We start from the raw sequence: 60,179 nt of genomic DNA, 5'->3' as shown, positions 1-60,179 counted from the left end.
GAGGGCGGGAGGAAGCGGGTCGCCAGGCTCGGCCTCTCCGCCTCAGCTCTGTTCCAGGGAGGCCTCCCCCTGCATCCATCTTTTGCTCTGAAGGAGGATCTTGGTCCGCGCCCGGCGCTCAAGCGGAGGGTGCCGGGAGGGGAGCGGTGCGGGGAGGGTGGGAGCAGCTTTTCTGCACCAGATGGAGGGGTTGGCCTGGCTGGTATCTGGCCGTGGATGGGGCCTGCCGGACCAGTTGCCCCATTGACTCTGCCTGTTATTGTGAATTACGCCTCCTGAGTTGTCTAAATAAAAGGGCTCTGAATTTGCCACGTGAAAAAACACATCGCAAACCCTCAAGCAGTGATGACTGAACGATGCTCTAGGCGCAAATGTTTTATGCCACAATGCAACTTGATGTTTGGAGTTAGGGGATGTGTGTGCTGCCATGTTGTTTGCAGGCTTATTCATTCTGTGGTCTTTTTGCATCCCTGTTCTTGGAGTGAGATCCATCAGTATGTTTCCATGTTCTATCCATTTGCTCAGTGCCAGCCGTTTGCTTTTCATTTTGTTGCTTTCTTCCAGCCATGTTTATCTTCAAATAATGGTTCTGTTGCCTGTTTCCTTGCACTAGAATGAGAAATTGTAATAAAGCTTGGAATTCTGAAACATCTGATGCTTTCCAAAACAGTGACCCTGAATGTAGCCAAAGTGTATTTTCTTTCCCACCTTTTAAAATAATATTTTTGTTTTCTCTCTTGTCATTTTCTTCACATAGCAGTGAATGTCATGTCTCAAGCTCTTGCTGAGTTTAAATGTGATGGAGTTAATGGAAACAAACATTCCTGAAGGTCATAATACTGCTAGGTCTGTGTCAGATGTTAAATTCAGCACTAGCTGATAGGATGGGGAGAATCCTTCTTAAAGATCTGGTTTTCCTTAGCTGTCTAGACACTATTTCTTCAGTCTTCCACTGGAATGTAATTAATGGACATCCAGTTGCAGACATAATGTCAGAGAGATAAACTACAGTCAAGTTAGGTGTTCACTTGAGTTCTCATAGTGTTTGTAATTCTGTATTCCAGAATCAAAACTGGAAGGTTGTCTTATTAAAAAAGAAAACAATTACTTTGACAGTGACTGCTTGTGATACAATGCATCAAAATAAATGTGAAATAATAAGAAAATCTTAATGTATACATGGAGTGAAGCAGCTTGTTTTGAAATCTATTATGAGTTTATGTTTTAATACTGATCTTTCATGCTAATACTAAATTAACTAGTTGAGCCTTTTATCTTCATCACAGTGTAGTTCATATTTCTATCCTGATCTGAATTCTAGAAATGTGACCATGTTTGGTATGTCTTTTTCCAGAAACTTCTAGACTGTGCAGCATCTAATATAAGGAGCTTTTGGGTCTTAAATTTGATCATGCATAATTTTATAAATAATATTGGGTTTCTTGCTACTTCTGTTTTGTGACAAAGTGTTGAGCAGCCTGAATTATGGTATTCTTTTCAATCTTGTTTAATTAAATTGAGTGTATATTGCCTAAATAATTTTCTGGTATCAACTATTATTTTTTTTCCTTCCACTATTAATTAGTTTAAACTTAAAAATGCATATTTATATAGCTGAGGAGCTTGACTAACTGTAAAAGTTGGTGTATTACTTCTAAACTAAACTTTTTATATAACAATTTCTTAATCTTGAATTTATGTATAAAAATAATGCTTCTCCTTATTTTCAAAGTAGCAAATATGATTTAATACTACTAACTTTTCTGTTGGAATAATTGATAGATTTCAAGTTATCATTGTCCTCTTGCATATATGAGTCAATATTTAAGAACTATATAATCAATATTTTTTTCTAGTTTGTGCTGTACTGTTTCCAACCTTGTTCTTTGTCAGTTTCATTTCACCCTGAGAAATGAGGGTGACCCTTTTCCATTAGCTAGTTCAGATAGGAGCTTCTCTTCAGTAAATTATTTTAAGCAATACAGTATATTTGCCTTTTTAGGTAAATGCTAATGGTAATTTCTGTTATTGCTTACAGGAAAGCATCCCATAGTGGGATATTTATGGTATAGAAAAAGATTTTTTTTTAAGTTAAATTCTTAAATATTGTATTCACATTTATACTTCAGGGATACAATCTGAGAAAACTTTTTGTTAGAGGGTTGTTTTTTTTATTTCTTCCAAGTAATGTAGCAAAAGGAGATGGGATTTCTAATGTGTATTATATTGATGGTCAATATTAAGACATTCAAACCTAGATGATCAGCTGAGAAAGGTAAGTGCTAGTATCTCTGTAAGCAAATTGTGAAATTATTAGCAGAATATTAACCCTTGTATATTTTTTCTCTGACATTCATTGGTCTTTCCCTTATCACACACAGTGTCAAAGAAAGGTTAAGGTGCCTCTGAAAAATACTTAAGCCAGGGCGTTGACTTAGGAGCTGCCTTGTTCAGCCAACAGGAAGTGTTAGGCTGAAGGATCTTTCTTTATTCCATTACCAGAAGTGTACTGTCATGTGGAAAAGGCCTGCTCCTTCAGCAAAGCTGAAGTAACTTAGTTGCTTTTTTCTGTACATGTGACCATCTGGCCAATTGGCTGTCTTGTTCTTGAACTTACTAAGTTGATCACCTCACTTCAAGTCCTCATTTCTCAAACCTTTTTCTTCTTGCTCAGATGTTCCCCCCTCTATAGAGTCTTTGACAAACTGAGGAAAGCATGGAATTAATTTGCTTTAGACATCAGTTATAAGAAGTTCACTGATAACAATAACATCTCAGACTTTTTAAAAGAAAAAATCAGAGCATTATGCTGCAGGCATTACCTTTTTCCTTATTCTTTCACAGAACTCTCTGAAATAGATCATTTTTTTTCTAGGAAATAGCACAACCACTCTATTAAGCAGTGAAGTGTGAAGAGGGAGTTCCCATTTTCCTGTCCATAATTTTTCGGTTGTACAACCTTTAACTATTCTGGACTATGGCTTACAGTTTTTATGCAGAATCTGCTGAGGTACTTTCTTGTGATCCCACTTTCTTTTTAAGCGTAAAAATGTTTTGTTTTCAAACTTTTTCTCCTCCATTCTGTTAATAATTCAGTTTTAATTTTGGGAAATGCTAAATTCTATGACATTACACAAATAGGGTCAATCAAAACTCTTTTGAAAGTGGACTTTAATGGTAATGTATTAATTACAGCACTTTTGCTTCACCTTTCTTCTTTTGCTTTATAGGAAACTGAAAAAGTAAATGTTCCATTTCCTTCAGGTAAGTGGAGCAATGATTTTTTTTCTTTTAAAATTAAGTGTAGATTTCATTTATTTGTGCTACGTCTTAGCTAGTGGCGTATTCTTTATTCTTCTGATTTTTACTGAAAACAAAATTTCTGAGTCTGCCTATATAGAAAACTGGGGAAATAAAGATAGGCTTAGCTGTGGGAGGTGATTAAAATTTATACAGTGCAATTTTGTATCTGTGTATTGAAAGTATAAAAGGTACCCTGTTCATTTTGATTTGCATTGATTTGTTTGGTTGTATGAGAAAGACATCTCCTAATTTTCAAGTGTTTAAATTTGGAAAACGGATTATTGTGTTTTTTTCCCCTGTTCTAAAGAAGCATGTCTATTAAAATTCTTGTATAGAGGCAAAAAAAATACTAAATTCAGCTCTCCAGGTATCCATTAAAACAATGTTATTCTTTGCTGTGGCAAATATATTCAGTCCACTTTACTTTGAAAAATGTTTGCACTTCAACTAGAACTCTTAGAATTGATAAAGACTTTGGAAAATGTTTACCTTTTCCTTTTATGCTTCAATTTCCTGTCTTAAAATGAAGCTTTAAAGTTAAATCATAAAAATCCTGTGCTACTTAAAGCAGTTAGTCAGTATGATAAGACCAACAGAAAAGCTTATTAAGAGTTAGTAATTCCGTGAACAATAAGAGTATATATATGAGGGCAATGGGCACAAACTGGGACATAGGAAGTTCCATTTAAATGTGAGGAAAAGCTTCTTTACTGTGAAGTTGACAAAGCACTGGAACAGGCTATCCGGGGAGATAATGGAGTCTCCTTCTCTGGAGACGTTCAAGACTCTCCTGGATACAGTCCTGAGTAATGTGCTTTAGGAGATACTGCCTTATCAGGGAAGTTGGACTAGATGATCTCTAGAGGTCCCTTCCAACTCTGACCATTCTGTGAAGAGTTTGTGTCTTGCCATAAAAAGGACAGAATCCCAGATCAAATATAAAGAATAAAAAGAAATGTTGAGTAGTCATGATGGGTCTTGAGGAAATGCAAACATCCATAGGACAATACTTAACTGGTACTGTAACTTCAGCACTTTGTAATGCACAGACCCAGGGGAGGCTTGATGCTGGTGGACTACTATGATTTTGATTTGTCTCAATAGACAAAAACTGTATTAGGCCAGCTTTCTTCTTATTTTTTTTTTCAAACCAGAAGGTACAGATATTTCTTAAGTTGGAGGCACAGGCAAGTGGTCTGTCTAGCTGCAAACCTTGGGTTTGCATTACATGTAAGCAGTAGAAGATCAACAAGCTGCTACTGTAGCTGGCAGACCATCAGCTTGTCCTCTGTGGACAGGGTGAAACACTTGTGAGAATGTGCATCTTTGCTTGCTTGCTGGTCAGAAGCGGAATACTGAAATTGACAAGTTTAAGGGTGTTTCTTTGTTTGGTGTTGTTTGGGTTCTGTTTGTTTATAGTTGTCAATTTCTGTGTTCAGTTCAGGCTGTTTTCATCATCAGCCCTGATGGTAGGGACCCCGATGCTCTCTGCACTGCTACAGTGCTTAGAATAAGTCATCCAGTAAGACTGCACAGCCCATGAGCAGTTAGTGCTTGGTAGAGAGCTTTTGTCATACATCATGTTTTGTAAAGGCAGAGTGTTCAGAAGCTACAAGTCTGACAAACCTTTTCTAGCTATGTGTAAAAAATCATATTTCTCAGGAAATTTGGAGAAATATATGTATTTTAAATAGTTATTTAAATGTTTAATAGAAAAAAAAATAAATAAGGTGTCAATTGTGTTCTCTGTATGTGGGGAATTACGACAAAAAGGAAGAATCTTTGCCAGTGAAATAAGCCAACAAGACATTGCTTAAGTCAGTGTATGATTCTATTCTTTTACGAATTGTCTACAGGAAGGCATTTTAGAAGCAAGCCTCAGAGTGTGTCGTAATAGTTTCCAGAAAGTGTACCAAAGATGTTTAATTAAAATCTTAGGAAAATATTCAGATGATTGTTGCAGCTATTTTTGTAGTGTTTAGATAAACATTAGTGTGACATTTTTTATAAACACCTTTTGTTTTTTAAATAAAAACACTGTCTTAAATATTAGCAAATACTTGCAAACCTATTTTTGTTTCTCTGTATTATATATATTATAAATATGTATATGTACTTATTTATATATTTTACTTCATGGTTTACATTCCAAAAGTGGTAGAAGAGGCTTATGACAGTTTAAATAGGAGCAATGTGTGTGCAAACAAGCACCAAAAAAGTGAGATTACTTTCTCATTTAAGTACAAAAGTTGGTTATACTACCAAAAATATTTCATAATTTTCCCATGTTCACCTCTGATCCTGTTTCTTGGTATAATTCAAAATAATTCTGTATATGGGTCTCTTTAAGCTACTGAAAGGAATTTAGGGTTGGAAGGCTTGCAGAAGGAAGTTGCAGTTCAGTGAACTGTAGTAGGAAGAATTTCACTGAACTGTTCATTTTATCTGAAGATAAAAGTAAGTCTGGAGTTTCACAATGGGGACTGTCTTTTTCTGTGGGACACGGTGCTTACTGTTGACTGGCTAAGAATCCAGGGTGGCTATAATTCATCTCTAGTGACTGGGTTAGCAGTTTACATACTTCAGTTCTCATTTGGTAGGTGACTAGTAACATATTTGTCATGATGGCGTTTAAGTTGCTCTTTTGGTTTTCAGGGAAGAGTATTTTCTAAATTCTTTCTTACTGTTATATTCCCTGCTAGAGCAATCAGTCTCTTGTAGCCTTTTCAAATCAGAGTGGCAATCACAGACTTCTGAAAATTTGCCTTCTGTGTTTTAATATTGTTATTCATGTCAGGCAACAAGCAATCTAGAAAGTAAAGAGGAGGCAAATAATGGGATTTGTTTGTTTTCCTCAGCAGCAATGGTGAGAGCTGGTGGGCTGAGGAGTTAACAACCCTAAGTCTTCTAAGGCTGTCAGAACAAGTTTGGGTTGTCTTTTGCTCTTGTTCACCTCAGTTTCCAACTATGGAGTCTTTATGCCATGCTTCAAATTTCAGAGTTATCTTGGATTGCTCAGAATTTCTTCCACTCAAATTTTTAATATCTCCAAGGATGGGCATTCCACAGCCTCACTGGACAACCTGTTTCAGAATTCAGCTGCCCTCACTGAGTGATGCTTATACTTCCTCATAACTTGCATCTCTTTCTTTTGTTGAACATTACCCAGAATCTGGGTCTGTCTTCTCTATAATAATACATTAGGTAGTGTAAGACAGCAAGTACATCCTTCCTTAGCTTTCCTTCTCCATACTGAGCAAACTTCACCTTCTGATTTTCCTCTTGCTTTTAGTAGTCCAGTCTCCTAACTATTTTGGCGGGGCCCCTGCTGGTTTCTCTTCAGTATGTCATCTGTCTTGAGGGACTCAAAACTGGACAGAGCACTCCAGCTGTAGCCTCTTGAGTGCCAGATAAAGGAGAATAGTCTCTTCCCTTCATCTGGTTGCTGTGCTCTGATTAATTCAGCCCAGTAGGCTGGTAGCTTTCAGTGCTGCAAGTGGCATGATGCTGAATTGTGTTCAGTTTGTTGTCCACTAGGAGTTACAAGTTTTGTCCCAAAGCTGCTTGACAGCCACTTGGCCCTCAGCCTGCACTGTTGCATGGAATTATTTGAATTATTTGGTTCTGGATGCAACCTTTGCATTTGTCTTTGTAATAGGTAAATATGATCCTTACTGGTTTGGCTATGCTAACAAATGGGGGACCTTTGTTTTGCCATCCTGTCAGATCCAGTTTCTGTTTAGATTTGTAACATCCATGGTCTTGCTAGAATGCATGAGTGAACTTCTTTTCTCTTCCAAATGCAAAAATTTCAGTGCTTCAAGAAATATTTTTTTTATTCTTCAGATGTTAGCTGTAATCCCTTTACAAGGCATTACCTCACAGCATTTCTTGTGGCCTGCAGTCAAATAATATTAGAAAGATAAGGAAATTGATTTGTCTCCAGATTTTTCCAGTAAGTTTACCAGGAGGGCAACACTTTTTTTTTTTTTTTTTCCTTTTCTGAAGGATTGAGTTTATAAATCACACATTCAAAATTCAGAGGCTTCACAAACCAAAACATGGAACCAGCTAACGATTTCATATGCAAATAAATGTTCTGGTACATTCCTTTAAAAAGGAAAATAAGCAAACTTGAAAAAATATTACAGCTTACAACTGAAGAAAAGTATGGATAGAGTAGATTTCATAGCTGATACTGTGCACTTGTCCAAGACTGTTAAGCTATAGTAACAGAGCGGAAAAACTACCCTACGTGCATTTCTATTAATCAGAATCTTCATCTTTGAGATAAAAGCAACCCAGACTTGTTTCTTACACCTTCAGGCATTTCTGATACAGATATAACTCCTCTGTTTGTGATATATATCTCTGTGTGTGTACTGTAGCCATATATAAATATGTGGTACTCCATGACCAAGATTTAATAAAGCAATTTCCTTTTGAATCTAAAGGAGAATGACTGTTAGTTTTGAATTTGCATTTTAAAAAATGACTGTTTCATAACTGAACAAGAATAACAAACTCATGGAGATAGCTTTGAAGTGTCTGTTAAAGTTCCAGATAATATAAGGATGTAAGCCTAAAGATTCATTGATAAGGGCCTTTATTTTTTTACCCAGAAGCCATAGTCATAAGTATTCAAATTTCTCCATAACCTTGTTCATACTCTTTGTTGGTGACAGGCTGAACAGTTCAAGAAATATTTCATCTCTTCAGAAACTCGAGACAGGTTGTGAACTCTTTTCAAAGAACAATGTAACAATCTCCATCTCTGATTTGTTTTGGCATCCTTTCTTTGGGACATAAATGTTTCCCTGAGTTGTCAGTGCCAAAGACTCTAAAGCTCCTGGCAGCCATTCGTCTCTTCTTGGCTTGTGATCTCAGCTCAGTATTCTTATTCTGTTGAATGTATATATTTAGAAGTGACACTTTGGAATCTCCTCACCTCCACTCCATGTTTTGTTTCTTTGCTATTTGGTACCCATGACCAAGGACACTGGGATCTCCTTCTCCTTGAAGTAATATCCAAAAACTATATATAGGCAAAAGTATCAGCCACCATGTTCCCTATAGTTCTTTAAGTTATTAAGTCTTAAATTGTTTGTTTACACTTATTTCATCTGTCTTGCAACGTTTCATTACCAGGCTGTTGGAGGAGAGATGGGATTTATTCTGTGTATGATCTTCAATCATGAGTTCATTTTCATTTGCTTCATTAAGCCAAGTAGTGTTCAGAACTAGCATTGGTAAATCTCCTTAAAAATATTTATATTGAAAGATTAATGTATTTCTTCCAGGGTAAAGCCACAGCTTGGTTAAGAGTGCTTGTTGTCTCATAGTTAATTAATTAGCTAATTTAGTACATTCATTCTGCCCCCTGCCTTGTTACTTGACCCTAAAATGAGGTAGCTTTAGGGTTGAGATTTGGTTTAGTGATGTGACAACAGTGTCTTAATTTTATATGTTCATTGTACCAGAACCTTATTATTTTTTGTCATTGGTATCACAGTGTCCACAATAGTTTTGTGCATTGTCCAGCACAGGATGGCTCAATTCCTCATGTCCCCTCTTTTTCTTCCTGAAGCAAAGTGGTACTACCTTGCTGTGTTGGTTCTGTGCCTGCAGAAGAGAGTGGGAACATCTCTTTCTGTCTGAGAAGAGGCATAACTACTTAGAGGATATCTTGAAGTAAACCCTTTATTTTAAGAACTGTTCTGTTTCATGGGTGAATACTGTGCATTTTGTGTTATTACATGTTTAATGTGCATAGTAAGTAATATCTTCTTTCAATTACAGTTCATTGCCATGAAAAGGAGGATATGATAGTTTGCCCTAGGAAACAAGTTTATATGTGAAATCTGGCAGGTATGTTTATTAGTATGTATGGTGAGTATGCAAGCCAGCACAAAGTATAATTAATATCTTACTTCATTCAAATATTTTTAGCCTGTTGGTAAATTAATTGTATAGCTGAAGCATTACTGAAGTACATGGTTTTTGTAGTTAAATTTGTAACAATTTACATAATGGGCTATCTGCTAACTTATCTTTAAAGATGAGCTTTAAAGATTATAAAAAGACTTCAGGAATTAACCACTTCTCATCTGTTGCCACTTTATCCTTGACTACTCCATATATCCTGCTGCTTTGTTCTTTTTTAATTGTGGGGGTTGGATCATTATTACAATCTACTTTTGTTTCAGTAAAAAGCTTTCCAACTATGTTTTCAGATACTTACTGCAATTGGTCACGTTAAGTACAAATACTTGCCTTTCTGACTGAGATGTGTGTTAAAAACCTACTTGTGTACCTTCCTGACAGAACTTGGAATCCAGACTCTACTGGAATTTTGGGCATTTAGATTCTTAGTGCAGCCAGAAGGCAGAAATTCTTTCACATGGAATATTAAAATATCCTGTCGATGTTGATGATTGCTAATTTGTGGCAATATTTGAACATTTCTTCCATTCTCATTTTAATACAGGTAGCACAACGACCTGTGGAATATGAGTGATGACAAACCCTTTTTATGCACTGCCCCTGGATGTGGCCAGGTAATGGCTTGACTTGAAGTTACTAGCATTGATCAGGAAAAGTAAATCAGTGATGTGTATTTTTAGGGATCGAAGAAAAACAGATTTATGATAAGTGGCTGAAAGCATCTTACGTTTTGAGGAAAAACAGGTGACAGCAAGAATTTCTAGCATTTTGTGTTTATTCAGAAAATGCTATCTGTAGAATTAAAAAAGATAATTAAACTACCCTTGTAGTGGCCTTCCAGTACCTGAAGGGGCCTACAGGAAAGATGGGGAAGGGCTTTTCACCAGAGAAGGCTGTGGTAGGACGAGGGGTAATGATTTTAAGCTGAAAGAGGGTAGATTTAGGTTTGGCATCAGGAAGAAATTCTTCACCATGAGAACATTAAGGCACTGGAATACGTTGCCCAGGAAGGTTGTGGAAGCCTCCATCCTGGAGGTGTTTAAAGTCAGGTTGGGTGAGGCTTTGTGCAGCCTGGTCTTCTGTGAGGTATCCCTGATCATAGCAGAGAGGTTGGAACCTGATGATCTTTAAGGTCCCTTCCAACCTTAGCCATTCTCTGATTCTCTGAAACCTGAAAATAAATTTCTGTATTATCTCTGCACAAGATAGACATGCCTGCATCATTTATATACAAACTCAATTTTTTCATTATATTGGCCCACTTGGATTTCTTTGGACTTTTAGTTTAAAGTATTTTCATTTTTATTCTGAAAACTTGGGGTTTATGATGAATGACAGCATTAATGTTATGTTAATGGAGTGTTCTGTATTTAAATATTATGTCTAATGTGTTCAGAGACATCAAAAGTAATAGAAGAGGACTGCCTTCTCCAAAGCAACATGTTTGTCACCATCCTGTATGAATCCCATTTTTATGTAAGCTCTGTCAGAAGTGATTTGGCAAACTAAATCTCATAGAAGATGCATCATGGGGCTACAGCAGTCCTTGATTGCAGGGAAGTTCATGTCCTTGATAGTGAGCAAGGCTTCTCCAGGTGCCAACTTGTACCATAGTATAAAGAGAGGGAGTCTGGGTCTGGGGATCCTATTCCCTGCTGGCTATACGTGCCTGCCTATCATATAGTGGGGACAGAAAGATGTGCTTAAGTCTCAGTGTTGTTGAACACCAAAGGCTCTGGCTTATGCTGTATCTGGAGATAAGGCACAGGAGCTATGGAGGACTCGGCATTTGGATTCCTTGGCAACTGAGTTCTAATGCAAGTGCCTGGTCTGTATCACCCTGTCTTTCAGGGATTCTGCATTTTTACTTCTCAGCTCCACGCATACATGTCCATTCTCACAGAAATATTTGGGATTAATGTACTCTGAAGTTAACTAAGCTTCCTGTATTGCTTTCTGAGATATGATGCTTTGTGTGTATTTGTTACAAGATATATGTGGAGTCACATACATTTTTGAGGAATAGTCAGAAACGTAACTTAGGATTCAAATGTTCATGAAGAAAAGTAAGAATTTAAATGTTTTGTAAAATGGGTTCCTTTTAGGAAACCTGCATCTTGGAAAACACTTTCTCAGATTAGCTCAATTGAAATACTAACTTCACCCTCAAGTACAGTTGCATAGCAAATTTGAAATTAGTGAAAGTAAGAATATCTACCTTGACAACATTTAATTTTTCTGCTTACTGCTTTTCTTGTGGAACATACCCCAAATTTTGGGGGTGAGTATGCATGAAACTGGCATACTTCTGAAAGCTGGAAAGATTTTTAAAATGCTGATAAGTTTATTTCATTCACAGCTTTTTAGTTGCCTGACATTGATCTACTGTTTCCCATTCTATCTGCCTCTTATTTTATATAATTAACAGTTGGGGCAGGGGATATGCTTTATTGGATTTTTACACTTTTAAATACAGTGAAGTCTGTGTTTATGATTACAGACCAATTCTCATTGTTGTGGTAACACGGACAATACAGAAATCAAATAGTGAAAATCAGTTACCAAACATTGTCAAGATCCATTAGTATAGCAAATGACTGACAAATAACTGTTTGCCAGGGGTTGATGAAGTCTGCAGCACTCTGAAATTTTATCTTAAACTTTTGATAAATGCAGGTACTTACACTATCATTTTCCTGGTATCATTGCTGTTTAGTTACTATGAACATCATTTGAGCTTTATAGCATTTCTGCTTGGTACTGGTGAGCAGCGAACAAGATATTTCTGCTTGGGAATGTTGTCATCATACTGATAGTTTTTTTTACGTGTTGTGAAAAATTCTTTCTGTAGAATTGCATTTACTTTGCTCACACTGAAAATTACTTTCTGCTGCAGCGTTTTACCAATGAGGATCATTTGGCTGTCCATAAACATAAGCATGAGATGACACTGAAATTTGGTCCGGCTCGTAATGATAGTGTCATTGTGGCTGGTTAGTATATACTTTTATAACTAGTTCATTCACTGTTCTACTGGAAGGGGCATGCATTTTATGTGTTTTGTGTGCATAGTGCATAGACCTATGTTAAGAGAATATGAAACATTTTCTTTACTATAGTTTTCTGCAATAAGTGCTTCAGAATTATTTTCATTCACAATTAGCTTTTGTCAGAATTTGAAGCCAGTATTATTCTACTTAACTTATAAACAACTAAATATTTTTCAATTATCAATACTTCAGTAACTGGTTACGTGGTGTAATAAGCATTCAGTAAGAACACACACTAATAAAGGCTACACCTAACAGGATCTGTAACTAGATTAATCTGTATTTTTAATGAATCATCCATACAACTTGTCTATTACATTTTTTAAAAAGTAGTGTTTTTTACATACTATGGTTACATTAGAAGAATTATTCTTTAAATGGGATTGTAGATGAAAGATAAGTAATTTTGTTGTAAGTTTAGCTTAAATTTGAGATACTTTTACTGTTCACCTCTGAATTCAGAGTATACCCTTAGTCAGTTGTAATGAAGCTTTTGTTTGTTTGTTCATTCACAATCAGAAGTATTCACCAATGAATGATTAAATTATAAATTTTGAAGTTCTTGAATGAAGAGAGCCCATGCTAATTATTCTAAAGATATAGTCAGTCTCTTCTCTTCAGTGGTGGAACAGCCTAAATGGACTTCACAAAGGCTTTAAGACATTTGCCGAGCTTTTTTCCTTATAAGTGGCTAATTGTTAGGACAAGCAGATAAAAATAATTGTTACTCTTAAACCAACAGTAATACATTTTAAAATTATAAATGTGGTCCTTCGCAATCGTATTGTTAAAAAGGGGACCTGGCAAATACTCAAGCATTTGAGGATGTAGTCATGGCAGTGTTAGTGCATTAATTGCATTAGTTAGGAGAAAAAAATTCCACTTCACAGTATTTTAAATGCAAGTATCCTTGTGGCAAATGTGGTTAATTTTGACCTGGTAATAATCACAGAATCTTAGGGGTTGGAAGGGACCTCAAAAGATTATCTAGTCCAACCCCTCTGCCAGTACATCACACAGGAACGTGTCCAGGTGGGTTTTGAATGTCTCCAAGAGAAGGAGACTCCACAGCCTCTTTGGACAGCCTGTTCCAGTGCTCTGTCACTCTCACAGTAAACATGGAACGTCCTATATTCCAGTTTGCACCTATTGCCCCTTGTACTATCACTGGACATCACTGAAAAAAAAAGCCTGGCTCTGTCCTCCTGACACTCCCCCTTAACATATTTGCAAACATTGATGAGGTCACCCCTCAGGCTCCCCTTCTCCAAGCTAAAGAGACCCAGCTCCCTCAGCCTTTCCTCATAAGGGAGATGTTCCACTCCCTTCATCATCTTTGTGGCTCTGCACTGGATTCTTTCAAGCAGTTTCCTGTCCTTAACTGAGGGGACCAGAACTGGACACAATATTCCAGATGTGGCTTCACTGAGGCAGAATAGAGGAGGAGGAGAACCTCTCTTGACCTACAAACCACATCATTTCTAATACACCCCAGGATGCCATTGGCCTTCTTGGCCACAAGGGCACATTGCTGGCTCATGGTCATCCTCCTGTCCACCAGGACCCCCCCAGGTCCCTTTCTCCTACATTGCTCTCCAACAGGTCAGACCCCAACCTGTACTGGTACATGGGGTTTTTCTTCCCCAGGTGCAAGACTCTACACTTGCCCTTGTCGAATTTAATCAAGTTTCTCCCTGCCCAGCTCTCCAACCTGTCTAGGTCTTGCTGAATAGCAGCACAGCCTTCTTGTGTGTACGCCTTATCTGTGTTTGAAAAAAGAGCCTGCTTGCTCACTGAAGTGATCTGCCATGCTATGCTAGGCATTTGAGGATAGCTCCCTCTGGTTTCTGGACACAGACAGGAAAAGCTTTGATACCCTCCCAAGACTGGTTTGCAATGTCAGTTGCTTGCTCCAGCAGTTGGAGTGTTCCTTCTGGTTGGCTTCATGCAGGGCAGAAGGGAGACTGCTTACAAGGCATAAAAGAGTTCTTAACCACACAGACTCTTTCTGTTTACTTTTATTCTGAAAAATATTTATAATAAGTAGGTTCATAGAGGGTATTTTAAAAATAAAATTTTGGGGTTTTATACATTTCATTTCAGATCAGACACCAACACCAACTCGATTCTTGAAGAACTGTGAAGAAGTGGGTTTATTCAATGAATTAGCAAGTCCTTTTGAAAATGAGTTTAAAAAGGCTTCTGAAGATGACATCAAGAAAGTATGTTCACAAACTTCTTTTCCAAGCTTCTACTTTTTTTGGACCAAAAATTCCATTTTTAAAAACAAACTTTGAATTTGTATATTGCCTTCTAAATGATACCAATAATTGTTTACCAGCTTCTTCCATATGTTGAATGGAGAGAATACAAATAAAAGATTACTATTCTGAAGATTAGTTTTCCTGATTAGTTTTACATAGATAACTGGGACAATGGCACACACTGACTTTGTCTTAATTCTTCAAGTATCTAGTCTATATCTGTTGAAATTAATCATTGGCTTTGATTGAAATTCCATTAGGCCTTGCATTAGCAAAAAAAGTCTCAAAAATAAAGAGGTTTTTCAGGAAGAAACACATTTGCAAGAAAAACAAGTGAAAAGAGTAGCGTGCAAGCACTGATTACTTTTGATTAGTTTTACAATAGTAATGTTATTCTAAGAATAGCCATTATAAGGTGAGTTAGATACTGACTAAATTCAAAGAAGTGTCAATAATTTGGCTATAATTACATTCACTATATATTGAAGTCACTTCTGCCTGGAAACTATTAATCACAACCTAAATATCCACTTTATTTTAATGTGCAGATTGAAATATAAGAAAAATTTGCACTGTATCTGTTTAGCAGCTTTGTGTTTTTATGAGGAATGTCCCATACATTTAAATATGGTTTCCATTCCTGACATGTCTCACCCTTGCTTTGTTACCACAATTCTAGCAAATAATTATTTTTTAATGTTCTTTTATTTATGTATATCAGCTGTTTTTTGAACACTACATATGATGATACTGATTCTGGGTTTACTAATACTGTATTTTCTGTGTGATTCACCACTACCTTTGAGGTGGTTATAAATACTTGAGATATTTTAACAATAATTGATACTTGTTTTCTAAGGTGCCTCTGTGTAATGAGATTAAACCCCATCCTGCAATCATGTCAAAGGGTACAAAAACTTACTATAATAGGACACTTTTCAGAGGTTTGATAGTTCAGGTTTTTTTCTGTAGTATTTCATACTGAGATGTGCTAAGAAAAGATTCCATTTCTAACTGTATTCCTTGGCCATTAGTAATATAACCTGTAGGGAACCTAGGAAATTAATTGAAAAAAAGCATGTGGAAGAACATAAATAGAAGATTAACTTCTGGGAAGTTTCTTCCAAAAGTATTTGCATAGCGGACTAGACAGTATAGGCTTTCAAATCTATGATTGCTTTAAGTATTTTTGTAACCTAACTTGTTTGTGGCATTTCAGATTACCCCATGATTATATCTGTGTAGTAATAGGAAGTTTACTTTTTCAATAATTACTTGCTGCAGTAAGTTTGAAATCAACTCTCTACAGTAGTTTTCTTAATTTGAAAATGTAGTTAGGATTTTGTGTTTTGTGGCACATGATGCAATAATTTATAGAAGGGTAATACCTTCCTTTAACTGATTTTTTTTAAGTGCAGCACAGTCCTTCCTCATCTATAATTTTACTCTGACTCTCAGGAAAGGAAAACTTGAAGAGTGTTGTTAATTCTCACAAAGAAAATACTTGGTCTGACATCAGTGTTGAAAGGCAAAATGTTAGTGAAGATTGATATTCATACTGATGCTGGGAAAAATTGCTTTGACTTGTAATGCATCTACATCAAGATCTCCTAGACATCAGCACCTGTTATAAGGCTGATACTTCTCTTTAGTTTACATTTTCTTGAATATTGTATTTTTTAGAGATTGAGTAATTTTACTTTACGCTGTTGCTCTTAGATGCCTCTAGATCTATCTCCTCTTGCAACACCGATTATAAGAAATAAAATTGAAGAACCTTCTGTGGTGGAGACAACTCATCAAGATAGTCCTTTACCTCATCCAGAGTCTACTACCAATGATGAAAAGGTCAGAACCCTAAACACCACAGTAGCTCTTTATTCTGTTCTATGCATCATCACTCATGAAAAAGCGAAGTTCAGTTTCTTTGAATTTTGTTTGCTTGTTTACAGAACGTCACCAGTTTAAGACTCTTCATAGGTAGATTTTTTATTTTTATCCCTCATTTACCACAAATTGTTTTGTAGAAAATCAGGGGATGTTTTGCAAAAATGTGCAGGGATGAATGGGCTGTCTTAATTTTGTTTCAAATTTTTCACCTTTTAGCCTATAGCAGTGTGTTTAACAGTGGTCATCGTGGGCATTTGCTTGTTTAGGTTTTACTTGAATATTCATAGAAGACAAGTATTTTCTATCACTAGAGGATGTTGCAGTCATACCAGTTTTAAAGCTATTGCTCTAGATAAGAGATAAATTATCTAATAACTTTGATATGTGACTCGCAGTGTTTTCATTACATGGAGTTCTCTTGAAGAACACAAAACATAGCAAAATCAGTGAAATTACTTATTTCTATTCCTGCTTAAATAAATGAAAATACTAGGAGCCGAGCATAATGAAGCACTATGGTTGTTCTCATCAGTCTTTGTGCTTTTTCAGTGGGAAGTCTGCATTTGAGGGATTTAGCTACCTTATTGCCAAAAATCTGCCAGACTTTTTAGGATCACAGGGTAATTCAGGTTGGAAGGGACTGCAGAAACTGCCTCCTTCAAGCAAGGGTTAGCTCTGAAGTCAGACCAAGTTACCTCTGGGGAGGGAGGCTGCACTACAACCTCTGAGTGCAACCTGTTCCAGTACCAGGCTGTCCTTGTTGTGAATGTGGGGCTTTTTTGGGTACAGTCTGGACCTCTCTGGTTTCAACTTGAAACCCTTCTCCTGTCCTGCCAGCAGGCCCCAGTGTCAGCAGAGCCTTAAGTGTGTGACAGATTCTTACGCTTCAATTCAGATTTGTCTTTACACAGCTTTGCTGAGTTGTACTAGTTAGCAAGGATGAGTAATCATGGGTAATCAAGGCAATCATGAAATCTCAAAAATAGTAAAAGTAGTTTAAAGGAATACATATAAAGAGCTGCCTAGATTAAGTAAATCATAGTCTAAATCTTAAGTCTCATTTAATTTCTTCATTATTTCAGAGGTTAGTTTGTTTTTTTGCTGTGAATCCTTGTTTTAAGTGCTCTAGTTTTGGCAGGAGATAATATTAATAGCTTTATACAGTAGTGGTTCAGTATCTCATTAGCATCATTACAAGTGAAAATTATCTCTCAGTGCTTGGCAGTACATAAAAGTTTTCTCATTCATGGTGCAATTTCAGTGTTGTCACTGTAAGAGTGCTGAAGTGAAAAGCTGCTGCTGCTCTGATGTCTGATTGTAGAGACTAGCTGAGCATGGATAAGGGTGCTGCTTGGAGTGTGCTGCTGCTTCTGTATGTGAGCTGCAGAAGTTGAGAAAAGTGAGCAGAGTGTTGCTGTTTTCTCAGTTTGATTTTTATATTCTTCTGTAGATGTATTGAAGGAGGGAAGGTTTCTTTCTTTTCAGGGCATAGCTGTTTTTAAAATATATATGCCACTCTAACCATTTAATTGGCTGAAGTAATTTTAGGAGCCTTAAATTATTACAACCTTTAATATATGTGTGAGACAGCTGTAATTTTCTGTGTAGTTGTCAAAGGAATTTCTTAGAGATTCTTAGAAATTATGCTTCATTCTTTTTCTAGTTTTCTGAGAGTTCACCAAGTTTTATTAAGCTTCAGTAGGAGTTGATACTCTGCTTTGAGTAGATTAAGGTATCATTAGAAGTATATAAAGCCTTTTAGCCTTAAAATAATAACCAAATGAAAGCTAATTTACTCTGAGAGCTTTTGAACTCGTTATGGTTTCTTACTAGTACTTTAGTACTTTAAAGTACTAAGTACTTACTCGTACTTTAAAGGGTGACCCTCAACAAAGTTTTACAAGTTGCTTAGTTGTTAGATAGCTAACTGCCTAACTTAATAATTTCAAAATAATTTTGTTCTTACAGTAATAATCAATTACAATGTAAGTTCTAGCCATCTGCATTCCTGTATGAAGAATTCTATGTATTCCTTGATAGCATCAGGAAGTTATTGCAGAATATTTTGTTTTAAATGAAAAAAATACTTGAAAATATGCATTTCTGAAAACACTTCTTAAATAAAGTAACTGTCCTCTCCTATATTTTACAATTCAGTGGCTTTTAATTTCAAGAGAAAAGGAATGGAGAGTCCTTGCAATAAGTCTCTAATATATTGAATAGGCTTAAACAATTCTTGAAAAGGTAAAATAATTTAATATCATTATTGTAAATTCATCTCTATTGTTCTTTAGCAGAATACATTTACAAACTATTTTATTTCAGACAAAATTTATATTTTATTAGTGCATTGGTTTGATGACCAGCTAATATCTTCTATCAGGCTGGTATGTCTATGGCTTTTTAATATGCTATTAAAATGTCAGTTTCCTTTAGAAGCACACATTTTTTCTTTTGACTGAATGCTTATCTGTAATTCTAGGTACTGTGTTCAAATATTATAATATTTATAAATACCACAGATTGACACTAAAGAAAAAATTCTTACAGTTATTCTCAGAAAACTCTCATACACTGCAAATAGTCTTTTAGGTCCTTTGGGGAAAGCCTGAACGAACTAATGAACCCTGATGACAAATCAAGCCCCTCTGAGCTTTTGAACAGAGAAAATTCCATAATCTAAACTCCTTTTTTAAAGCCTACAGTTTGTCAGCCCCCTTACAGTTCTATCAGATGCTCAGAGGAGCACACACATTTTGCAGTGGATGTATAAAAAGAACAATCTGTAGAGACAGTTAAGTGTGGATGAATTTAAAAAAACCCTTCATCTTAATCAGAGCAAATGATAATCAGTGTAGCCTATATGACAAAAATATGAGATGTTCTCTTTGAATTACAGTTTAGCAGTGGAGCAACTGAAGCCTGCTGGTTCTAAGAGGGTAGTTTTACGTGCCATTAATTGCAGTAGATAGTGTCAAAAGAATAAACAACTTGGAAAAATCCTGTGGAAGGTAAATCTGAAGTCTGACAGTATCAAGGGTTTCCTGAGAAGGAAGACATTGGCTACAATAAGGTGTTTCTAGGTCTTCAGGAATGGCAAGTGCAGGTACTGCACTCTAATTGATAATGTACTTTTCCTGATTACTAAGGTAAGAACTGTAGTAAATTCTGTGTGCTGTTTACTTCAGACTAAGGAAATTAAATTTCTGTGCTCAAACAATTTCTTCTGCATCAAGATAACATGTATTTTGCGAAGCTATGAATGTAACACTTCAGATATTTTTAACTCAGTAGCACTCTAGTTAAGAGAAGTACATGGGTAGGGGATAAAGGCACTTTTAAAATACTTTTTTCTTTCCTTTATACTTAACAATGAAGCTTTTGTTTCTGTTGTTTAAATCTGGAACAATTGACTGAAACTGAAATGCACCGTTAAATGTTTTCCTTATTCTGGGTGTGGGTGGACATGATGGTGCATATAGCACCATGAGTTTCTTGGCAAAAGAAACACCTTAATACCTGATCTATACTGAATTACAGGTAGGAGTAACCTTAGCATAAATTGAGCCAGGATTTGTCATATAACTACAATCACTGTTGTCGGAACAATTTCACTTTGATGGTTCAAATGAATCATCCAAAGGGGTATTTTTTTAATGTTTTAAATTGTATAACTGAGTCTGCTTGCAAACTGTTGTAGAAATTCAGCTTTGTTCCATCAAACAGTGTTCATTTAACAGTCACGATTAATGGTCTGAAGTTGTATTTTACAAACTGATGAATCTTTGTTTTCCCTCAGGAAGTGTCTCTGCAGCAGACTGCACAGCCTACATCAACAATAGTTCGACCAGCATCACTGCAGGTTCCTAATGTACTGCTTACAAGTTCTGACTCAAGTGTGATTATTCAGCAAGCAATACCATCACCAACATCTAGTACGGTTATTACCCAGGCTCCATCCTCTAACAGACCAATAGTGTAAGTTATGTAAATCTTAGTACAATGTTTTCTTAAAGAATTTGAAAATATTTTTACTTGTTTACTTTCAGATACTGTTTTTGCAGTTAATATACAAATTTGAGATACTTTGGTGAACATGGTGCTTTACTACCTATGAAACATACAACTTTGACTACATGTGAAATATAATTCCATGTTCTCCACAATGCTAAGTTCATATTTTTTATCTCCAAGTAGATATTAAATTACAACTGTAAGCAAACAAAATTAAAATCATGTGTAAACGTGTTGTTTTCTCTGGTTAAGTTTTCTTTTATATAGTTCATTCCTTTTTCAGTCCAGTTCCAGGTCCTTTTCCTCTGCTGTTACATCTTCCTAATGGACAAACCATGCCTGTTGCCATTCCTGCATCTATCACAAATTCTAATGTGCATGTTCCTGCTGCAGTTCCAGTAAGTAAGCATGATGCTATATTTATTTGAAAGAGGAACAGATTTACCTAAGTGCAGCATAGAACTTAGTTTTAAGCAGCTTGATAGCTGGTTTGGCTTCAGAGGTTAGTGCTGTCATGTGCTCTCTATTATGATAACATACTCAGGTTTTCTTCATTTTTATACTTTATCTGGTCAGCTTGTTAGACCTGTCACCATGGTGCCTAGTATCCCAGGAATCCCAGGGCCTTCCTCCCCACAGCCAGTGCAGTCTGAGGCTAAATTGGTAAGTGAAAAACTCCATTATTCCTCAAGAAGAATAACTTGAGAAATTAATTATATTCTATTGCTTTTTAAAACAGCTTTAGTTTTCTTTTGTTAGTATAATTCTGCAAGTACAACTTTGATAAAAAATGAGAAAATAAGAGCTGTGTTTATTTTACAGTTATTTCAAATTACAGCCTATGTTAGTTCTGTTGTTAATGGTCATTTTGATCTTCTTTGCAGTCATTCTTTTTAAATTAACTTGTTTTTTAACTAAACTCCTTGCTTCTTGTATTGGAGGGTAGGAAACGTTAGAGTGAAGAAAGATCTGTTTCTATGCATCCTTGTCCCCCTAGTAGTGGGAAAAGGAATATTTTTAATACCTGAGGAAATACTTAAATATAAACAGCTCTGAAGAGATTAATTTATCTTAAATCCTGGAGAGAAGAATGTAAGAAAGTGAAAACAATAACTTTTTTTAATCAGAAATTGCACATTTCCTTAGAGTCGGGAGACAATCAATTTTGCTTTGTGAAATCTGGGACAAATTGGTTCCAAATAATTTTTTAGATAGGCAAGTAATTAGGTTTTTAACCATATTACTGAGTGATTTGCTCTTACAAAGCTTTAAAGAGGAGAAGGAAATACATGTATGTGGTGAAGACTTTGATCTCGTTGGAAGAAACAATCACTTGGATGCAAAGAAAAACAAAGATCATTAGACTTAAAATTTAACAATCTCATTAGTCTTCTCTTTAGAATTTAGCTAATAGATGCACTTCAGTGATTGCTTATGTTTTTTTAAATGAGACTGTAAAGCATGAGCAGAATTCAAGAATATCAGAATTATGTATATTTCTTATGCTCATTTACTTTTTTATAGTGTCTCTTTGCAAAAATAAAATAAACTTAATTTCTTAACATGCCTGAAGTAAGAGCAATTTAATGAGAAACTTTATGTAGAAAAGCTTGCGACAGGAAGACTAACTTCGTATGCCCTGTGATGCATTGTTGGCAGATATGTGATAGTTTATTAACTGTAAAGTTAATTTTTAAAATCTTTGTGTTGCCAAATCGTTCGCAGTTCATCTATCTTGAAAATAATTTTGCTTGCTACATACTAAATCCTGCAAGGGTATGGTACCTGGGCTTATTTGTCACATGGGTTCCTGGTTAAGCCAACAGAAGATTCAACATTTAGTTTCACAGAGACTATCTCTGCAGTTCATTTCTTGCATGACATTTCAAGGAACGTATTTTTAAGTTTTGTAATAAGAGAAGCACTTTGTTCTCTTTTTTTATTCCTCAGTCTCATTCATTTCTCTCTTACCTGTGTAAGAAAAGGTATTGTACAGACTTCCTGTTTTTCAGGGAAGATGAGAAAAAAAATTATAAAAAATCAAAATAGAGATTGTAGTTCCACTGTTTCCTAATGGGAATAGGATTGGAGTTTAATTATTTAAATGTACACTTGGGGAACTTTATTTTTGTACTACTTGGATAACTACCTTATGAGTTACATATACCAAATTGTATATAGAGCATCATGTATTTCTTTATATAAAATCACAAATCAACTTTAGTAAAACAGATATTTTGATATCTGAAAGCTAAAGCTTAAAACAAGTGGCAGAAGACATCTTTGGTAATGGGTATTGGATGCCGTCCTATGGCACAAAAGTGTTCTTCAGCTGTCCTGGAAGTCTTTAAAACCCACTAAAGATAAGGCAACTAATATACTTGCTGGGTATTTTTCCATACTAGGGACTGCTTGTGAAGACTTTTTTCAGTTTATAAAAGGGCTTGCTTAGCACATCTGATGGTGTTTTTAGACTGGAGTGCTTAAAGCATAATAATTAGAACTGTATTTCTGTATTTGATAAAGTTTTCAGTCTGTAGTGCCAAGCTCCTTTAGCATGGCAGTTTTGGTTATTCATGGGCAGCAAGTTATTATCAATGATTTGGGACATTACTGGAAGAAGCTTTTAACTGAAACAGCTTAAATTTAGTGGAAGAATGTGTTAAGCACAATATTATGGTCTGCTTCAGCACTGAAACATATACACTGCTGTGTTTCAGCATATGACATAACTATGTGAAAATAGATTTCATTTTAATTTTTTTGTCCAATATTGAAGTTATTGTAGGCAACGTAGCTGCTCCGTTCACACCTGTGAAAGGCACTGTTGCTATAGTTTTTAACGTTTCTTGGGTCTTTTTTCTCCTGTTTCTTGTAGAAATGAAGTGAGATTAGTAGAGGTTTTATTCAGACACAAGCTGTCTTTACTGTTCTTCTCTTGAAAATATCCTTGTATCTTACATGGAGAATAACATTCAATAGGAGTGAAAATGACTTTCAGATTTTTGTGGCACACTTAATAATATAATCAGTTTTTCTGATGTGATTCCATATTTCTTGTTATGCTATGGAAACTAATTTCCATATACCTAAATTCATAAGTCAGTTTTGTGGTATTTTAGAGTGGCTTAGAAGTAGATGCATTAGGTGTGTTTAAAAAACAAAACAAAAATACTTCCTTGCTAAGATAAGGATGCATGAATCTATTACAGAACTGCTTTGTGAGAAGAACTAATTAGATGCTTTGTGCACATGAAATGTGAGCCACGAGCTACTCCGTCTTGTAAAACGTTCTATTTTGAGTGCACATCTTAAGTGCAAACTTAATGTTCAGACTCTTCTGTTTGGATTGCTAAGGTTTCTGAAGAAGTTAACAATTGCTTTAACACTGAACATCTCCCTCTGTCTCCTCCTACCTATATAAAAACTTTTGTCACAATCTAAGAAATACCTTGCAGTCAGCAGGCAACCAGTAGACTTTTCTGCAGGAAGTGTCTACTGAGAAGTGACAAAGGGCAGCTTGGCAAATGTTCAGAAACCGACATTAACTTGCTGGAGCCCGGCATGGGACCTCGTGTTCAGCAGAATTCTTCTGACCTGTCTCTCTGCATGCCGAGCTAATCAGCAAACACCTAATGAGCCTACTCTAAAGAAACAGACCCTCACAACCTACTTCATTTTCATATGTTCTCTGGGGGTGGAGAGACAAGACTTCATAAGGACTGATGATGCTGCAAAGACCACAATAATGATAATTAACTTGCTGAATTTAGAAGATTATGCTGTTAATTAGTTGCAAAATAAAGATAAGTAATAGAGCAGCAGATGGTAGGATAACACCCAGGAGAAGGAGGGTTATTACTCTGATGAGCTTTTGTGGCAGATATGAAATATGGATCTGAGTTTTTCACAAATTGTTTCTGTAGAATATTATCTTGTTTCTGTGAGGTCTTGATGGAATGCTCTAGTCCTACCAAATTTTGACAGATACAGTGAGGATTTGTTTTCAAGGATATACACGAACAATAAAACCTCGCTGGTAAAGACTTCAAAAGCTATTGAGGTCTTTGCAAATACCAATTTTAGTTTGCCTTTAGTAATGAAATAAATAATAGTAAACAAACCTTGGTTGTCATGAGGTTTCCCCACATAATAATGCTTGTATACATTTATTCTGATTTTTGTTTCAATATACTAGATTTTAAAAACTGGTATTCTCATTGTATTTGTGCTATATTAATACTCACAGGAAGCATGACATCCATGTTGTATTTTACTCCAGCATTGCTTTCTAAAACACAAAACCTAACAATGTAATTTTCAAAAGGAGTTTATTTATTTATAAATTTACAAAATTAAATGGTTTCATCATAAGTGTTTCAGTACAGAAGGTTAAGGTGTACTTTGCACATCCATTGTGCCTGATGATAGATCTTTTATAATGTAGATAGGATTTTTCTGTTTCCTTCTTTCTACTGCTATTTTCTAATTAATGTAAAATATAAAAATGTAATAGCATGCACTTCCTTTCCTTTGAGGTTAATTTTGCAAATATTTCTTGAAACACATAAATACAGAAATAGAAAAAATGGATCTAGACAATAATAAGAGTTACTTGCCTTATGTGGACACTAAAAAGCCAAAAGAAACCCTAATTTGTTTAATCTCCCAAATCTTCTGAACTTGGGCTGCCTTTCACTAAGGAAATGGATATGCTAGGGAGGAATTATTTTTTTTTTAAGTTCCCAACTTCAAACAAACACTATAAAGACATTTCCAGTTCATAGAATCTGGTTTGGGGTGGTTTTGTGGAGGATACTTACATCAAGATTTGCCAGTGCAGTCATAGTAGATCAGACACTGGCCATACACATACTAACTGTTTGTGGTCCACTGCCATGAACATTAGAAGTCTGCTTGTTTTCACTGAACTTAAATATTCTGACACTTAAGTTGCATGATACCTAATAATTTTAACTTTTCATGTCAGTGGAGGAGGTGAGTGTGTGTGTGTGTATATATATATATATGTCGTATATATATATTATATATATACGACATATATATATATATGACAAGTGGCCATGTCTTGGTTGAGGGATTTTTGAGAGACTTTATAGAATCAGCTAGTATGATGGCTTGAATGAAGATGTACCCTTTAAAACCCGAGGAAGTTAAAACAGACACATTGTAACCAGTTTGTTACAACTAATTTGTCTGTCACTGCTGCCTGTGTTTTGAGTCCTGAAGGTTTGTCATATCTGATAAACAGCAAGTTATGATACAAGAAATACTTCTAAAGTAATTCAGATAATAAATGAAAAGACATTGTGAAAATCAAATGTTAATAACTTAAGGGAAAGATACTGGATAGAATTCTCATATTAACATTAAATACTTGCTGCTTTCTTGAAAAAAATCTTTTTCAGTGATATGGAAGTGATATGTCTCCCTGGGAGTCCTGATGTTAGTTTAGAAAATATGACTATTTAGTGACAAGGATTAGTTGGAATTTAAAGGTGGGGTTGGAAATAGTTTTCTCAAACTTTCAAATAGTTTAAAGAGTTTGGTTTGAACCATTTTAGGCAATTAGAAAACACTTGGGCCTTCCTGTTGTTTGTTCAGCTGGGGACAGGGACTGACATTTTTTTTGTTAGCTTGTTTTTCCAAGGTGAGTTAGGAAGGTACAGGTTGATTCTTGAGCTTGTTTTAATGCTGTAGAGAAAAACTACTGAAGTGCTTAAGACTTTTTAGAGTGCTGTACATATACTAAGAATTATGGGCATATTATCTTAAAAATTTGTGTCGTCCTGCCTTAATGCTGGCAGCTATCCTAAATTCTTGTCAGAGGTGAGCACTTTGGAAACTACTCTAGATTTGCCTTGCCTACTTTTCTGAAAGCACTGTCTTCACTCCAGGAAACCTACCAATTTGATGAAAAATGAGGTGGGGAACAGAACTTTAAGACAATATCTACATACGCTTTAACGGTCCCTTTTTGGGGTAATGTGTACTGCTACTTTCAATGTAGAGCAGTCACTGTGGAAGAAACTTAATACAGAGGGCACTGGCTAGGTATTCTACAGGAACAAGCCAGCAGGGGAATCTTGGGGTTTCTTCTGTCATCCTCAATTAGGATATCTGCTGTTGGTGGTTAGATGCTACAGCCAACTATACGTATTTGATAGTTGATGTAACTTGCTATATTGCAGACCTGAAGACTTTTTGCAGTTCTGACAAAGGTAATCTGCAATCTGTTTTAATTGTAAAATATGATCCAGAAAAGCCTATCATCATGCAAGGTAGGAGAGAGCTGTCACTATATTCCAATGACTGAATTGTTGAGACATCTTAGATACTACAGTTTATAGAGAATATCGACATAAATAGTGCAAAGTCGTCTGCTTATTTTGAGCTTGCCAAATGCAGCCTAGCTCCAACATCTTTAAGACTATATTAGTACATTGGCAATACTTTGTTCATATGCTAAATATGATTATACAAGTTACCAGAGTTGTTATAAACTGTCATGTGTTTAGTCATTTACCTTTTCTTAAGCTTGCACTGGATTTTTACAGCAGAAAAACATCCTTTAGTACTATTTGTCTAGGTAAATTCTTAAATATCACTGAAAATGTAATGATAAATTACACAATATTCATGCAATGCTAAGAATTTTAAGAAATAATGTGGAATTAGAAGCAGTTGTATCTGCTGAAAGTTAGTATACCTTTTACCACTAAAGATTAAGGATTTGTTGTAAAAAATTATATTACCAAGTTCTCAGTAACTATTGAATGTACTACAGCTGAACTTTGAAGTTAGTATTCTTCACAGTGGCTGTGTACAAGAAAGAACTTCAAAACTTCTAGCAAATTTCTAATGTAAAATAGCACACCCTTGCAGATTTCTGTATAAATAAAAGTTAATCTTTACATACAACCTAAGCTTGTTACTGTTTTGTGCATTATTTCAGCAAAGACCTTGCCATTTATATAATAATTACTCATAAGAGGGATTATAGAGAGATTTTATTTGTAAAGACCATGGAAAAGTGGAGTCATAGCTTACAATTTAAATATAGAGAACACAAGCATTTTTAAAATCAAAAGAAGCTTGTGTTCTTTTTTTAACTATTTTCCTTCATGTGTGGTTGTTTTCTTTCTGATCTGTGCCTTGTGTAATAGTAGCTTCAGCAGCTGTTTCTTTATGGCCTTCCAGTCATCTCTCTGTGGGCACAGTTCATCCTGAAGAAGGCTTTCCTTTTACTTCTCCATACAGCTTACCATCCTTTTCTTTCTGAGATCTTATAGAAAGACTCATTGCTGTCATGCTTGCAAAAACTTATTACCTCTTAGTAGGTGTACGTCTAGATGACTGTTGAAAACTGTTTTAGAGTTAGAGCTCCCATTTCCAAAATGGAAGTGACTACTGTTATTATAAGTCACTAATAACACTTCAAGTTAGCAAAATAGAATATTTCCTTCTTTTTCTTTTTTCTTTTTTTATTTGTTTTCTGCTTGTAGAGACTGAAAGCAGCCTTGACCCAGCAGCACCCTCAGGTAACAAATGGAGATACTGCCAAGGGACATCCAAGTGGGTTGGTTAGGACTCAGTCAGAGGAACCACGACCACAATCACTACAGCAACCTGCAACTTCAACAACTGAAACCCCGGTATGACAACAGTGTGGACTTGTACTTCGTGCCCTCTTCTTCGTTATGCAAAAGAAATCTTTTAAATTTTTTCTGATTTGTAAAATAGGAGTTATTTTGTGCTACAGATGCCTCTTGAAATCAAGATTCCTGTAGCAGTAAAATCTTTAAAGTTCTTAGATGTTCTTAAATTATTATAAAATGTGTTATCCACAATGGTAATTTCAAAAAAAGTATTATCTGTCTGCTCAAATTCACAACTAAGTCCTCCTGAATTATGGAGTGCAGTAACAAGAAATTCTGTGGTAAATGCAAACTGTACAGCTGGTTAATATATATTTGAAAAACCTAAGTGCTTTTATGTTCCATTTATATCGCATCTGTAATATTTATGTCATAAATGCTCAGAATTTTTTTTCTAACTGCTTTGGGTGTCATGCTTATGTTAATTTGCTTAAAGGATCTTTTCTGGGTTGCCACACAGTGTCTCAGCTGTGTGATTGTGTACTGTGTCATCCCAGGTACTGATACAGGGGCTGTGAGCTTAGGAACAGTGTGCTGTCCCTTTGGGGCGATAGGTGAGAACAGAGGGGAAAAGGGCAAGACCTCTGAGTCAGACTGGGAGTTCTTCTGAAGGAAAGAGGTACTTCTGTGGGTGAATCCTGGAGGATTGTTGATGTTCTGCTTCAGTAAAACTTGCTGTGATGTTTTTATGTTGTGTATGTTTTCAAAACACTCTTTAAAATCTCTGGGAGTGTTTTCAGAATTCATAGCCTAACACCAATTTTATTAAGGTACATACTTAGCCCAGAACCGTAAGGACCTGCACCTGCAGTGAAAGCCCTCAGATTCTTAGACTGGCCAGTAAAATCAAATAATGTAACAAAACAAGTATGTTTGGAGCAAAAAGAGGACAAGGTTACCTATTGTAAAGTTACCTCCCTACTAAGGCTACTGTTCTCCCATACTGTCTTAAGTCTTTTAAAATAATAGTTTCCTAATACCACATATGAGAATTTTGAAGATTACAAGGTTGCTGTTAGGTTATTTTGTTACTTCAGTATTTAAAACAAACATTGCATGTGTTCCATTTCTAAAAGGCTGATTTGCATTTCCAAGGGGTTTTTTATTAGTTTTCTAGAATTTATACACGTTTTGGATTTTTAAAAGTAAAACTTCCTTACTATGCTAGACTGAATGTTCAGGTGCACCTGTGAATATGTCATGTAGAAAGTTAATTCTGTCTGCCCTATCATTTGAAAGGCTTTTAAGATCAGACATTCTGTTTTCATAATTAATTACTTTGCCCGGGGTCCATGTGCAGTTAGCAAAGGTGTTTAATATATAAATTACTGAAATATTTCGATCCTGTCATAATATGTGTGTGGATATAAGGGAAATAGGTACACAATGGTGGAGAACACATGAACATGTAGGAAGTGGCTGTCAGGAGATCCAAGGATCAGTGAGTGTCAGCATTGATGGCATTTCTCAAACAGCTGCTCTCTGTTGGGCATAATAAGTTGTGATTAAGTTTGTGGGAAGGGTATTTTGAGAAGATTCAGAAGTAGAAAAATTGTTCCCTGGTAAATGTAACTTTTAAAAGCTATTTTGGGTAAAAGAGTTTTTTAAAGTTTACTTTTTGTTAATACTTATGCCATCACAATTGGTAAAATAATACCCAAGAGCCCATCTAAAGAAGTGCTGCTTCCAGCCTTTATTCGGATGCTGAATGTGTCATATAAACCTAACTTTGTCAAGTGAGTGGCTTCTTTTAGTGCAATTTTAAACCAAAGCCAGAGCCGTGATTAAAATGTTTTGTGATGATGTAACATGGTAAGGAGTGTAAAGACAGAAAAAGTTTTAAAAATGTAGCTGTAGATTTAATTCTGTGGTATGTGTATAACCTGAATATATTTAGAAATGTTGTTGAATGCTCTTCTGATATGTGATATGTATTTATACTAGTGCTGTAGATTAAGTGATGAATGCTATTATACTGGTAACTTCTTTAATACTTGTTACTGTTTTCAGGCATCCCCAGCTCAGCCTACGCCACAAACACCAAATACAGGCGGTCGGCGAAGAAGAGCTGCCAATGAAGACCCTGATGAAAAAAGAAGGAAGTTCCTGGAGCGAAACCGGGCAGCAGCTTCCAGGTGCCGACAGAAACGGAAAGTCTGGGTGCAGTCACTGGAGAAAAAGGCTGAGGACCTGAGCTCACTAAATGGCCAGTTACAGGTAAACTTCTAATTTCAAGTAAAAATATCTAAGTTTTCCCGTTCTTGGACAGTGATACTGGATCAATGGAACCTGAACTTTGCATGAAATCCGAAATATAAATGGTTTTGTAACTGGTGGCTCATGTCAGAATTGAAAATTCAGCATTAATTGCATATACCAATAAAATAAGGTTATAAGACAATACTCAGATTTCAAGATCTGTAAACTTGAGGATCATGCCCTTTTGTCCTTTGTTCCATTTTAAATAACTTTCAGACTGTGATACTAAACAAGAATTACAAGATGCATTGGAATAAAGGCTTATCCAGAAAGTAATGGCCTTGCCTTAAAAATATCTTGCTTTTAATAATTTGTATCACAGCCCGAGTTATTTAAATAAGATTTGGTTTGATTTTCTTTGGTTCTTTTTAACTTCACTTTTTTTCCTTTAAAGTGAATGTAGTGCTCGTGAAAGGTGCCAGATTGACTTCCCTGGAAACTGAAGGCCTCTTTTGTCCACAGAACAGGTACAGCACAGGCAGTGGCAGTGCAAATTTCACCACACTGCCCACCCAGTGTGCATAAACCTTACAGTGAGGGAAATAAACTATAAGAGGGTAGTGTATGTTGCCAGTCATTTTTTCACCTCATCTGAGGTCATCAGTTGTTGGAAAGTTGCCATGTTGGGGAATCTGTTACCCCAGTAGAACAATCCATGAATCTTCTGTTTAAAACTACTATTAAATATTAAAGCATACTTTCTTAATGTTTTCCAGCAGCACATGAGAATTGGCACAAAGCATTGTTTCAAAATACAAAGTCTAAAAGCTTTCTTTTGAGAATTACAGAAAGGAAAAATGATGTAATTTCCTAAATGAAGCATTCATTTAGAAAATGCAATGGAAAGTAATTTGGTATTTTGAAGTTTCTCTGCTTGTTCTTTCTCACTGAGTCAGATTCACAGATCTTTTCCTTCCTATTAAAACTCCTCTTTCAATGCTGTTGGATATAGAATGTGTCCCAGTTTGATGAACAGGAAATCAGGGCATGTTGAGATTACTTTTTATCATGGAATCAAAATTACAATGTATCAATTGTCTTCAGCTTCATGTCTTTAAAAATACTCAGCATCCCAGACTGTAGAATGTAAGAAGTTCATACCTAAGTACACTATATGAAATAATTTCCCATGTTCCAAGAATCCTGACACTGTGCACCAGCTTTAGTTTAAATTCCTTGCAAATACATAGTATTCACATACCTGTTCACAACTTGTACACCTCTTCCTTTAATGCAGTCACAGTCCTCACTGTAAATCCATTAATTACAAAATTATATGCACCACCATAGCTTAAATAAGCTAAGAAACAAGTGAATGTAAATCCATGGAAAAAAAAAACAACAAGAATGGAAAAGATGGGCTATATTTCAGTTTTCTTAGTGAAAACAATTTTTGGTATCACATAAACTGCCTTTACCTTACACATACCAATTTTTATAACTGAAAATAGTGTTAAGTGCAATAACCAAAACATTTCCATGTTTCTAAGAGTTAAAGCAGTAACAGTGAGTTCAAGACAGAATTTTCTTACGTTCTGCCAAAAGCAAAACTGTTAACTGTGAAGAACAGAATGACTTGTAAAGAAAATTGAATGTCAGAGAAATAATTAAACTGTACTGTATGTGGAAACATTAATCAATCCTATATTTCTGTAATAATTCTTAACAGGCTAACACAGCCAATCAGTGTAGTGGGCAGTAATGATCCATGATTACTTACTTTATATTTAATAGTAAATTTAATAAGTTTGGAGTTTTGCCTTAGTACAGTTTTATAGACTGAGTGTTGGGGGTTAGTAGTTCATATTGTGTTTAATATTTAAATAACCTGCTTAGCTGAATTTACTGAAATGTCACATTTCCAAAAGTAGGTTATTACCAAAATGGCTACATTGCATTGCTTCACATAACCATTCTGACTTCTCTTGAGTCAATTAGTAGCTCACTGGTAATGTCTATGTCAAGGCTTCTAATGTTAGTGTCAAAGTTTTTAAGAGTCTTTAACAGTATATGGAAATTTTTAAGAGTTTTTCTGGTTTGATTTATGATTCCATAGTTTTCAGCTATCTGTAGATGAATTTCTTCTTTTAAATTATTTGTGTAATTTCCTTTTTAACCGATATTTTTCAGATTTTTACTTGAGGGAAAATTTCCATCAATTACATCACACCAGTAACAGTTAGTTTAGGCTGGTTGTCTTTATTATAGTCTTGGTTATGCAAGGTTTTTTTCATGCTTCCAGTCTTGTAAAGTTTATTTATTGTTTGCTTGTTGTGAACTGTGTTTTCTACTAATATGCTGACTCGCTTATTGATCTTAAATTTTATATACCACATCGTGCTGCCTCTGTGCCTTGCACAATACTGCAGGGCATGGTATGCTATCTAAGGTGTTAAAGAAATACTGTGTCCCCAGCGGCTGCTCAGTCGTATTGCAGGATCAGATGCCAAAATTAGTTATACAGTCTGTATTTGGTTCCTGCTGCTTTAATAATTTTAGATGGCAAAATAGTAGTCGTAGAGGAGTCTGTCTTCTGCACGAGGTCACTGTAGGTTTAAAGGTTCAAAAATCAAGTGGTCATTTGTACTAATGCTGCAGAAGCTGCCTTAGGAAGGCTACATTATTAAAGAAATACCCATAATTAAATGTTGTGGAAGGTATTCAAAAAGAAACAGGAATAATGATGTTTGACTCAGCCACAGATAATCCCCCTATCCCTGTAAGTCACATCCATGTGTCTCTGATGATGGTTTTCATAAGTAAACCTGACAAATGTTGTCCCACATATTGCTGAGTAATGGTTAATCTGGTTCCACTTTTATATATGTATTTTGGATCCAGGGAGAAATAGGCAGATACAGAAGAACGTATTGTCCACTGCATGGTATTCCTTTGTAAGAATGCAGAAGGGAAAGTGTCTTTTGAAAAACAGAGTGCAGGTAAAAATAGATATGCTTTCCTTCAGAAACCTGCTTTCTAATGTTAGCATATTTGGAAACGTGGGAACATAAAAATTCTTCTAGGTAGCATGTGAGGAATATTCCATGCTTATTTAAAGAATTGTTGATGCCTGCACTTGACTTAATATCTCATTAATAAGGAGGACCTTTCCAGTCTGAAAACTTAAAATAATCCTTTCTCATGCCAACTGTTAAAGTGTGTACACCATGTGTTTCTTGTTAGTCTCTTTTCAACATGTTAACCACATGTTAAATGACCACCGTGTGTTAATATTTTTGAATGAGATGGAAAGTCTCGCTGTCACATACATGATAAGAAACTACATTATGTATAGGAGTTGGTTCTAACAACCCCCCTTTATTACCAATTAGACGTGGTTCTTGCTGGTAATACATAAATGACAACTGTGGATTACCTTTCTGTGGCATTTCACATACCACTTGCCTGGCAGACAAAATCTGTTCTACTTTCAGGAATGATTTCTCCATTCCATATGGCAGTGTTGGCATGCAGGGTTCATGTTGTTAACAATGCTAACTATGTATTCAATGAGAATGCCTTAACTTTTTTAGTGTAGGAATGCTGTTTCATTCTTTCAAATAAGATAATACAATTGCTTTTCCTATTTCTGTTAGCAAATAAAAATTTTTCCATAAACATTAGTTTTACTTGCATTGATAAACAGCAACTTGATACTTGTATGTGCTGTTTGTCTAAAAAATACTTCCTTAAAATGTGGGAGATTTATGTAGAAAATTTCGGAAAACCTTTTCCCAGTTTGACCACTTATTTTGCCAACACTCCTTGCAACTAACGGAATGTTTCATATTTTTGGACATTGCTGCTCCTGTAGATTCTCAAGAAGTGTCTCAAAACTACATCAGCCTTTTTGTTTTTTTCCCCTCAGCTGTGTCAGTTCTGTGCAGCTGCCTGCTTGGCATCCAGATTTGTGGCTCCTCAGTAAGTAACATGGTGAACTAAGAGGAGACTGAGACCTGGAGGCAGAAGCAGCGTGCTTCTCTAACAGCCCAAAGTTTCAGGACATAAGATGCCACCTGGTAGAGATCTGGTGTGATTTTTGGTTGTTTGGTTTGGGGTTTCTTCAACCCTGTTTTTTTGTTCTTTGATGTATTTTATTTTTTTGCAATCCCATTTTCCTTTCATTAGAAATGTCCGTGGAGTCAGGTTTTTTGTGTTCTTTCAACTCTTGCTTTTGTTTTGAACATAAAGTTTCTAAAAGGGATATTTGACACAATACGATGATTGAATAGAAAAGTAGTCCTTAATAGTCTAAGAGGATTTTGCAAGTATAGAGGCTTGATATGTAATGTCTTCTAAATGGAGAGAGAGAACACGAAGAGGAGCTTTCCTTTAAAAAAATCTGGTATTTTAGTTACAGTAATTATAAACAGTGCTACTTAGTGCAATTAAACCAAATAAATTGTTACTAAAAGCTGTTTTCCACACTTGAGTCTTTTTCGTTATAATTCATGTATTTTTCTGACTGCATTGCCTATTTCTAGCTTGCAAGTAAATAAGTTGACTTTCTTGATGCTTTTCTGTCAATTGATTTTAGATTAAATCAAATTTTCCTGTTTGTTTTTTCTTTAACTTCAGATGCAGAAACGTGCATTTACCAAACAGTAGTCTCATATGTGTGGTATATTATGCTAATGCACAAAGGTTTCAATAACTTCTGGTATCAATGGAAAGGATTTATATTTAAAATAAAATAACCCGTGAAAATTATACATTGTTACAAGCTATGGGTACCAAAAAGCATTACAGATAAGTTGATTCTGTAGATACTTAAACGTTTTTCTAGTATTTAAAGTAAATATAGGTCTATCAAAATGGCATACCATTCTGAATTTGGATTGTCACATGTAATGCAGCTGTGTAGCTCTTCTTATCTATAGGTATCAAACTGCTGCACACGGAAGGTGAGTATCACTTGTTCTCCATTTTATGAATGGGGAAGTTGAAGCACAAAGTACTAAGATGACCTTGCTCAAGGCCACCCAACAGTTCCACATCCTGGAAATTATTGCAGCCACTAGATTCTGCAAGTGCTGTCTCCTAGATTACACTCCAATTTAGTGACATAAGCTGACAGTTCAGGATTTTGTCATTATCAATTATTCCTTCATACCACACGTTTATGTACAGTTGCCAAAGAGAAAATTAATACAGAAATCAAGAGATGTTTACTGAGTTATTTTCCAGTGCACAAGATTTTCTTTTTTCAACAAATGCAAATATAGTAATCAAATACCATTCTGTGTTGGCTGATTCACTGAGTTTTTTAACCTTTTATTACTGTTGGCTGTGGCATCTGTTAAAATGTCAGTTGTTAAATGTAGGTTTACTCTGATTAGAATTCATCACAAAACCTTGCAGGAGAGTCTTACAGTAGCTGGATCGTGAGTGGAACTATATGTAGACTTTGCATCTGCCAACTGAAAACCATATGTTATATTTTCAAAAATAGCATTTCCTGGTTTAAGAAAATCTTGAAGTAAATTTAGCCACTTTTCAGTTGATATTTGCATATTCTGAGATAAAAGAAGTGTGTACATTTTTTCAATATATACCAAATGTAAACTTCTTGTATTTTATCTACCCTGAAATGAACAACTGAAAATCCTGTAAAACTTAATACTTTTATTCAAAATGTGTGTAGTTTGAGCTTGGTAAAGTATGTAACTTTCTTCTCCTTTAGAATGAAGTCACCCTGCTGAGAAATGAAGTGGCACAGCTGAAACAGCTTCTTCTGGCTCATAAAGATTGCCCTGTAACTGCCATGCAGAAGAAATCTGGCTATCATAGTGAGTAATGTTCCATTACCTATAGCCTTAGGCTGCATCAATGAAATACTGCCAATGTGAGCTGAATGAACATTAACATTGAAAAGTGCCATTCTAAAATTATATTTAAGATTGGGATTTTTTAGGAAAAAAATCTTGAAAATTATTGCACAGGAACAATTATGTGATATTTAGAAATAAGTTTTTAAGGCCTTTCAGTTGGAGTGTTGCATAATGTTGAAGGTTTTATGTCTATTTAATAAATGCTTATGATAATAAACATTTAAGGACTATCAGTTACTACACCTGCTTTGGAAAATATAATTAAAGTATTAAGAGCATATCATTTTTTTATACTTCATCTTAGCCTAGTACATTGAAAGGTCCTTGTGGGTTTTTTTCTTCAGCGTAATGAGATTTCAGTAGAGGTAATAGAACAGCTGTCCTCATTTACCAAAACATCTAGGATCAGGCAAGCCCTTAAAATAATCAGATGCAGGTTCATGGCTTTTACTGTACAGTGTCTTCTAGATTGTTTTGGTTTCCACATTAAGCAACTACTTTTCTATGAACCATTTTAAAAAGTAGTTCCAATACTAAGGAAATTCTGAGTTTCAGTCGTGGTTTTTTCTAATACATGTTTTTACTTAAAGGTGCTCATTTGATTTTCATCCTTTCAGCGTTTTAAAGGTTAATTATGCTTTCCTGACTCGTAACTTCATTTTTGGATATGATACACAGTGGCAGAACCAGCTGCTGCTGCTGTAGAATAAATGGCCAATTTTGTCCATTGTACACAAATTTGTTACAAATAACTGAGCTGGGAATGCATTAGGCAACATTCATAATATATAACCCACAGCTTTCGTTTTTATGATTTAGTGATATTTCAGGATATTTGTAAATGTGAAGATTGTTTCTGCCATATGTAGCCACTTCATTTTAATTTGAAAGTGTCAGTAATTCAGGAGAATAAAGGAACATTTTGTATTGCATGCAAACAGATCCTCAGGTGCTTGCGGTAAAACTTAATGGCCACCATCTTTACTTGTAGTCGTTGTAAGCAATTTCATCAGAATGGGCAATATTTTTTAATTTAAAAGATTCGGGAGATTTAGCAACTCTCTATTGCCATATATATTTAGAACACTGATTTGTCAGTTTTGAGCTTATAAATCTTGGTCCTTTGATCTCCAGTCATTTTGACAAGACAGAAAATAGCATCTTGGAGTAAATTGGAGCAGTATAGAAATATGTTCAGGATTTATATTAACAATGATTGCTGCAGGGATGAGGCCATTATGGCTCCCATCTGACAGAATAACATAATTTCATACAGAAGCTACTAGGGGATAACATTATGCATGCAAGGTTTTTCAGCCAAACAAAAAACTGTAGGTTTCTTGAATTTTGTTGGTTTTGAGGATGTATGTTCCTTAACTGGCATAAAAAAATATTTTAAAAATTAGTCTTAAACTGGTGAACTAATGACATGCATAAGGATATCTTTGAACAGGCTGTTTGGTATTGCTTATTTTCTGCCCTCAGAAAAGGACTATATTGTACGTAATTTACAAAAGAAAGCCTGCATTTTAGAAAAAAATTAAAACAATAGTAAGCAAGGAGATTGGAAGCATAACTCACCTAGTTTCTCCAAAAGTCTGTTGAAAGTCAAATTTCAACATGAGTGAGAGTTGTAATGCCATCCCTCTGAAAGGATTGTGTCACATCTCAGCATGAATGTTGCTAGGAATAGGAAAGCATGTGGCCTAAGTGACATACCCACAGCCCAATTTTATGAGACGAAAAGTTATTTTTGTTAATACATATATGAAAATTATGTACATATAAAGTAATTGTAAATAAACATATATGTTCATCAAGTAATCTAAGTTGAATAGCTTCAAAAATTTGAGTGGTTTAATGGTCTGTGTCTGTGGAAGAAATGAAAGACACCAGATTACAGAACTCCTGTAGTGCTGATTATTGTGCACTGCTGAGACAGTGCTAGTTTATATCGTGCAGACCATGTTTTAACAGCGAAGTCCACAATTTAATGGGGTTTCATGTATTATGCACATAAATAGACACAAATAATCTATTGCTTTTCAGGGTATTTTTGGCAATTTTTCAGTTTAAAGTCTTTTGGATTTCCCAGACACATTTTATCTCATGCCAAGTGAAAAGCAGAACTCTGCCTATACCACTTTCGTTTTCTCAGATTATTCTTGGGATCATATTTTTCGTATTTAAAAAGTCTTATGCCTGTTTCAAAAAGGGGTGTAATCAGGACAGAGACACGATAAAAATTGTCACTCTGCTTTGAGGCAGTATGAATTTGTTTCTGTTGCAATCTTTGAGTTTTCTACCAGTTTAGGCTTTATTTTCCAAAGAAGGATGCTATTGGTTCTGAATGCATCTTTAAACCTAGAGGGGAGGAGTTATGTGTATAGCTGAAATCTAAGTGCAGTTCATTTATTTTTCATTTTAGCTCTTCTAAATTAGATTATTACTAAAATTCTTCTGCAATATTCCTATATTTTTTCAGGCTTTTTCTGGACTTGGAGCAGAAAAAAAAAGCGGAAACTTGCAAGAAGAAAATGTGTTGTGAAAACTAGAGTTATAAAAAAATATTTGAAAAGGGTGTTTGGGTATTTTTAATATTTTTCAAAAGGACATCATCATATTCAAGAACATTTGTGTGAAACTGAATATAAAAGAATATAAATAGAGACTGCAGTGTAGATGGTATTGTTTTTTGGTGTGTATTCTTTCTCTAGTTAGTTTTAAAGAAAAGGTAGAAGGTGGCTAACCAGTTTCAGACCTCTAGTACTTTGAACTACTCAAATCACCAATTTCCTACAGCCTGTTCTGAACAGGCAACAGTCCTGTCGTGACTGCAGGAGATGTTCGCAAAGACCACCTCACTGGAAATTAACATTTTGAGGCCTGAGTCCCTCTCTAGTCCATGAATGGCCTTATGAGAATTACCATGGGGCATCCTTCCAAGTGATAACCAAGGGACTGAAAGGTGGTCTGAGTCACATGGCAGTGCTTGCATACTCATTCCCATTTTGGCTTTGGTGAATTTTTTTTCTTCCGAAGACTGAAATCCCTCTTTGATTGTTTATGTTACTGAAAGCTATTGGTAGGCAATGCTAAGCAGCAAATAATAGCCGTGTTAGACTACTCTAAACGGGTACTTTTTAGTACATCCTCAAAAGTTTCCTCTGTGGTTATTTTGGTATTTTAATTTTTTTTTCTATAGTTCAGCCTATACATTGTGTTCCATTACCAGAACAACTTTCTTCTTCTCATGATGCAGACTGTGTAGGAACTTGTGTAGCCCTCAGGACAGTTCATGTGATATAAGTCTGTACATTTTCAGCCTTCTAATGTACAGCACATGTTACTTCTGTAGACTAATTTCTGATTTGGACTGTGCATTTTCCTTGGTTTAAGGCAAAGCTGGGGAAGCCATTAAAAAGCTAAAATGTCTAGGCTTTTTTTCTACATTGTAAGCTACATTACAATTCTGGTATGTATTGCTTGCACTCCTGGAAACCACAGTCTTGTGCCTGGTAATTCTCTGGTCAGCTAAGAAAAAAGAAAAACATTGGCTGGAATTTTAAATATTACTTCCTTGTGTTCTTCTAAAAGCCTTTGTTCTTTATTCCCAGTCTTCAGGCTTAAGAAAGCAAGCCACCTCTGTAATGAGGTGACTTTTACATATCTCCTGTGTTCATTGAGTAGATTTTCTTGTTTCATTTTAATCCTCCAAGTGGATTTCCATATTCAGTTTTTGACTGCTATTCCTGTAAATTTAGGGCTACATATGGAAAGATTTTGAAGGAAATCTAAACAGCTATTCTTTAAGGTGGCATCTTATATCTAAATATTAATTTGTAGTTATTTACACTTCCAGTCAAATTTATTACTGTAAGGTAGTGTTAGGTCTGTATCTTACATAATCACCTGTCTCCCTCTATCCCGTGGCATTTGAAAGGACCTGAATCATGTGCTTTTGTCTCTTCAGCACCGTATGTTTGTTCATCTACTCAATGATATGAAAACTTCTATTGTACATTGGTGATCATACGTATTCTCATAACTGTTTCTTCCATTCCGTATATGGTCTTCCTGAGCCCATCAAAATCAGAAAATCAAGCCTTTTGCATGTTCTTTACTGCTGTGATACTACTACGGACATTTCTTTTGAGTTAACAACTTACATGGTAAGGAATACAGAACAATGGAAAAGCTTCCTTCTCTGGCTTAAAGATAATGGTCAACTTTACTGGCTTGTAGTATTTAAAAGTAACACTTTTTCTTGGGGTTGAGGAGCATTTGGCCAATAAGGAGATCATGGGTCAGCAAAAGAAGCATAATATGAAGATGGAGATTCATAGGAGAGTAACACCAGCTCTGAGGACGAGGAGCAAGTGTGACAGCAGGGAGACTGTATTTGGTACGTCGTCCCACTTGCTGCCATTTCATTCCATCTGAGGGGAAGAATATGCTGCTCTTATTAGTAGTAATTCAGTATTTTTCAGAAAGTGGCACTAGAGTTTCTGTTTTTAACAAAGTTTGCATGTGTTCCTTCTTGTTTATACGTGAGATCTTCTAGGTCTTGACAGAGATGTAGCAAAGATGAAGTCCTGTTGAATAGTATTAATTGGATTGGCACTTGTTCACGTTCTTTCTGTTCTTAAACAGACAAATCCTACTAAGGATCCCAAATGTCTTTCAGAAGTGTTTTAATTTTCTTCTGGTTGTATACAGTTACCATGTAACCCTAGTATATGTGGTAATTGTCAGCAGACCTAGCTTAATATCGTCTATCTCTGTCTCCTTCAGTGCTTGAAAGGTCTGGTTTGGAAAAAACTGCAGCATCTGTAAAATAGGTGGCCTTGTGGATAAGAACATTATGATATTTTCAAACTATTACATCCATGCTCTTGAAGTAGAGGTACAAGAGAAATTGTTATGTTGTCCGTGTAGGCAGTATTTCTTTAAAAGAAATACAGCATTTTTTCTTCTTTACACATCTTTTTTGACCTTTCCATTCTTTTCCAGAAGCGGTCGATAGTAAAACTGTTGTTTTCCGGCTTTGAAGAGGAGTGTGTTCTTAGTGTGCCTGGAGTTGCTTCAAAGATCTTTATTGCTTGCTAATTGAGTAACTTTTCTTCACCATAGCTAGTATGTCATATAAACTTCAGTGCAGCATAAACTTCATTTCATCGTTATTTGTTCATGCTTAGTGTTATTTTTAGTTGCTGTTATTAGCCTGGTTCTCTGTGGAAATTAGGCTATGATATCACATGTCACAAATATCATACCATATATCATATCTTTAAAATCAGTTTTAACAATTTCAAATCTTACTGAGAGGCATTTGTATACTAAAGAAGTTGATTAACTTCTCTTTGTTAAAAGGATGTGGGTTGAAGACTTGTGAAAGTATTGTGCAGTTAATATAGTGATATAAATATTTGTCAGATATCGTATTCATGATTAGAAGTATTACTAAACATTGAATTATTCTAATTTGATTACTAAGCAAGCCCTTATAAATAGCATGTTTAAATATAACAGCATATGTTTAAAATCTAAAGCAAGTTCATATAGCACTTGGAGATCTGGTAGCATTTTTAATCCATAAATACTGATTATTGTTATGAGCATTCATCATGAGAATGAGGCATAGGACCCACCAGCTGATCTACAAGGCAGGAAATTGGGAAATTTCAGTCATGACTTTGAAGATGTGAAAATGTTCTTCCTGAATAACGCATACTGCAGTCCATATTTTTTGCTTACAAATGAGTATTTTCTTTAAAAACTGAAAATCAGCTTGTTTTGCAGTTTGTACTGCATTACCCAGTGTGTTTTAGTTCCGTGGGGGTGCTTGCTGAGACTGGGACGCGGTGGTGGGCAGTCCAGGGGGAAAACCAAATGAATTTTTTCCTTCTTCAGCTGCAGATAAAGATGACAGTTCAGAAGACCTATCAGTGCCAAGCAGTCCACACACAGAGGCTATTCAGCACAGTTCTGTCAGCACTTCCAACGGCGTAAGCTCAACTTCCAAGGCGGAAGCGGTGGCCACCTCTGTCCTCACCCAGATGGCGGACCAGAGCACCGAGCCAGTGCTGTCCCAGATCGTCATGGCGCCTCCCTCCCAGTCCCAGCCTTCAGGAAGTTGATTAAAAACTTGCGTTGCATCCATTTCTTAGATACACATTTGTGACTTTAAAGGGAAATCAACAAAAGACCAGTCTCCATCTAGGAGAAATTGTAGCTTAAAATTACTCATTTTTAAAAATCCAACTTAAATTTGGCTTTTAACGATTGGCAGTGAAGATGAGACAGAACACCAGTTCTAGTCTCTCTGCAAAAGACTTTTTTTTTAAGTATTAGTTTTACTAGTTATTTTTTGTGCTTAATGTGTAAAGTGTGTGTACAGTACAATGTGGTTTATTTCATTTTTAATTTGGTATTATTTCAACAAACGTTGGGGTGAATTACTGAAGGTCAACCCCAAGACTGTGATAGTAATATTATGTGACATTTTTATACCAAAGTTCTGCATAGTCCCTACTGACTTTGTAACATTAACAAGGTCATAAAGCACTAGGCAAGAGAAAGACAGTAACAGTAAATTTGCTTTTAGTCTTTTTGCCTTTTTGTTGTTTTGCACATTACGAGAGGAAGAACATTGGGAGAAAAACATTTGGGTTGATTTATGTATAGGAATTTGGTTGGCTTTTTAACTGTTGGGGTTCTTAATTTGTTTAATAGGGCCAGTACAGTATATGAGATACAGTACTCTTATGCACATACCTATCCTAGATGAGGATCATTGCTAAATAGATCTGATTTTTTAAAATTATGTTGAATTTATGTCAGGTGGTTTTTTCCCCTCCAACACTTTCACTCTGCAGGGAGGAGAGCTTTATTTCTTTGGTCAGAATAGGTATCTCCAACTACCCTTTGTTGCTAGGCTGAAACCAGTAAGCATATTGTAAAATACAGGGTTCTCAAATTCTGAATACTTAGTATTCCAGAGTAGGTTGATATTTTGTGGATTTTTGAGTCACAGACTAAGGAGTTTACTCATGGTTTTGGATTCCAGAAAAGCCTGAAAACCTTCTTCAGACAACTCAAGATTTATTTTTTTTTTGTCATTGTCTTGTACTTGCAAGCTAACTTGTACTTAATTCTTGTGTAAGCACTGTCATCTTTTAGTAGCAAAAATTTTGATACCTTTCTTGTGAAAAAAAAAAAAATCAGTATCTACCGTATCTTGGAAACAATGTAATTATAATGTGGTGTGTGTGGTGTGTGCGTGAGAATGGTTCAGTAGTTAATGCCAGCAGTCTTTTGCTTGAATGTTTAAAGATGCCTTCTATGTGATGCTGGCTGATAGGTGATTGCAGTTTTAAAATGTTATTTACTGTGCGAATTTGGATAACTAACATTCCATGATGTAGTTTGTTTCTGATGAGATGATTGTAGGTACACTTTTTCTCATTATCCAGTCATCTGTAGGATACTGAGTTTTTTAAATGTGCCATTATCTATTTTGATTCTGTACTCATGTTCAAAATACAGTACAATATTTTACAATAGGTTAAGTTGTTTAAAAAAAGTAGATGTGTGCTTTCAGGTCGGAAAACTTTGTATAATAGCAAAAACAGATGCATAGTAGCAACTGGCAGTAAAGCAGGATTCCATTATGTATATAACAAAGATTTAATGCACTTATAATGGGTTGTGTAGTTCATTTGCTCTTCCTTCTCCACACTATACTATGTGTTTTTAAGTGTCAGTGCCATCAAGTTTCTATTTGATTCAGTTTAAAATCTAAAAATGTAATTGATCCACAGGAAAATCATCATTTCTGCAATATATATACAACGATACTATAATGAAAACTGGACAAAGAAGTATATAACTCATATATGTATCATTGCAGGGCTTCAAGCATGAAAATAATAGGGATTCTAAATATTTTGTATTTTTAAACTTAGAAAGTTGAGTTGATAACCTCATGCATTGAAAAGTCTTACTTTCCCAATTCCAAGATGAAAACCTCTAACAGTTATTGAATGTTTCTAGGATGGTGAAATACAATGGACCTCTTGTGAGAAGGAAATCAATTGCAAAGGCACAAAATGTGAATTCTGCAAGAAAGCTATACAGTCACTTTTCATTGTAGTGTTGGTGGACTAGATAAGACCTTGTCAATTATACTATAATTTGCTCTCCTAAACACAAAGGCTTTTAAATCATATTTATATAAGTGGAGTTCTTTTTATAACAAAATTGTTGCGCTTGTAAAATAAGTCTACATAAGTGTATAGGAGATGTGTAAACAGTTCATGAATTTAACAGTGGGGATGGAAGAAGAACCATTAAAATCTGCATTCAGCAAATAGAGAAAAGTTACTAGTCGTACTACCATGGATTCCGTTTTGAGACGTATGTCACACTACTTCTGTACTTAGCATTTTGGGTCTTTACATTTGACATGTTTCACAAACTGTACTGTTTTCTTTTATGTGCAGTTTGCATGAGTAAACCATCAAAGAGAATAAAATCTATCTTTAAGTTATGTTCCTATTTTAATGAAATTATAATTGTTCTAAAAGGCATCACTGTCTTCAGACTTGTTTCTTCATCTTGCAATTATCAGCATTTATCTGGAAGGCATTACTATAAAGTCAGAGTAAAGTTATGTAAATAACATGTATGTTTCCTTAGAAAATAAACCAAATTCCATTGTTCTCAGTCGAGTACCAGCAGCTTCTGAGAAACTTAATATATGTGAAGCTGGGAAATGACAAAGATGGATGAACTGCACACAGTTGTGTTGTGAAAAGATGAGAAAAGATCATGCCCCTTGCATTTGATTTTTAGGATATTAGAAATGGTTTGGGCTGATTTATGATTGATTAGAACATCATAAATGGCATGGCTCACCCTGTTATGTTACCATATGGAAAGCTCTTGACAGAACTCTGATATGGAGCCTTTGAAGAGGAGGGGGGAAAAAAAAAAGTAAAGTTGCTGTGTATTTGCATTTATTGCATGTCTTGACCAAAGGAAATTAAATTTAAACTACATGCAACTTTGAGCCCAATATGAAAATAATGGCCAAGGCTTCCATTGTTTCAGTCTGCTCTTTTTCTGACTGACTATATGGTTATGCTTGTCACTCCAAGGAGGAAGACCACCAAGGCTGTGTAACAGGGCAAGTAGAGGTGAGCTAACCCACTGTTATTGTCTACACTGTAAAAAGATCCAGTTTTATAGCTGACAATTAAGCTTCTTCTCTTTAAAATGCTAATAGAGGCTGGACAAAGAAAGATACTGCACTTGTGAAACAAGATGACAGAAATGTTAGATGAGAGGCGATTTCACCTACCAGAATTACAGAATTAATTTGCTTGGAGACAAGACACGAACACTTTAATTGGTCATCATAAATGATAATAAGGAGAAAATAGTGAAATTAAGTGCATCCTAATAAAGTAAGGTGTGTTAAATTGCACTGAAGGAAACTTCAGCAATGCTTCTTGACATGATTAATATACTCATGACAATACATCTAATGAAGGTTGTTTGCATTTATATACTGCCTGTTGATTCCCTCAGTAGAGACATAATTTGATCTGCACTCATTTACATTGGAGAACAGTGAGTGTAAGATGGGCTTGCACAGGTCTTTTCCTTTACATTTATTTTTAACCATCAGATCAGCAGTAATACAGGGATTATTTATTTAAGTCCTGTCTTGTATAACACTATAGGGTAGGTCCAGATGACACAAAATAATTTGGAGTTTCAAAGTTTTATATTCTTTAATAGTATGTTTATTATCCTTTTCATTTTACAGGGCTGGGGGTTTTTTTCATATTTTTTTTTTTTTCTTCATGGAATTGTAAGATCATGACCTTTCTTGTTCTTCCCTTTTTTCCTCTTCAAAATATTTTTCTTTGTGTGATGAGCCCCTGATGCTGCATCTGTTTAGAGTGGAATTTCTTCTTTTTGTATATTGCCTCCTCCTTGGTTGTGTTAAGTCTCTACAGAAAACTTTAATTTCAAGAAGTTAGTAGTAGAGAAAGGAATTTCTGCATGCTGTATTTCTTGTCTTCAGCTAAAATAGATCTGAAAAGCTTATAAAAACTTGATATTGACATCTTCCTAGAACATGTTATATTGTAAAAGACATATTTAGGTCTGGAAGGATGTCTCGAATCTCCAGTATGGAAATTCTAGTGCTGCAAAAATTTAATTCCAGATGCTCTGCACAACTAATGAGCATAGGTTGTATGCTGATGGCTTCATAATTCTGTGAAGTGCAGCTGCCTTCTCAAAGTTTCTAACTTCCTAGGTGTGGAGTTACTTATCTAATATATGATTGTCAATAGAATAACAAGATGTGAACTTGATCCAATTTATGTAGTTTTATGTTAAGCATTGCTCGAAGTCTCCATCCCTCTCCTATTTCCATTTTTATAATGACGATGTATGTTGTTCCAAGCACTTCTTTCCTATTCATTTTTGGGCAAGAAGAGAGAAGCTGCTTAAGGGTTTAAATAGACTACTCATACAGAATTTAATCTGGGTATTAATACTTAGTTTTAAAAGCGTGATTTTTAATCCATAGGTAAAGAAATGGTAGCTTAAGCTGCACAGACTGATTGGGAATGGTAACAAGCATGAAAGGTGCAAAACAGCTTGAAGCAGAGGATTAATGCTTCTAGGAACTTGGGTTTGTTTTTAGTACCAATAGTAAACACAGAGTAGGGAGCGGGCAGTATTTTTACCCACTTGGGATGGCAGGCCCTGGTGGTACTCCAGGGGGCAATTAATGAGCTTAAGGGATAGTACTTTGCAGCTTCAGGATATCTTGCTGTGAGGCTGAGATGAGCTTCAAGAATGAGCAAACTGTCACCTACACACCTCTGCCAGAACACGGATACAGGTAACCAGGTTTTTCTTGCCTAGTTCACCTAGGGCTAGCTGAGTGCATCAAGCTATTACAATTCTATTTAATACCATCTGTCCCCAGGTGGGCTGAATGCAGTGGGTGCAAGCCTGGTCGGTGTGTTTAGCTTCCCATAAGACAAAAGGTAACGTTTTGTTGGGTTTTTTTCTGCTGCCTTAAACGTTCCTACTCTTGTCTGGCCACAAAGTAGTGTAGGCATGGTACATAAATAGTATTGCCCTCTTTCTGCCTGAATCACTCATTCTAGTTCATTACAGAAGGCAAAAATACTGTCCTTGGTAAATCACTGGCCTGATGCATTTTAGAAACTGAGTTACTTCAAAAAGCCTACTAATTTGTATTTAAAAATAAAACGGGAAATTACATCCATGTCTTAGGATTCTAATCAGGAGAAAAGAAAGATAAGCAAAGACAGAATAAGCCTTTTGCTTTATCAGCAAAAGGAATTGCCTTTCTGAATAAACTGAAAAAAGAATCAGGAAAAAAGTCTGCGCCGTTTGCCAACTATCCCTTCCAAATGAGAACGTGCTGGGTTCACTGCTTAATTATGCCAAACCTTTTCTCTGATACACTTTCTGATACAGAGATGAATTCTGTGATGATCTATTTCTTAAAAATATTTACAGTTATGTTAGAAACGTTTTGATATAGCTTGAGGTAAGTAGTATAAACATCCTGTTATTCATGACTGCCTGCTGAAAAAGATACTCTTAAAGGCAATATAACATACAGTACAGTCATCCCAGTTGTCTATGAGATGCTAACAAACCTTATAGTCAGCATGGTTGTGATTTCAAAGCAAATAAAAGGGTAACATTTTGGTTTTCTTGTTTTCTGTCCTCCCTTTCATCAGAATTGTTTTAAAGGGCTAATGATTTCTGCTGAAAAAAATAGATAATCCTTGTAAATGCCAACCAGATGCTGTGTATTTCACTGGCTGATAGGAACATTTTGAACATTTGATCATTTTGTTGAATATTTAATTAGGCTGAAGCTAGGAAGTTTACAATTTGTGACTTTACCTGTGTGAATATATAAAAGATTTTAATGCTGTCTCTAACAGCTTACTCCCAAGTTTTTAGAGGTCTGATTCTAATAGGACGTAGCTTTTTTTTCTTCTCTGAATTATGCAGCACTCTCTTGAATGCTGTGTAAGAAGGTTGCTGGCCACAGATCCTTGAGCTCTGTTTCCAGCCACAATACAATTGGAATGCTGACTCATCAGCATAGTTGTATTTGTCACTTCTGTCCATCATCTGGCACAGTGTTGTATTCTTGAGGATGGAAACGTTACACTGATTTGGATGCTTCCGTTCTGTGGTCTCTTTAAACAGTAAGTACCAATTTGCTATGAACTCTGGCCTTACCCTTGTTCCAAAGGTCTGGCCAAGTCACTTTGTTACAGGCAAGAAATGCATGATCTTTACCTGCTCTTGTAATTTCACATCTGATGTGTTTTTTTGTTTGTTTTCACCTACTGGATAAGGGTGCACATCCCCACTGCACGTAACTGCCCTTTATAACATGCCAGGCACTCAGACATGTTTATGAGGGTGCTTAAAATCCCGTGGGGCTCATCTGCCTAAGAAATGTCACAGCTTTTGCAGAGTTAGATTGTTATAAACACAAACCTTTTTTTTTTTTTTTTTTTTGTAAGTGAATGTGTATACTTACTAAACTAAAACAAAGACACTTAAAATTTTGCAGTACACTATTTAAAAAAATATATATTTTACTCACACTACAGCAGCTTTCCTGCAATGACAATTTTAAGTAAACTTGTGCCCGTTTTATGAAGAGGTAAAGATTAATTTTATGCTAGTGAAGTTAGATTCCTTCTATAATGAAGCTTTCCCGAGCAAGTAGGAGAGCAGGATCTGATTTAGCTAGTTGTTAACCAGCATCAGTGCTTCTCTCACTAAACATTAATGTAGTCAAAGAAAATTTGAATGATGCACAGACGTTGTGTGTCATGATCCCACGATTATTTTTTTTGCTTTGAACTCCATATTGCAATTCTTTCTCAGGTCCAATGTTATTTCTCAGAAGCCACTGTCATACCTACAGTCTTACAGTAACTTGGTCTAAGCTACTAAGGGAAGATTTTTTTCTTGAATATTTTCTCAATGTTACTCCTGAAATGCTCAGAAATCTATGATATTAGTGTTTGTGCGTTCCTTGAATGGTGTCATAAGCCCCCACCCTGAAAGATTTTGGTAATTTGTCTAATCTACTGACAGCCATACAGCCCCTTGTCTGTGGCAGCAGCAGTTGCTGCTGCTGTTGCTAGTGGAGCTGAAGACCTGTTAAGAGCAAGAGACTGATGTGAGATCTGTACTTTAGACATATTGAGTAGTATTAAAAAAATGCTTGAAAGTAAAGTATTTCTGAAGCATGTTGGTATGCAGTTTTATACAACACAAAAAACTTGTTTTTCAAAAGATATGTTTAGAATATCTTTTGGGTTATGTTCTGGGTTTTTTAAGGTTGTTTTTTCTTTCAGAATTTCAGTGGAAAATTAAGTTATGTCACTATCCTGATTGCTGAACTTTGCTGTGATGAACAGTAAACAGTCTGCTGTATGCCCAGAGCAGAAGAATTTGTGATGATCTAATGAAAAAACATCCACATAAAGGTATATTTGCATACATGCAAAATTAAGTACATTAATTGAAGTTGTTTTGACTTTCTGTAAGAGTTGGCTGTACTCTAATTTTTTTAAGGAAAAAGTTAATAGATCACTTCTCAGTCTCCTGTTTTGCTTCAGAGTAAGGGAAATCCTCTTGCTTGGTTTTAATATGATATTGAGAGGCTTATGGTCATTAAACAAACTATCTACATCTTACCCCAGGATGTGCCCCATCAAACTCCAGTGCACCTCTGGGTGCACGCATCATACCCTGCAGAGATTAAAAATAGAAATGTCATCTTGTACATCACAGCTTTTACATGTTTGAAATTAAAATTAACTGATACAAAGTATAATGTTCATAAGTGACCATTATGAAATTATTATCTCATAATAATCAAATTGTAATGGCTCTGTTCCTGAACAGGAATTATTTTTTGCATTGCAATCTGTGTTAAGGGTTTATCCAAAAATAACACAGGAAGTACTGTGTACAGTTACTGGAGCAAGGCATTTCTGGCAGATTTCCATGTCATGCTCAAAGTCTGTGAGCTGGCCTACATTTGTCTTTAATTTAAAAAATGTGGAAAAAGTTTTTGCTGAGTGCTGACTACAGCTCAAACCTCCACCTACTGAGCAGAGGCCTGACAAGTCACAAGCTATAGTTAAATAAAGGAGACATAAATTTGAAAGTAAAAGTATGTTGTGTTAGTGATGTGTTGCTTATACAAGACAATGAATAATAAATTATTAACCGAATGAGGTAAGTAATTCCATTTCCTGCTGTTTCCTGCTGTCTGTAACAAGTAATTTGAAACCTGGGAGATTCTAATTTCTCAGGGACAAAATGCCATCTAGTGGTAACTGCTAAATATTTTGAGCAAATACTTTCTTGGGATTGTCATTAAGTTGGTTTTGGTGGTTTTTTTCCTGGTAGTCTACATTTTATACTACATTAAGCTCTTCGAAGAGGAAGATGGAGAGGCTGGGGGAAGGTACAGCTTCCCCAGTTCTGTGCCTACAGTGTCTGCTGTCCCACTCTGCCCGCCTGCTTGGGGACTGCCTCCCTTCCTCTGCTGCCAGCCTCGGGCAGGTGTTAGAGTTTCCCCTGCTAAGGGTTGACTAAACTTTCAAACAGAGTTGTCAGGCTACACCTTACTGTTATTTAATAATAAAATATTAAAAACTTTAATTTGGCCAGTGCTGTATGAAGCTGAAAGAAGTCGCCTCTACTTCACTGACTCTGGTCATCTGTCTCTCTTCTGGTAGGAGATTTTCCCCTCTGGTTTGTTATTCTCCAAGGAGGTAAGAGGGAAACATTCCCTCTGCTCTTCTAATGAACTACCAGGAAATGATATAAGCCTCTTCACAGCACAATTTGCCTACTTAGCTCCTTAGAGAAGAATATAAACTCTAAAAAAAAAACAAACCCAAAATGTAACTAAAATTTGGGCTCTTGAATAAACTCCTGAAAAAAGTCTAGCTTATGGAATAGAATAACAGTCTTTGCTTGTACAGCAGAAACAAATAAGAACCTCCCCCTGTAATCATATTAAAAAGTATTCATCAATGTAAACTGGAGATAGGAGACAGCAGTCACGCCCTGCATGTGTCTGGAGTCCACTGATGGAGATAGTCCTGCTTTATAAACAGCTGACTGAAGAGAGCTCTGCAGTGATTCATCTTCCTGTGATTTTGCACTCCCTTGGGCTACAGGCTTTGTTGTTGTTGATGGGTCTGCTTTTTCCATGCACTACCTGAATTTCTCCATCTATTGGTCATCTGTGTCACCTTGTTCCATTGGAAGATGCTCGCAGCCAGTGGTCACCAGGGCTGTAATTAGACCAAGGATCTTGGAGGGGCATCCTGCCAGCTGGTGCAGAAATCTAACGGGACTGGAGCAGCACTGGTTTAGGTGGGAGTAAATTACCATGGAAGCACATTTAGGTAGACAGAACAGGAAGAGGTTGGGGAGTGTTGTCCAATGCGGTCTGAATAGTGTCAAAAGCTCGGTCTTCTTTGACCTACCTAAAAATACATCAGGAAATCCTTAGATCAGGGGCAATTTCTTAAAGCTAAAATAGTGCCTTTCTCTCAGGAGCAACTGTGATCTTGCAGGTGTTGTGGGTGCATCTGTCCTTTACTCTCAGGATTTCAGAGCAGCAGGATGCTTTGAAGAGGATATGATTCTTCACAGGCAGAAGGAAGGCATTCTGTTGTGTGCACAGGAAGGAAAAGAAATCTTAAGAGCAAAAAGCCATGCAATCAAACCTTGAAATAAAGCGGAAAGAATAGTGAAAACAATCTGATTAGTAATGATCCATCTGAACTTTGCATGTACATTTTCTGAAGCTATCAAGCTAAAGACAAACATAAGTGAATAGATACATAGTGCCTACACAATATTTTTCATTCCTTCAAATAACTGAGCAGAGCATAGGCAATGTTACTTTTAATGGCTTTTTGTCTTTATATGGGTAATTATTACATACTACAAGGACAAAAATAATTTTAATGCTATATAACATTATAATCTCAATGCATTTGATTTTGAAACTCTCAGAGAATAAACTAATGGGATTTCCTTGTCCCATGCTAATTTAAAACAGTTGAAGAGATTTTCTTCTTAAAAATATGTATTTTTGAGACCAGAAAGGAGAGCAGTTTCCCCTTGGTGGACCAAAGAACTGTTTTTAAGAACAAGCAGCAAATCAGCATTGGAAACTTTGCTGCATACCATACTGAAATGGTGAGGGCCTGGGTCCCCCTGCTCATGCAGTCCTGTACAGTGTTTGCCCAAGAGTTGTGCTGGGTTGCATCTTTTCAACACTTATTTCCTTGACTTAGTGAGGTTTAAGAAAATAAAAAACCTCTTTGGAAACTGCGCCTCTTATCAGTGACTTATTGCTGCAGATAAACTCTGAATTCTGAGGTAGTCATATTTGCACAGGGTGAAAGCACTAATACCACAGCTCTACAGCATGTAGAAAACCAGTAAGAACTGAATTTTGGAAGGACTAAGCCAGGAATTCATTTCCCATGTATCTGTTGGAGGAATCGTGTGAGTTTACAATTGAATATGTGAGGTTGAATTCCAGACCTGAGGTTAGTGCAGTGATGTGCAAGTCAGATTGCAAGATCAGTTGTGTGATCTCTGATTTTGTTTAAAATAAAACTTCTGCATGCATAGCTGAAAAGTCATCAAGTCTTAGTAATTGTCTTTGACATTGCCAATTTAGGACCTGGATATCTGCTAATTTAGTTTTGCTTGGCTGAGGGACTTCCCATGTGTCTTGGTTAACAATAAGGAAAATGTGCACAACCATGGGGTGTAGGTATTTTATTATTAAATCAAGGGGAAATTATTTTTTTGTCTCCCTTCCTCTTCCTCTCCTTCCCCAGAAAAAAAACAACAGTAGTGTCATGTACAGAAAAGAGAGATTTATTTCTGTGGAGACCACATAATAAATTATACTTCTTGGCACAGAAAGAAGGGCTTTGGCAGGGATTAGATCATTTTTTTGTTTCATAAGGAATCTTATTGTTATAAACTTACAGTTCACTAAAAGTATTGTGAGATTGGCAGATCAATTAATGAATAGTGAAAAGTACTTCCAGGTTTGGTTTATCTCCTCTCCAGGAATACTTGATTTGAACAGCCTGTTTAATGGGAAAGGCTATTGATTCCTTCAATAACACTTCAGAATCATTAAGAGGAAAAACTTAAGTCTCCTTCAGCTCTTTGAAGTTGCTTTGGTTAATGTCATCTCTCTGCAATACTGACAAGGTAATGCTGATCTTGAAAGATATTTCCAACATTATTCTATGCTGCTTGTTGTGCCCTGCTGCCACTCCCTGCCTACTTCCAAGTTTAGCTGTAGTAAGTGCAGCAAACCACTAGTGCAGGTGCTTGCTCACTTAGTTTGAAAGGTTTTATATTGCCCTAAAAAAGTCTTACTGATGGAAGAAAATGTACCTCTCTCAGATATTTGTTGAATTGAAAATTAGTTATCCAGAGCTTCTGCTATCTCAACACTTTGAGACTTGGACTTAGAAGTATCTTCTGGTCATTAAATTTCATTCTACAAAGGCACTTGATAAGTAGATTATGTCTGTACAGCAGGAAATTCTCAGAACACTTCCAAAGTTCACTTCCTATTCATATAGTCCATTTTCTAAACTAGCACATGAAATTCAACTTCAAATTTTATGCAGTTTGTCTTACCAGGGCCCATACACCCTGGTTGATATAAAGGCTATGACTGAACTTTAGAATACCCTTAAATGTTTCATTAGTTTTTACTTCCTTCAGTAACACTGCTTTCTTAGAGAAGCCAATATGCAAAATCACTGTGAGGGCTCTGATATTAGAAAATCAAATAATTGCAGTAAGATCATGCAAGTTCTATATAGCACTTCAGAAATGCAGGTTTGGGTTGCTTATGAGAAGGTTTAATTTCTCCAGCAATTTTTCAAAGCCTAATGGATCCACTCAGAGTTAAAGACATTTTGAAAGTCAGGACTAGAAATATCTTACAGATTTTTATTTTTTTTTTATGACAAGTTTGTTCTTAGTTTTTAGTGTTTATGGATGGAATTGTAGTCATAACAGTTTATTCCTAAGACTATTTTGCCAATGGCTTGCCTTCTGTTTTTTAACTTGCAAATTCCAATATTTTTTTTCAAATATGTACAAGCACTACTTCAACTAATGCCTTCGTATGTATTTCTAAGCACGGTATAAAAAGAATTATGAAAGTTAAATAAAAGCTATAGGCTGCATTTTACAGCCAGTGTAAACACACTTGGGTGTTTTACAGCCATCAGTATTATCTCCTTTGACACTTGAGGCTTGTCCCTAGGAGACAGAAAGCAGAAACTTCCTGGAATTTAATTAGCTTGTTAATTTCACTTAATAAAACAAGCAATCAAAAACATACTATGTTTCATACACAGGACTCTTAAAAATTTAACTTAGACTATGTATCTCTTACAGCTGAGGAAAAGTGTAAGCAATTCTGAAATTTCCTAATATTTAAATAATTGTATTCATAATTGATCTTGCATTACAGGTCTGTGCTGATGGGATATGCTGCTAAGTGCACACATGAGAAATAAGAAAGCTCATAAAAAGTCTAGTGTCAAGTATATTCAGACCAGCTGCAAATAAAAACACACTTTTGCATTTATAAATAACTAAATCACTTGCCTGTTTTGCTATTGCTCACTCTAAACATCACCTGGAACCTGTTGTGAGAGGAACGCTCCAAGTGTCAGCTTAAACCCCATCATGCTGAGTGACCACAGTCCACGGTCAGCACAGGGCTGAGCAGCACCTTGTTTGTGCTCACACCCTAAGGGAAAGTATGTCTCAGTTTTGGTCAAATCTAGCAATTTATGTGATGGTGATTATAAAAGAAATGTGGGTAGCCCTGAATTTTCCCTTTCCATATGGCACACAACTTTCTAATCCTTTTCCATCCTCCATCCTTAGACATGCAGGAGACAGGAAGACCAGTCCTTCCTTGGCACAACTGTAGTGCTGGAAATACCTGTAAACTTGTGTTTGAAAGTATTAGGGGAGTTTGTTGATTATTATTAAAAAAAAAAAAATAAGGTAAAGGTGAAAGCTTTGAAGAAAATAGGAATGAGGTAGTTCTTGATGTGAAAGACAGGGCAGGATATCTGTCAGAGAATCTGAAAGTAGACACCTAATTCAGAGGAAAAGAAGGTGTTTCAGAGGTACCTAGCCCATATTTCTCCAGCCTCCTTACATCAGTAGTGTTAAAGCAGAGATGTTACTGAAGGAAGCAAAGGTGGATGTTCTTGGAAAGTGTTGCTGGCTTCATCTGTTGCATGGGAAAAGTTGGCTATGGTAATTCAGGTAATTCAGGTGCAGGTTTTCTTTCTAATGGAAATTACATCCAAGATTAAGATCATATGACTTTTCCAAGATACATAGATAGCACCTATTGTATCCTATTCACAGTACTTGTTCATGCTGTAATTCTCACCAGATTCATGCACAAGTCTTGGAAATCCAGTTAGATAGGAACCATAACGTGAAAGTCCTGAAGAATTATTTTGGAAAGGAACTTGCTCAGGAAGCATAGGCAAGAGTGATATTATTTTCTTTTATGCAGTTTCATTTAAAAATTCCTTAAGGTCTCCTAACATCAGTTTAAACACAGCAAATTGTTTAGACATTAAGCAAACAGCTTTATATTACTTTTCAACTTAAGATTGTGCTTGTGCTGCTTCTTTTTAGATCTTGTGGCATTCACTTCTAGTGTAAGCAGAAAAAATTCTAGCTCTAAAGGTTATTGTTGTCACCTATGTCTGTTAAACCTTTTTCTATGACCCAGAGAGCCAAAAGCAGGCAGGCTAAGCCCATTTTTCATTTCATTAATGTATATCATCTATGTGTACTAAACTGCTCTGAGTTGTTTTGGGATGTAGTGCAATTCCTATTTATCAGGATAGACTGACAAACGTGAGTTTTTAATGTGGTAGTTGTGATTTAAAACAGCAGGTATGGTGGATATGTTACATGTGTCTTGCTTTCTTTGGCGATGACCATAAAATTCAACATCCGAGTTCCTCCTATAACTGTTACTTTGCTAGTCTGTTTCCTGTAGGTTTAAAAACCTACCATAATCTACAGACCAGCACAGATCCCAGTAAAACACTGGTGATGTCTGGTTTGCAAAGGTTGCTCATAGCTGCTGTACTTGACACAGGGATTCTGTCACCCTCTATGCCTCTTCAGTGTTGGGTCATGTTTTAAATGACTTTGCCATTAATGATTATAACGATAACAATGAACAATAATTGTCCGAAAGAGAAGCTCAAATGCCAGTTCTCTCATGAAAAGGACAATAAGTATAAAAAATGCTGGTGATGTGTAATAACAGTTCTGGGTTTGGCGATAGGACCTGATGTTATGTTCAAATAGCTGTCATACAAACATTAATTTTATCTTGCAAGTTTCGCAGTCAGTCTTCAGTCTTCTTATTGATGACTTTTAAATTAGAACAATTGAATTTATCTTACTGAACAAATGCTAGAAATCTGCCTTTCTGTTTTCCAAGGAGCAAATGTTCCATTGCAAATAGCATGAACTCTGAATCTTCTTAGGAAGGTGGCCCTTGGAAGCCCCCTGCCCCACAAACTCCCAGCAGTTACACATTAGAAGCAAGATTAAATTCTGCACGTGACGAGGCTTCTGTGGTGCTGATTTCCAGCTGTCAAGGGGGTCTGTTGCCAGAAGACATGAACTGTGATAAGATGCTACCTCAATTCATCAGGTAAAATCTCACTGTGTCTCCACTTTTCCTGCTTCCCATTAATACAGGACAGCTTTAATTTATGGGGTTTTTTCTTCACACAACATTATATTTACTAGCTGGGAACCTTCCTTTATGGTTGTGTATAAATCTTTTAAAATGTCAGTGATTAATTTTAAAATCTCATTTATCACTATATGATTAGTGAATTGGTTAAGGTTTGAAGAATAAATGCCTGGTAATTAGAATCAATTTTGTACCAGACCTGCAGACAAGGTAATGGATCAAAGAAAGGCCACTCTGGAAAATAGGCCAGTGGTCCTGCAGTGCTCAGCACCAAGAGCAAGGAAGCAAAAGGAGAGAGGGCAAAATAATAATAAAAAAACCCACTAAACACTGGAAACAAACCCCAAATCCCAGTAATGAAATTTTACATGAGGAATGGAGCAGTAATAGCTGGCTGCAGTATTTAAAGAGCTTTGAGGCTTGGGAGATGAGGCAAGAAACTAACTGAAGGACAGAAAATAACAAGTTACATATATATTTATCTTCTGGAGACTTTATTCTTAAAGTACACCTACCAAGTGGCAAATACAATGATGCTTTTTTCTACAGAATGTGATGCTAACTAACCAATTTTGAAAAGGAAGGCTTTTCAAGGGCTAAAGAGCCAGGGGAACAAGACACTAAGCTCATCCTTGCTGTCACTTAAATCAATGGCAAACCACCTCAGTCGTTCAAAATGAGGTCCTCTTTTGTGATCTCCTGCAGAAAGCAAGTGTACAAGGTGGGGTGCTCCAAAGGAGCAGCTCCTCTGGCTGGGCAGGGCCAGGCTGGGCTTTGTGCTCTGCTCCCCAGCGCCTGCCTCTCCCTTGAGAGAGGTGATGAAGGGTTAGTGCTCGCTTAGCTCCAGCTCTCTTCTAACAAAACTCCCGGAGCTGTAGTTAAATCATTGTTATTGCTGCTATGCTAAGATGTGCGGGCCTGATAAGGCATTATGTAATTTTAAGATAATGTTGTTGTTAAACAGAAATTGCCGTGAGGGATTTAGGTCTGTTCAAAAAGCGGGGGGGGGGGGGGGGGGGGGGGGGGCAGGGACCTTTACCTAATGAACTTTGGGCTAATTTTTTTCCTGATTTGATTTCTTCCTGCTGTTTCAAGGCTATCGACCTCTGTAAAAGGCAGAGCTGCTGCTGGATAAGATGGTATGTACTGTGTACAGCCACGCTCCTTGCCGCCCCCAGGAGGTTTCTTGTGCCAGCCCTTGAGAGGGCACATGGAGAGCTCTGGGTATGAGCCCGGCAGCCAAGTCCTTCCGACAGCTGCTGCTGTCCTCTGCAGGCTGCGGGGGCTCGGGCCTGAGCAACCTCCCAAGCCAAGCAAATAATCTAAACAGAAAAAATGATTGAGCTCAATTTGTTTTGAAAATTCAGATCAGCTGCAGAGCTCTTTCTGCCACAGTAAAATATGACTCTAGTAACTAACTGTGAAATGACCAACACACTCCCCCAGGTCTTAGCCATAGCTGCATTCATAGCAAAGGCATTATAAGACAATAGAAATGACTAATCAAATTACTCAGACTGATCTTAACAACTCTAGTATTAATAATGCCTACTATGAAAAATAGTGATACTTTCTCTGAACAGGAAAACATTGCTAATGTAAACATGCAGCTCAGTAGATAGCAATAAAGATTATGGAGTAGTGGAAGAGTAAAAGCTGGCTTTTTAATTGAAGGAAGTTGGAGTGAAAGCTTGGGGTTTAATTCCAGGAAATGTAAGAGGAAAAAAAAAAAATCTGCATGAAGATCCAACTTATTTCCAAAAAGCAAAGCAAAAAAATTCATGCACACAAAGATCAAATCAAAAGGCAAAGATTATTTTGTGTTGCTTTTTTCCAAACCATTTTTTAATGTATTTTTTAACACTCTTTAAGCCCTGCAATTAAAATATTATTTCTCAATAGTCCAGCTGCTCAATAAACTTCTGCACTTTATACAAGTAAAATGAAAATGTGGAGTCAGATTCATCCTGCTAAGGATTCATTTGGGAAGTAATACAATGGAGGAAATGATCACTCTGGCTTTAAATGTTTATTTTTTTAACTTTGCACACTAAGCAAAACCTATCAACAAAAATACTTATGTTTTGAAACATTTGACAGACACAACAAACCCCCATGTTTTACTTGATATATTTATTAAACAAGATCAAAGATACTGAAAACCTTCCCACACCATCCCTTTTGTTTTCTATAAAGAGAGCAGGTAGAATTCAGAGTATGAAAACCTGTATGCAACTAAATATGTAGATCACCCATTTTTCAGGCAGACCTTTATGTTTCAGCTGCATCGGTGAAAGAAAATGTACTTTATGTTCTTGCTGACCCTGAGCTGGGTCCACGTAAGTGGAACCATTCGTTTCAGCAGCTGTAAATGCAGCCTGTGTACACCCTCCTGCTCCTTCAGGCTGCCCAACAGCAAGATCCGTGTCTGGAAAGCGTTGCTCCCACTGCACACCTGCTCTGTGGCCACCAAGGCGGGACTGGCTGCGTGACGCTCCCAACACCTGCATTCCCTGCTTGCCCCAGCTCTGAAACCTCCGCTGAAGGCTGTGGATTTGCACAGCTGCCACGGATTACGTTTGAGTAAATGATTGGTGTCGGTTGTGCTCGGGCTGGAGGTGAATTTTCGGCACCTGAGAGGTGACTTCTGAAACCGGTGTAGCCCAAACAGGGGCAGCCCGGTTATCCTGCGTGTGCCGGGGAAGGTCTGTCCAGTGCTAACTCACCTCTGTTTCAAACACCTGTTTTCAGGTTGAAAAGGCAAGCTGTATAAATGAGCCACGCTGGGCACGGCGCTGTCTTGTCAGTGAAATGCCTTTCCCTCTGCAATTTACAGCCCTGGACAGCGAAAACCAACGGCAGCCGGGCTGGGTGAAACTCCTCGCCCCAGCACGTTTTGGGAGGAATCCCACAGTTTTGCTCTCCTCGTGCTCGCTGGACACTGACGGGGACGTTTCCTTCTGGCTTCGGGGAAGTTGTTTCTCACCAGCCCCGGCTCAAACCCCCCCCGCACC

At 36.2% G+C, this 60,179-nt stretch overlaps 1 protein-coding gene across 2 annotated transcripts; it reads left to right on the top strand.

Annotated features, from left to right (window-relative positions):
• The first annotated feature begins 9,096 nt into the window (after positions 1-9,096).
• On the top strand, positions 9,097-44,824 carry ATF2 (activating transcription factor 2). Of its 2 annotated transcripts, XM_009996167.1 has the most exons (12): positions 9,097-9,171; positions 9,791-9,860; positions 12,143-12,239; positions 14,400-14,518; positions 16,280-16,408; positions 20,250-20,428; positions 20,748-20,862; positions 21,041-21,127; positions 27,991-28,140; positions 30,154-30,360; positions 36,086-36,191; positions 42,147-44,824. In XM_009996167.1, exons 2-12 carry the CDS (start codon positions 9,813-9,815, stop codon positions 42,371-42,373), a joined length of 1,464 nt encoding a protein of 487 aa, XP_009994469.1. In that variant the 5' UTR covers positions 9,097-9,171; positions 9,791-9,812; the 3' UTR covers positions 42,374-44,824. The 2 variants fall into 2 exon arrangements, with proteins under 2 accessions (XP_009994469.1, XP_009994470.1); XM_009996168.1 differs by lacking the exons at positions 9,097-9,171; positions 12,143-12,239 and having other exon boundaries at positions 9,836-9,860.
• The last annotated feature ends 15,355 nt before the right edge of the window (positions 44,825-60,179 follow it).

Source organism: Chaetura pelagica, unplaced genomic scaffold (assembly GCF_000747805.2).
Source record: "Chaetura pelagica isolate M959 unplaced genomic scaffold, ChaPel_1.0 scaffold3, whole genome shotgun sequence".
NCBI classification, from domain to species: domain Eukaryota; kingdom Metazoa; phylum Chordata; class Aves; order Apodiformes; family Apodidae; genus Chaetura; species Chaetura pelagica.
This window is presented reverse-complemented; position numbering and strand designations above follow the sequence as displayed.

Coding starts and splice junctions, on each gene's coding strand:
- ATF2 (XM_009996167.1), top strand. CDS start 9,813: ATGAGTGATGACAAACCCTTTTTATGCACTGCCCCTGGATGTGGCCAG. Junction 12,240..14,399: donor TGATAGTGTCATTGTGGCTG/GTTAGTATATAC, acceptor ATTTCATTTCAG/ATCAGACACCAACACCAACT. Junction 28,141..30,153: donor CTTCAACAACTGAAACCCCG/GTATGACAACAG, acceptor TACTGTTTTCAG/GCATCCCCAGCTCAGCCTAC.